General features: G+C 36.2%; 2 protein-coding genes and 1 pseudogene across 2 annotated transcripts; all 3 read right to left on the minus strand.

Moving 5' to 3' along the window:
- Window positions 1-17,977: 17,977 nt before the first annotated feature.
- Window positions 17,978-18,808, minus strand: LOC126699653 (LOB domain-containing protein 24-like). Its single transcript, XM_050397602.1, has 2 exons — window positions 18,653-18,808; window positions 17,978-18,361 (listed from the first exon to the last, which is right to left on the minus strand). Exons 1-2 carry the CDS (start codon window positions 18,803-18,805, stop codon window positions 18,038-18,040), a joined length of 477 nt encoding a protein of 158 aa, XP_050253559.1. The 5' UTR covers window positions 18,806-18,808; the 3' UTR covers window positions 17,978-18,037.
- Window positions 18,809-41,313: 22,505 nt separating this feature from the next.
- LOC126700777 (putative two-component response regulator ARR21) lies at window positions 41,314-49,777 on the minus strand. The gene is made up of 8 exons (XM_050398964.1): window positions 49,633-49,777; window positions 47,616-47,762; window positions 46,480-46,872; window positions 46,280-46,356; window positions 42,786-43,946; window positions 42,222-42,347; window positions 41,794-41,880; window positions 41,314-41,397 (listed from the first exon to the last, which is right to left on the minus strand). The coding sequence occupies exons 1-8, from the start codon at window positions 49,775-49,777 to the stop codon at window positions 41,314-41,316; spliced, it is 2,220 nt and encodes a 739-aa protein (XP_050254921.1).
- An 11,233-nt stretch (window positions 49,778-61,010) lies between these two features.
- On the minus strand, window positions 61,011-70,890 carry LOC126700778 (uncharacterized; annotated as a pseudogene).
- Window positions 70,891-72,089: the final 1,199 nt, after the last annotated feature.

A 72,089-nucleotide genomic window follows, 5' to 3' on the forward strand; every position in this document is an offset into this window, starting at 1 on the left:
ATCGCCTCGATCGAAACTACGCCTTACTCCGTTTAACAGTAGCGTAGTTAATGACACACATAACGGGGAAGTGGTCGAAAGAAGGAAAAGGAACAGAAAAATGACATAAAATCCGCGTGATAGCCGAAGGGAAAATGAGCTTATCACGGATAGCCGTATCCCTATACACATTTATAATAGAAAGAATAAAATATGAAGGAGAATCTATAGTGAGCTACCAACAAAGAAAGCAAAAATCGAGCACGAGGCTCTGTGATAGAGTCATAGTGAGAGAGTGGGTGCAAAACAAAAGTCATCACCATGTTCATGAATCTAGGACCTTTAGCAAAGGTCTTATATGGTGTAAACTGACAATCACCCCAATCAGCGAGACGCTCACAAAAAGCAGAAATCATCTCATCTTTGGACACAGTCCTCATACGCTCACAACCAGGGTAGTCAGAATGCTTTACCCTCGAGACACGGAGCACATCGGATACCAACTCCGGTGTGACAACAATGCGCGTACCTCGAATGTGAGTATGAAAGAGAGGTACTGAAGAATTAATTCCATGCATGTTGGGGTAAAACTCCTGGATCAGCACAGAAGGACATGTGACCAGGACGTCACATAGTGACTCCTAACCCTGACTGTGAATGACATTGGATAGGTCAGTGTTAGCAAAGTCCGCCAAAATGACTCGACGTTCCGAATGAACACCTTGTTGAGAAAAGTTCTCTGAGAAGTCCTTTCGGGAATCCTCATCACGGAACCGAATAGAAAAGGGGGTATAATCAGAAGAAGATGATGCTCCGGAACGAAGAAGGTTCCGGGACGGAGTAGATTTACATTTCGGTGCCATTGACGCACTAACGTAAACTAGAGAGAAAGGGGGAAAGAAGGAAACACTCAGAAAAGTCCCAAACAGTTCAAATATGCACAAATATATTGAATGTAAGGTACGTATGCATGAAAATGCATGAACATGTGACGTGCAAAGTAAAAGGCATCATGGGCTTAGCCCAATCCAAACTTAGCAGCACACGAATAGTTCAACATGTATAACACATAACTAAATGCATGAAAATACAGTTATAATGCAAATGGAATGCAATGTATGAAGTTTTTAAGATCAAATCCTTAAAACCCATCCCAAAAATTTTACAAAAAACTCTTTGATTTTGAAAAACCCCAAAATTTGCAAAAATCCCAAAAACTTAGGTTTCAAAGAATGAAATGCATGAAAATGAGGGATTAGAGGCTTACCAAGTGAGGAAAAACTAGATTAGGCTCGAAAAATGCTTAAGGAAGAGGTTTAAGGGAGAGAGGAGAGTGTTTGGGAGATGAACAGCCACGGGTAGATCGAGAGAGATCGAGGAAATGAAGTCCGAATCGCACAAGAACCTATATATAGAACCTCAGTAAATCTCGACAGATAAAGGTGTCAAGAGGTATTGAGACAGGTGTCGAGATTTAAAAGCTTCGACAGATGCAGCTGTCGAGAGGTGTCCAAGTGTCCATAGCAAAGCAGGCTCAATGGATCGAGGAGATAGGAGATTTCTCGATTGATCGACTTAGCTATCGAGAGGTGTAGAGATTGCGATAAAAAACAACTAAAAATCTCGAAAGATAGGCTAGGTATCGAAAGGTGTCGAGATTGCTTAAAAACAGTTTTTCAAGAAGGAAAAAACACAGATATGAATACAATCAAGCATGCAACACAACCAAAGATCCAAACATCATTTTGAACTCTTCAAAAACATCTTTTAACTATAAAAATGTTAAGCACATCAATCCCAAAACACGCACACAGACACACACACTAAACAAGTCTAACCAATTTTATATTTCAAAAACAAGTTAAAACAGTTTAGTGAGCATACATGAACACATGTAAACCTTGTAATGGCCAAATCACATTGTACCTATACATGTATCAAGAGTAGCAAAGAATATTGCATGTTGTGTGTGAAAAAAATCGTAAAATTGCATAAGTGTATACATGTTATGACGATCTGAGATATGAGAAAATCACTTTGACTCACACACAATCATAACTGTTTGATGGGGACTATCGCCTTCGAGGTACATCCTATAACTCCCACATCTCTTAGAATACACGCTTGCAATCATATATAAAGCATTTTGATTTTTTTTCTTTTTATTATTCTTTGTATATTTTTCATTTTAAGCAAATCATTCTTTGTATATTTTTCATTTTAAGCAAATCATTCATGGGCATATAAGAGAGAGAAAAGAAATACCCAATGATGTTAAGCATTTGACATTCCAATTTTGCTATGCCGAAGCACACAAATGTCATTGACATTGCACTTTTGCTATGCCGAAGCATATAGATGTTATTTTATGATTAGCGCGCAACAATGATGAGATGGTTATTTATGCCTTTCTCTTAGGATTTTCTAGTCATTTCCGTCAAAAAGAGTGATACGAGTGTTAAGTACAGAGATAACTTAATCTTGAAAGTTCAAAAACGTGTACAAAACACCTTTGAACGTTTAGACCCCCAAATACAAAATAACCAATTCAAGCTATATGACAAACAACAAGTGTGCGGAAAATGAACATAAGCTATAAACAGAATTGATTAATCAATCTAAGCCAATTATAAATCACATCCACAGCAGAAAATAAAAGGCAAAGATAAAGGGAAGAGAGATGCAAACACAAGGACAACACACGATGTGTTATCGAAGAGGAAACCGAAGCCCTCGGCGTAAAACCTCTCCGCCGCCCTCCAAGCGGTCAAAAATCCACTAGAAAATGTAGTTGGGATACATGAACAGCAATAAACCCTCCAAGCCTAATCTACCCGATGTACCTAAGCCCTCCAAGCTTCTTGCTCCAACGAGGTTGCGCCGAACCTTTTTCTTTTCTAGCTTACTGGATTCCGCTACTAGACCGTAGCATCCGCCATCCTTGGCATCTTCCAATGCTTCCCAAAGCTCCAAAGACACTTAACACTCTGAATGGGTGTGGGTAGTGTTTGGATAGAAATCTCCTCTCAATAGGTATGACAATGAGAGAGGGAATGAGAAGAGACTACAAAGGTTTCTCTCTAAGAATGAGTGGCTCTCTCTAATTGGGTGGGTGTTTTGAAGAAACCTCTCTTAGGGTTTTTCTTTCTGAATAGCTACACATATTTTGTGGGAATGAGGGGTATTTATACTGGTGTGAGAATGGAATGCGAAGAGTCAGTTTTTCCAAAAAACAGGGCTGGCTGGCGACTTGACCTCGCGACTTGACTGAGTCGCGAGTTTAAGTCGCGAGCTAACTTAATGGCCAGTCTGGATTTTTGTCGTGTAATGCTCCAGGTGGCGTGACTGTTCAGCTCCCCTGCATGCTCTGCACGTGAGCAACTTTTGGCGGCTTGCAAGCCGCGAGCCACCCGCGAGTCCTAGCCGCAAGTCTCTGCTTCACTGCACTGTCTTGAGCATTTCTTCACACTCTCTCACACACTACCCTTACATGATTCCCACCTAAATACAAGGTTTCTAAGTGCTATATTACAAGCAAATTTGTCATGGAATAAAGCCAACACATGGTTGATTAAATTCAACCTTACAAATCTTACTTATCAAAAACATGAGCCACAAAACTCACTTGCTTAGTTGTGCATAGAGATGATCATCTAAGCTATAAAAGATACAAAGTTTAGAAAATTTTGTTTCAATGGCCATCTAAGGTATACAAGTACCAATGTATACAAACACACACTGTTTTTGTATTTTTTTTTTCAATTTTTTTATATGAAAAACAAAATAAACAGAATTGAAAACAAACAAAAACATGTTAATTAAAGAAAAGCATAAAATCTAGACTGACTCAAAACTTGAAAGCAAAACACACAAGTAATGCAAACAAAAACAAGAAGGGAGAGAGAGAAGAAGTGACAGAATCACTTGGAGCCCTCTTCCTTCCACACTTTGGAGGAACCTTTCCTTTGATTAAATCCTTAAACCGGCGGTGAGGGGGAAGAATAGAAACCGTTCAAGTTTGAAAGAAATATGAGGGTTTTGAGAAGATCTCCAAGGGGAGCAAACGAGGATGGAAACTAATTCTAGTTTCCCGATGCGATCATGCCGTTGCTCTGTTGAGTGGCTAGTCACTTATAGCAATTAGTCGAGTATGACCGGCTACTTCATAGTGATGACAGAGATGTTGCTTCTTCTATTTAGGCTTTTGAGAGTTAGCCTTCTTAGCCCTAGCATTTTTAACTTCTTTTTTATCCTGCTTAGGGGGTGTTCCTAAGATAGATTTACCCTTATTAATGTTCTCACTAGCTAAATCAGTTTTGACATTATTGTTCTCAATTTCAACATTATTAGTAGGAGGAACAAAAACAATAGAACTAGTAGAAGTAATACTAGGAGAAGAGAAATCATACCCTAAACCAATTCGATCAGAAGCAGATTTCTGAAGACTGAGCATCTCATTGAGCTTAGCGCTTGAAGTCCTTTCCAGTTGAGCTCTGACTTGGAACAGTTCTGCCTTAAGCTTCTTAATCTTCTTAACCAAGAAGTTATTCTTAAATTTCAGTGCTCCAATAGTCTAATTGGATTCATTAAATTTTGTGGAAAGCTCTTCACGCTCAAGCTCCATATCACTGAGCTTCTTGGTGGTCAACCTATACAACTTCTCATGCTTTCCTGAGACCTTGTATGACTTTGCATAGGCTGTGTGGATGTCATCTTGTTCATCCATCTTCTCAAACTTGGATTCCACCAATTCTTCTTCTTCATCCACATCTTCAACAATCCCTTCAGTAGGATTGACAGTGGCAGTGAAGGCATTTAAGATTCCATCATCCTCATTGTCAGAATCATCCTCAGGCTCAGTGTTGCTCAAAGTAGCAGCAAGTGTCTTGCTCTTCCTAATGGTCATGAGATATATGGGGCACTCCTGTTTCATGTGACCAAAGCCTTGACACCCGAAGCACTTCGGTCCTGTGGGAACAGTGTATTGACCGCCATCCCTAGTATCCTTCTACCCTTTATCTTGGCTTTTAAACTAAAAAGAACTAGATTGCCTACGGTTCTTGTCGAAGCCCTTCCTATTGGCATTCTTCTTGAACTTCTTGAATTGCCTGGTGATGTAGGACTTCATCTTAGAATCTTCATCGTCTGAAGATTCATCCGTGTCACTGCTCTTGGCCTTCAAGGCCATGCTCTTGCTCTTGCCCGACTTACCAATCCTTGTTAACCTTAGCTCGTAAGTCTGTAGATTACTAACCAGCTTTGTCAAAGGAATCTTGTCAATGTCCTTTGATTCCTCGATCGCCATAATCTTGGCATGGAATCTCTCAGGTAGAGATCTGCGCACATTTCTCACAATTTTGGGTTCAGGAATGGTTTTCCCAAGATTGAAAGCTGAGTTCACTATGTTCTTGAGCTTGGCATAGAACTCATCAAACAACTCATTCTCCTCCATCTTAATCTCTTCGAAGCTTGTAGTGAGCCTCTGAAGCTTCAAATCTGTTAAGACATATGTGTTTCACATGTTAAGAACATATGTCATGATTTTATTTAATTGGCTTATCTTTTGACAAAACGTACTTTACTTGTATTTGGGTAGATTTAGGATATCTTTAAATATTTCAAGAAACCTTGTTTCAAGATCAAGTATTGAAGCCATCAAGTCTGTTCAAGAAAACAAGTTCAGAGTGCAAAATCATTAAAACTCGACAACTGGCTCGACAGTTGCATCTATCGAGCTTAAGGAAGTTGTTCTACATTCAGTGTGCTCGACATTTGCTCGACAGCTACTCGACACCTGTTATCTATCGAGATTTAAGATTCTAAGAATTCCAATATGAATTTCTTGGGATCCGTGAATGTGTCTTTGGGCTTTCTTTTCTCCTAACCCTAAACATATAAAAGGATCAGCTTAAGGGCCGTTAAAGAGTTCATAAGTTGTACAAGCTTTAAGCAAACTCTATTCAAGCAAATTGTGACCGGAGACGAAATTCTTGCCCTAGTTCATCTCTTTCTTTTGAAGAAGTTACTGTGTATGTGCACCATAGGGATTTGTGACCTAGCATCTTCTTGATCTTCATCATGTGGATGAACTGAAGAACTTTGCAACCAACAACTTTCTTAGTTGGTGATTGAAGTCGCATATTGGGATCTGCGCAATTGGTTAGTCACGTATTTGCGAGTCGTGCATCGAAAGGGGAACTGTCACTATAGAACAAGTCCAATTAGGTATTGGGGTAAAGGTTCAACTGTAGGTTGGTAAGGTACTTGGATTCCTTTACTTGTAACCGCTTGCTGTAATAATAGTGGAGTTTCGAGAGTGGTGACCTGAAAATCACCCGGTAGGGTTTTTGCCGTTAGGTTTTCCCCATTCGTAAACAAATTACCTTGTTATTTATTTTTCGCTACATATTTAGTTTATTGGTGATTTGTTTGTGCTACCACGCGTTTGCATGATAAATTGATTAATTAATAACTTGGCTAATTAATTAATTAATTTCTATCACAAGGGGTTATTCAGTTTGTGGCCTATCAAGTAGTATCAGAGCAGTCACACTCTGATTAGGGTTTAATCTTTGCTGTGTTGATCCATTGACCCCTGTTTGTCATGGATAGAGGACAGTCATTAATCATACCTCCTTTATTTGATGGCACTAACTATGCATACTGGAAAGTACGCATGAGAGCTTTCTTGCAGTCTTTAGATGAAAAAGTGTGGCAAACTGTGGAGATAGGCTGGGCTAAGCCTACAGAAGTGCCAGCCGACTGGGATGATGCCAAGATTAAGGCGACAAACTTCAACAGTAGAGCATTGAATACGTTGTTCAGTGTAGTCACCAATGAGGAGTTCAAGAAGATATCCTCAATTGAAACTGCCAAGGAGGCTTGGACCATTCTCCAGACAACCTATGAGGGTACTAAGGCTGTCAAGGACTCAAAGCTTCAGAGGCTCACTACAAGCTTTGAATAGATAAAGATGGAGGAGGATGAGTCTTTTGATGAGTTCTATGCCAAGCTAAAGGACATAGTGAACTTAGCATTCAATCTTAGGGAAACCATTCCTGAACCCAAGATTGTAAGGAAAGTGCTCAGATCTCTGCCCGAGAGTTTTCATGCCAAGATTACGGCAATAGAGGAATCAAAGGATATTGACAAGATTCCTCTGACTGAGCTGGTTGGAAACTTGCAGACCTACGAGCTAAGGTTGACAAGAATAGGCGAGTCGGGTAAAAGCAAGAGTATGGTACTGAAGGCCAAGAGCAGTGAAGCAAATGAATCTTCTGATGATGAAGATTCCAAGATGAAGTCCTACATTACCAGGCAGTTCAAGAAGTTTATGAAGAACGCCAATGGAAAGGGTTTTGACAAAGACCACAGGCAATCTAGTTCTTCTCAATTTAAAGGCCAAAACAAAGGGAAGAAGGATGCTAAGGAAGGTGATCAGTACACTGTTCCTTCAGGACCTAAGTGCTTTGGGTGTCAAGACTTCGGTCACATGAAGCATGAGTGTCCTACATACCTCAAGAGCATTGGGAAGAGCAAGGAACTTGCTGTTATCTTGAGCGACATTGAGCCTGAGGATGATTCTGACAATGAGGATGACGGATTCTTAAATGCCTTCACGGCCACTGTCAATCCTACTGATGGGATTGTTGAAGATGTGGTTAAAGAAGAGGAATTAGTGGAATCCAAATTTGAGAAGATGGATGATCAAGATGACATCCATATTGCCTATGAGAAACTGTACAAGCTTTCTGAGAAGTATGAGAAACTGTATAGGCTAACCACCAAGAAGCTCAATGATGTGGAATTTGACCGTGAGGAGTTTTCCACAAAGTTTGATGAGGCTAATCAGACTATTGGGGCGCTGAGATTTGAGAACAATTTCTTGGCTGAGAAGACCAAGAAGCTTGAAGCAGAGCTATGTCAAGTCAGAGCTCAACTAGAAAAGACTTCAAGCGCAAAGCTGGATGAGATGCTAAGCATTCAGAAATCTGCTTCAGATCGAACAGGCTTAGGGTATGGTCTTTCTTCCTCTAATACTGCTTCTTCCAGTACTATCGCTTTTGTTCCTCCTACTAATAATGTTAAAACTGAGAACAATGAGATTAAAACTGAATTAGCTAGTGAGAACATAAATAAGGGTAAATCTATCTTAGGAGCACCCCCTAAACTTGAGAAGAAAGATATTAAAAACCCTAGGGCTAAGAAGGCTAACTCTCAAAAACCTGAACAAAAGAAGCAGCATCTCTGTCATCATTGTGGAGCTGCCGGTCATACTCGACCAAATTGTTACAAGTGGCTTGCCACTCAACAAAGCAACGGGATGATAGCATCTGGGAACCAGAATCAGCTTCAATCCTCTCTTGCTCCCCTTGGAGATCTTCTCAAAGCCCTCATGTTCCTTTCGAACTTGAACGGTTTTAATTCTTCCCCTTCACCGCCGGTTCAAAGGTTTGCTAGACGGAAAAGTTCTTTCAAGGTGTGGAAGGAAAAGGGCTCCAAGTGATTCTGTCACTTTTCTCTCTCTCTTCTTGTTTTTGTGTGTGTATTACTTAGGTATTTTGATTTCATGTTTTGAGTCAGTCTAGTTTTTATGCTTTAGTTGTTTAATATGTTTTTGTTTGGTTATTTTTCAGTTTTTACTTGTTTTGTTTTTCATATAACAATAATTTTTTTTTTTTGAAAAATCAGAAAAATACAAAAACAGTGTGTGTTTTGTGTACTTTGGTACTTGTGTACCTTGGATGGCCATTGAAACAAAGTCTTCTAAACTTTGTATCATTTGTAGCTTAGATGAGCATCTCTATGCACAACTAAGCAAGTGAGTTTTGTGGCTCGTGTTTGTGATGAGTACGATTAAGTTGTCTCTTAAACTTAACACTCATATCACTCTTTTTGACGGGAAGGACTAAAAAATCCTGAGAGAAAGGCATAAATAACCATCTCAACACTGTCGCCCACCAATCATAATATGACACCTATATGCTTCGGCATAGCAAAAGTGCAGTGTCAATGACATTTGTGTGCTTAGGCATAGCAAATTTGGAATGTCAAATATCATTAGGTATTTCTTTTCTCTCTCTAATAAGCTCATGCATGATATGTTTAAAAGAAAAATAAGCAAAGAAAAATCAAAAGCAAAAATATAAAAAATGCTTTAAATATGATTGCAAGCGTGTATTCTAGGAGATGTGGGAGTTATAGGATGTACTTCAAAGGTGATAGTCCCCATCAAGCAGTTATAATTGTGTGTGAGTTAAAGTAATTTTCTCATATCTCAAATCGTCAAAAAATGCATACACTTATACAATCTTGCGATATTTTTCACACACAACACGCAATATTCTTTGATATTCTTGATACATGTGCAGGTACAATGTGATTTGGCCATCATGAGGTTTTACTTGTATTAATGTATGCTCACTAAACTGTCTTGACTTGTTTTTGAAATATAAAATTGGTTAGACTTGTTTAGTGTGTGTGTGTGTGTTTTTGAAGATCCATGTGCTTAAATTTTATTTGAGAGATGATTTTGAAAGTTTAATATGTTGATTGGATCGTTGGTTGAGTTGCATGTTGGATTGCATTCATGTCTGTGTTTTTCACATCTCGAAAAACTGCTTTTAAAAGTTGGCTCGACACCTCCTCAATACCTACTCAATAGCTAGCTATCTGTCGAGCTTCCTAAGCTTTTTCTTATCGCAATCTCGCCTGCACCCCGATACCTGGTGGATCGATCGAGACTGGGTCTGTATCCTAGATAGCTTCTCGACACCTAGTGGATCGATCAAGCTTCTGTTCTTGATTCTGATGTGTTGTTCCTCGATTCCTCCTCGACACCTCAGCTGTCAACGAGCATTTTCTCGACACCTCCTCGACAGATCCCTCGATACCTCTCGATACCTGCATCTGTCGAGATTTACTGGCTGCTTTATATAAGGCCTCTGTGCGATTCAGAAATCATTTTTCTTCAATCTCTTTCTTGATACTTCTCTGTTTCTCTCCCAAAACACTCTCATCTCACTCCAAACTTGTTCCTCAAGGATTCTTAAGCTTTTTGAAGTTTCTCGTTACTTGGTAAGCTTCTAATCCTTTCTCATTCATGCATTTCGTGTTTTGAAACCTAGGTTTTGGGGTTTTTCAAAATTGATGAGCTTTCATTGAAATTTTGGGATGGGTTTTCACTTAAATGTGTTTAAAACCTCATACATTGCATCACATTAGCATTATAATGATATTGTCATGCATTTAGATGTGTGCTATATGTTTGTGTGCTGATAGGTTTGGATTGGGCTGAGCCCATGATGCATTTTCTTTTGCATGTCACATGTTCATGCATTTCCCATGGATACGTACTTCTTTTCAATATACTTGATATATTTGAAACTGCTTGTAACTTTTCTGATTGTCATTCTTTCTCTCCCTCTCTGTTAGTTTACGTTAGTCGTGTCTATGACACCTAAACGTAAATCCACTCCAGCCCGGAATCCTCTTCATTTCGATGCTTCTTCATCGTCTGATCCTACTCTATCTCATATCCGGTTCCATGATGATGATGCCTTTAAGGCATTTTCGAAAAACTTTTCTAGATGAGGCATTCATTCGGAACGCCAAGTCATTTTGACAGACTTTGCCAACACTAACCTTCCCTCTGTCATTCACAGTAGGGGATGGGAGTCACTGTGTGACGTCCCGGTCACCTGTCCTCTCATGCTTATCCAGGAGTTTCTACTCCAACATGCATGGGATTGATCGGTCAGTACCTCTTTTCTTCACTCGCGTTCAAGGTATGCGCATTCCTATCACACCATAGCTTGTTGCGGATGTGCTTCGGGTCCCTAGGATAGAGTTTCCTGACTATCCTAGTTGTGAGCGTTTGAGGACTGTGTCCAGGATGAGCTCATGTTTGCTTTTTATGAGCTCCCTACTGCTTGGGGTGAGCGTCTGTTTAAACCATGTCGACCTTTTGCTAAAGGTCCTAGATTCATGAACATGGTGATAACTTTTGTTTTGCATCCCCTCTCTCATTATAACTCTATCATAGAGCCTCGTGCTCGATTTTTGTTGTATCTTCTTGAGCATCTTAATATAGATTTCCCTTCTCATTTCATTTTGTCTATTATAGATGTTCATCTAAATTCAGCGTCCCGTGATAAGCTCATCTTTCCTTCCGCTATCACGAGGATCTTACGCCATTTTTCTGTTCCTTTTCCCTCTTCCGACCATTTCACCGTCATGTGTGCCATAGATTACACTACAGTTAAACGTAGCGAGGCCCAGCTTCGGTTGCGGCAATCGGATTCAGCAGCTCTTTCCTCCCGTTCCGCTCCATCCCGTTCTGCCCCATCCACATCCGCACCTCCCTCTTCTTCGGGCAATGTGACTTTAGGAGACATCATGGCGCAGCTGCAACGTATGGATGCTCGCCTAGATACTCTCTCTACGGAGTTGTATCAGGTGAACGTTCGTGTCAGTCGTATTGCTCGACGACAAGCGTCCATGTGTGGTTTTGCTCTTGAGACTACTCCTTCACCACCTTCTCCTGTGGCTTCTGATTTTGAGGATGATGATAGTGATGACGATGATGCTTTGGATGATACTGATGGAGATGCTAGCTCTACCGATGAGATGTCTACTTGACACTCTTACCCTTTGTCACTCGGGACAAAAAGGGGGAGTAGTTTTGTATGAGAGTAGTTTATCTTAGGGGGAGAGTTAGTATAGGATCATTTTGTTAGAGGGAGTGTTGATATATTTTTTAGGGATGTAGTGAGGATAGTATGTATCTTTTCTTTTCTTTCTTTTTAGATACATTACCCTTGTACATGAAGTCTTGTGACCATTTATAGACATACACTGTACTTATCTATTTCTTTATATTGATGTATGTTTTTCTTTCACCTACCCATTCATGTGTTGTTTCTTTTCTCCCTTGATACACATGTTTCTTATATTTGTATGCAATCTATTATTTCTGTTTCACACATAGATGCCTTGATGAGTTTTATTTAAAGTGTTTCAGAAATATAGGTTGTCAAAGTCTACTTGCCATAAACTCTCTTCTTGCAAAATTTTTCAAGAGTTTGTGTTAGGATAGATTTTATTGTATTCAACAAGTGAATATGAATTGAGTGATTTATGACTTCTCTCATATGTTCATTTGTTTGTTGTGGTTTTGTCACGGATTGCCAAAGGGGGAGATTGTTAGGACATATGTGTTTCACATGTTAAGAACATATGTCATGATTTTATGTAATTGGCTTATCCTTTGACAAAACGCACTTTACTTGTATTTGGTTAGATTTAGGATGTTTTTAAATACTTCAAGAAACCTTGTTTCAAGATCAAGTATTGAAACTTTCAAGTCTGTTCAGGAAAACTAGTTCAGAGTGCAAAATCATTAAATCTCGACAACTGCATTTATCGAGTTTAAGGAAGCTGTTCTACATCCGGTGTGCTCGACACCTGCTCGACAGCTGCTATCTGTCAAGATTTAAGATTCTCAGAATTCCAATCTGATTTTCTTGGGATTCGTGAATGTGTCTTTGGGCTTTCTTTTCTCCTAACCCTAGACATATAAAAAGATCAGTTTAAGGGCCGTCAAAGAGCTCACAAGTTGCACAAGTTTTAAGCAAACTCTGTTCAAGCAAATTGTGACCGGAGACGAAGTTCTTACCCTAGTTCATCTCTTTCTCTTGAAGAAGTTGCTGTGTATGTGCACCGTAGGGTTTTGTGACCAAGCATCTTCTTGATCTTCATCGTATGGATGAACTGAAGAATTTTGCAACCAACAACCTTTTTAGTTGGTGATTGAAGTCGCGTACTGGGATCCGCGCAATTGGTTAGTCACATACTTGGGAGTCGTGCATCGAAAGGGGAACTGTCACTACAAAACAAGTTCAATTGGGTATTGGGGTAAGGGTTCAACTGTAGGTTGGTAAGGTACTTGGATTCCTTTACTTGTAACCGCTTGTTGTGATAATAGTGGAGTTTCGGGAGTGGTGACTTGAAAATCACCCGGTGGGGTTTTTGCCATTAGGTTTTCCCCATTCGTAAACAAATCACCGTGTTATTAATTTTCCGCTGCATATTTAGTTTATTGGTGATTTATTTGTGCTATCACGCGTTTGCATGATAAATTGATTAATTAATAACTTAGCTAATTAATTAATTAATTTCTATCACAATGGGTCATTTAGTTTGTGGCCTATCAGAATCCTTGACAGCCTTAGTTCCTTCATAGGTTGTCTGGAGGATGGTCCATGCTTCTTTTGCAGTTTTAGTAGAGGATATCTTCTTGAATTTCTCATTAGTGATTGCACTAAACAAAGCATTCAATGCCCTGCTGTTGAAATTTGCCACCTTGATCTTGGCTTCATCCCAATCGGCCAGCGCTTCCTTTGGCTTGATCCAGCTTATCTCAACAGCTTGCCACGCCTTTTCATCTAGAGACTGCAAGAAATCTCTCATGCGTACTTTCTAGTATGTATAGTTAGTGCCATCAAATAAAAGAGGTATAATTAAAGACTGTCCTCTATCCATGACAAACAGGGGTCAATGGATCAACACAGCAAAGATTAAAATCTAATCAGAGTGTGCCTGCTCTGATACCACTTGATAATCAAAAAACGAATTGAGCGCTTATGATGAATTAATTGATTAATTAGTTAAGATTATTAATTAATCAAATTAACATACAAACGCATGATAGCACAAACAAATCACCAATTAAACTAAGTGCAGCGAAAAATAAATTGACACAGTGATTTGTTTACGAATGGAGAAAACCAACACGGCAAAAACCTCACCGGGTGATTTTAAGGTCACCACTCCCGAGAATTCCTTATTATCACAACAAACGATTATAAGTAAAGGAATCTCAATATCTTATACCAACCTACAGTTGAACCCTTACTCCAATACCCAATTGGACTTGTAAAGTAGTGACAATCTCTCCTTGTAATGCACGGCTCCCAATACGTGACTAATCAATTGTGCGGATCTCAGTATACGACTTCAATCACTAACTAGAGAAAGTTGTTGGCTGTAAAGTTCTTCAGTTCATCACACGATGAAAATCCAGAAGATGTTTGGTTACAAAACCCTACGGTGCAGAAACACAGCAACTTCTACACAAGAACGATGAACTAGGGCAAACTCTGTCTCTGGTCACAATTTGCTTGAACAAAACTTTGTTAAACACTTGTGCTACTTGTGTCCACTTTAACGGCCCTTAAAATAATCCTTTTATATGTTTATAGTTGTGAGAAAAGAAAGTTCAAACACATGATCACAGATTATAGTCAAAACAGATCTGAAATTCTGTTTTTCATAAACCTTGACAAATACCTTATCTGTCGAGCCACGGGGCTGAACAGCTCTTTAAACTCTATAGATGGCTAGCTGTCAAGTTTTAATGACAGGCACTTTTCAGACTAGAATCTTAGACAGACTTGCATGGCTTCAACACTTGATCTTGAAACAAAGTTTCTTGAAGTATTAAACACATCCTAGTTCTACCCAAATACAAGTAAAGTGCGTTTTGTCAAAGAATTAGCCAATTACATAAAATAGTGACATATGTTCCTAACAAGTGAATCACATATGTCCTAACAATGAAGAACATAAAGAACAAAGAATTTCTAACAAGCTCATAGCTAGAAATTTGTTGTAATTTTGTTTCAAAGATTTTCGATCCATTCCTCAAACAAATTGAAGAATATTTAGTATTTGAGTCAAAATCACATTACTACAATTCCAATCAACAAGTCTTCCAAGGAGATCAAATCATAGGATCACTCTTTTGTAATTTCAAAGAATCATACCACACTCATCAATACAAATTAACATTTGTCAAACTATTTTACTTGTTTGATTTATTTCAAACTTGAAATGTAGTCATACACAGAGATTAAATTCTATAAGAAAATAGTGTAAATTTTACCCCTTCAATTCTAACATGTTACATCATCATATTACATATTAAAGAATAAGCACAACCACACCCAATCAATTCTAATACTCATTTGAAAATCAAACTTAATTGTGAGTTTATTTACATGTTATTATGTGTGGTAGAATTTATTAAACTTCAAGTAAAAAACTGATGTGACAATCTTTTATTGGATGGTATAAAACATGAGTTTTACACCCCATCCTTACCGAATTCCAACTTTTCTTAATATTACTCTTTTAAAATACAATAAAACAATTAAAAAAATTAACTACTCTAAACCACGTTTCCAATGGACGTTTGTCCCATGGATAGAAGGAGACTTTGACCATGGGGGCAATGGCCCCCCTTAGTTTTTTCATATATATTAAAAAAAAAATTAGTTTATATATATTGGTATAAATTTTAGCAATTATGTTCATAAAATTACACTTTGCCTCCCTTTAACAATATTATTGATTCTTTTAAGAGTAATACTATAGCCACAAACTTTTCTACAACATTTTTATAAACTGTTGAGGTAGTAAATTCTTATTAGTTTACATTTGGGCTCATTTGTAACTCTAGCTTTTTCCACATTTTAAAGGGCATAAAAAAATTTATAAACCTAAAATCTAAAACCAAATATACAAGCCTAAAAAAATTAGCCCAACAACAAAAATTACCAATAATAACTTAAAAACAAATAGCCAAAACAAATAGCCATTTAAAAAAAAAAAATTGTCCTTTCCTAGTAGCAAAAGCACACATAAAAAATACAAATAAATAATAAATAATTTTTTTTTTTAAAAGCCTTAGTGGTTAAGCAACAGAGCTAGAGGCTGGAGAAGCTGCATGCAACTAATAAAAAAGCCGCCCCTTAACTTCAAGTTTTTTTTTTTTTTGGATACAGGATAGAATTCTATTCTAGCCTAATCTAAGTGTATATGTGTGTGAAGCTCCCTCCTGGAGACTTGAACCCCGACCCTTGCCCCCCACACCCCACAAGCACTTATACTTATGGAGTAACCATCGCACCAAGGGTGTGCGGTGGGTCTAACTTCAAGTTTTGGTTCCATCAGTGGTTAGTATCCTTCAAGCTAACTTGCTATTGGTCTGTTTTTGCCATCATTTTGCAACCCAAAAAAAAAAACAGTTGTCTCCAGTAATAACATGTTTGGGCCTTACCAAAAAAATAAAATCTAATTAGGGTTTGAATCCCTAAAAAAATCTCTATTCAGTATACAAATCCCTAAAAAATCCCTAAAATCTAATTAGGGTTTTAAAACGTGCTCTTTAAGCTCTTTATACGAGAAACTTACATTTTTGCAAAATCTGAAAAAGAGTTTTAACTTTCAAGGCTTGCCAAAAAGTGTAACAATTGTCTTAAGCTAAAGTACATATTTGAAGCTTTCTCCTTAAAGCTATTTTCAACTTTGTATAATTTTTTTCACAAAAATAATGCATTAACTAGAAAGAAAAAAAAAATCAATTGTTATTTTGCAATTTGACACCTAATGTCCCTAATATCACCAACTTTCTAAAATATAATTCACTTTCCCATTTCACTTCCGATCTCACCCATTTCTCATCTTTTATCAAATTACAAAGTCTTCATTAGAAACTTCACAACATAATTCTCAAAAGTAAAACCAGAAATCCAAAGTTGCCATACAAACCCAAAATCAAACAACAAAACTCTAAGAAATAACAAACAACCTAACACATCACACTAGAAAAATTACAATCACTTTCCCATTTCACTTCCGATCTCACTCATCTCTCATTTTTAGGCTTGCTACATCAAGGTAAATTTTCTTTGAACCCTAATTTAAAATTCATGAGGAACATGAGTTGATGCATCATATGGAGTAAATATATATATATTTTTTAATTCCGATGTGTATTTAATGTATGAGATGCATGTGTTCCCAACACCTTAGACTACTTTCTTGTACGTAGGGAGAGAGAGAGAGATTGTGGTAGAAAATTGGAGGGGTTTCGGATAAAAATTGGCCATTAGTTAAATTCATTGGAATTCTAATATGAAAATAAGTTTTTATAAAATAAAATAGAAGCACTTTAGTAGCACATTTTATGCCAAATAGTTATAAAATACAAAACACTTTTGTTGTGTCATCTTCTGTCATTTCTTACTGTTAAAAACAATATCTCAATTTGGATATCAAACAAGTGTAATAATTGTAAAACATTTTTTAATTGTAGTTTGTTTTTCGTTGATGAGCTTTTTAGTTAAAGATATCTATCGCAAAAGTGTTACAACTAAAACTCTACTTTTTCTGGGTGTGGAGGGCAATGGTTAGGGTTTAAGTCTACAGGAAAGAACTTCACACACATATACACTTAAATTAGGCTATAATAGAATTTTATTTTATTTTTTTTAAAAAAAAACTCTACTTATTAGAACAATATTAAATGGGCTCTTAAAGTTGAGTTGCCCTCGACTATGATTAGCCCAATTAGGAGTAGACTTTAATGAAAATAATTAGGTTTTAAGCATACAAAAAGAGGTGAAGAAATGCTTGGTGCTAATGTTAGCAATGCTATAGAAATATGGATAAAGCTTAGTTATAAAATTGTTTGTAGTCTTAGACTACAATTTTACTCAATAAAATAAATATTACTACATATTTTGAAAATCTAACTGATGAATGATATGTTCTTTAAGCTCTTAATACATGTCAAATTTACTATATGATCTATGAGCTTATATTTTATGTCGATCGGATATTATTTACTATATGATCAATGACCTTATATTTTATGCATAATTTTAAATTACAAAATTTTGCAATTTAAACAATTTATTAATGACATAGCTATTTATTTTTAATTTTCTAGAAATTTTGCAAGCATAAAGAATATAAGTAGAAAATATATTCCAATGGTGGATTTGTCAAACTACAACTAATTTTGTAGTTAAACTTTGTCCTAGATATATTTACCAAGATTATTACTATAATAATAATAAATTCATAATAAAGGACGAAACATTTCTAGTTAATATGCATTAAGTTGACTAAATGATGGAAAGAGAATGCGTTAATTGCATCGTGTTATTTGGCATAGAAATCTTCCACTTTATGCATTATTTGCAAAACAACACTAATTAAACCAAGATTTTTGAGTGGAAGGAAGGCCATAGGGCGACAGGTCAAGAGTATTGATTTGTTCTGGCAATAAATTGTTGATGAAGATGGAATTGGCTTCAATATGCGGATCAACTTGGGGTTCTTCGACTTCTTGTGCATTAGAATTGAGGAAGGCAATCTCAGCTTGGATTTTAGCTACCTGGCTTTCTGCACTGTTTATTTGTTGATGTAATTGAGAGATAATACCAACACAGCCATAAACGGGGTCTTGAAGTCGATATTGTGCCTCAAAATACAAAGTATCCGCTGCTTGAGATCGGAGATGGGATGGGAGTTGCTGAATTTGATTAAATAATAATGTTAAAACCATGATATTGTAAGAAATCCAAGCATATAAAACGTAATGCATTGCAGAATTATATATATGCCCATGTTTAATACAACTTCTCTCCATGGATTTGTGTGTTTTATAAATCATAAATAGTTTTTTTTTTTTCCTTTTTTTTGAGAAACAAATCATAAATATTTATGATTTATAAAACACACAAATCCATGGAGAGAAGTTGTATTAAACATGGGCATATATAGTGTGTATTATCTATTTAATGATAAAGATAGTATTATTTACCTGGAGCATCTTTCCGACATTGCTAGCACCATAGATTCTGTGAACGCAAGAAAATCTTTGAGGATCATTTGGAGGAAAATAAGGAGAGAAAATGCAATCCGAAGGGCATCTTCTTCTCAAATACTTGCAAGCTGCACAACGACCAGAGATCATGGTTAAATCCAATAACAAAATCTAACCAAAAGATTTTCTCAATGTTTTCCTGTGAAGAAGAAAATCTAATGGAGATTTTGGTGATTTGGATGGTCAAATATAGAGAAAAAAGTGAGTATATGTACTAAAAGATTTGTTCTAGCTTTGGATAGATTTTCTAACGGCTAGAATTTTTTTAAAGTTTGGAGATTTAAAAGGAAAGCTTCTGAGAATGGCAAGAGGAGACCAAGAATTGTGAATTTTGGTTCTCTCCACAATAGCCTGTTGACTAATTACCATGGATGATGGATCCTCCATTCAAATAATATCAGCATTTGGTAAACAAATAAAAAACAAAAAATGGCAAGCTATATTTTGATTGAATCAATTACCAATTTTTAATTTTATATGGAAGATACGAAAGTGGGCTATGAGCTCTTGGGCTCGGCTTCTTTGATTTTTCAATCAATTATATCATTTGTTTCTCTCATAATTAATCTGCCTTAGACATTAAACAAAAAAAGAAAAAAAAAAAATTCAAGGTCCAATTATCGTGGGTGTTCAGGACATTTTGAGCAACTTATTATTTATTGGGTCTATATATGTTATCTCCCGCTTCACACATACCAAATAATTATAGGAAGAATTCTTGTATGAATAGTCCAAAGAGTGCTAATAACCACTAAACCACATTTTGGGTTAGCGAGAATTAATATATTTTTTGTTAAATTGTTGTACTTTCACATCAACTAAAACTATTTCTTATTAAGATCACAGATCTAGCAAGAGATTTGCTTATTGCTTATAGGGTTGGATTCAAGTACACCTTGTGTAATTCTAAGTAATATTACACCACCCAATAACTTGTTATTAAATCTATATTTTGAAAATCCAACCATTGAATTACATATTCTATATGTTCTTAACATGCACAGGGGCGGCTATACAGCTAGCCAAGGGGGTTCAAATGAACCCCCTGGCTTGGCCAAAAAAAAATTATATATAAAGTTTCAATTTTTTTTTTTTTTTTTTTTTTTTTTTTTGTTTTGACTCCTAAAATAAAATTTTGAACATTCCGGCTCTAAATTTTGTTTAAACCCAATTGAAATAAACTTGAAATATGATCATTTTAGTGCTATTTTCATAATATTTTTACAATAAAGGTTAAGTGACAAGTTGTAATTGGCTTTTTATCTGAATCCATAATTGATGTCACTTTTTTACATATCTTTAACAACTTGACACCTAGATTTTATTGCATAAATGTTGTGTCAGTAGCACTATTATTAAAATTGCTCATTTGTTAATAAATAAACCTTCTCTCTGAACTCTAGCTTACTGTACCTTTGATGGTAAAATAAAACTTTTTTTTCTTGCACTTTTCTTCTTCATTAGCAAAAAATTACACCATACCAACTATTCTGTATTTAAATATATGATTCTTTTCTCATTCTCTCTTTTTCATTTTTATATTTTATTTCTGTCTAATCAAGTAGTTTGATAAGTGTTTTACAGTTTTTTGAGTCCAAAAAGTCTTTTAGTACTTGCTTCAATTCCAAGAGAATGACCACTTGTTTGGTTAAAAATCCATACACTTCAAAAGCAAAATCTTATATCAGTTACTATTTTTTTTTTCTTAGTTTCACGTTTACTCCCATACCTACTCTTGTATGTGTTACTATTCTTCTTTATCATATATTTTTATTTAATTGCTATTGCATATGATTATAATGAATTATTATTAATTTGACAAATTTTATGATTAGTTATTTAATTATATTTATTTATGCATTTAATTGTTGTTGTCTTACATACCGATCTTTAAACTATTAATAATTTTTTTAGACTATTGTATAGTATAGTTGCATTGTATACTATTTAGAATATTATGTTAGATTATTGCATGTTATATGAAAACTTTATATAAAAAAATTAATCATTTTATTTTTTACTCTCCACAACAAAATTCTAGCTTAAGACATTAATGACCCCCCTAGAAAAAAATCCTAGAGCCGCCACTGAACATGCCAGTCAATTTTCATGCCAATCGAATGTAATTTACTATTCAATCACAGATTTAGCAAGAGATTTGCTTATTGCTTATAGGGTTTGGTTCAAGTTACACCTTGTGTAACTCTAAATAATGTTACACCACTCAATAACTTGTTATTAAATTCATATTTTGAAAATCCAACTATTGAATTACATATTTTATATGTTCTCAACACGCATGCTAATTTTCATGCCAATCGGATGTATTTACTATTCGATTCATAAACTCATCTTTTATGCATTATTTTAAACTACAAAAACTTAAATTTAAACAATTGATTGATGACATGGTTATTGATCTTTGATCATCTTTAAATTTTGTAAGCATGGAGACTATGCGAATCAATGTAATATTACACCATCCAATATTTTTTAATTAGATGTGAATTTTGATAAATCCATTGTTAGATTACATTATCTTTGCATAGTCTCCATGCTTACCAAATTTAAAGATGATCAAAGATCAATAGCCATGTCATCTATCAATTGTATAAATTCAAGTTTTTGTACTTTAAAATAATGTATTAAAAATGAGTTTATGGATCGAATGTTAAAAAAAATCTGATTGATATGAAAATTGATATGCATGTTTAGAACATATAGAACATGTAATTCAATCGTGAAATTTTCAAAATATAAATTCATTAACAAGTTATTGGGTGGTGTAACATTACTTAGAGTTACATCAGGTGTAACTTGAACTCAACCCTTTCTCTCTATATATATATAGTTGTTGTGTACTTACATATAGTTGCCAGGAGCCTTATAATTTAACTGATTGACACCTCTTGGTATTTCCAACAGAGATATCTAGGATTCAAATCTCCCTTTTCCCTAACAATCAAATATTTAAAAAAAAAAATTTAGAATTAACCCATAACCAATGCAACATATGTTATGAGTATAAGTGACATTGAATTTTCAATATTTGTTTCAGGATTAGAAATTTAAGTTTTTGTAGGCAAGTCATGCACCCTTCATTAGGTGGAATAAGATCATATCTATATAAAGATGTCTCAATTTCATTCGTTTCATGTTAAGATTTTATTTATTTTTGCATCTAACAGAGTACAAATTTCCATAGCATTTAAATTTTAAATAATATTGCAATCTATAAACTTTTAAATATAAAATTTAATACAATATGAACTATGAAATGAACCAATTTCAAATAGAGATTATCCTTTCGATATTGAAAGGGTCTTTATAATTCTTTGTTCATTTACTTGGAGTCAGTATCTTATTTTATTTTATTTTGCAATAAATGGGGTTAAACTTGATACTCAAAGGTATTTGACAAAGGTTAAAAAATTAACTAAGTCTTAAAAAAAAGACGAAAAATTATTTCTTACACCTTGTATGGTATACTATACTTTTCCTTTTCCATATGCAAAAGCAAAACCCTAGAGATGGATTTTTTTTGTTTGTTGGCAAACAAGAGTATCCAGACCTCTTTGAGAATCTAACTATTCATTCAGGTGTATGCAATCCCCCGTCCCACACACACTAGGATATTATAGGGAAAAATCCCTTAGAGGTAGCTCCAAGATGTTGGCAAGAGATTTTGAATCTATAACCTCATGAATATCATGAGACCTTAGAAATCACTTAACCAACCTCTAGGGTTTGGATGAAATTGTTCGATATACCAATTTCTTCTTACATAAAAGTGGACCCCACATGTGGTACTTGCATTGTCGCGCATGGGATCCGCATTTATATGAGACGGAGACATTGTGTAATACTATAGCATATAGAAGGACTAGAGACTTCAATTCTCTTTCCATGAAGATGGGTATCAGTTTTGGGTGAATGTGATGAATGTAGGAGGTGGGAGAGACATTGATAACTTGTGGTTGAAGGGAAGTAAAACAAGTAGGATAAGCATGACCTATAATTGGAGAGCTTTTTATCATGGGAGGGATGTAAGAAGACAATCCTTATGGGAAGAGGTGAGGGGTTTAAGCATGGCTTTGATTGTATCAACTAGGCAATCCTTTATGGCAAAAACCAGGACCAAATGATAGTAACTATTGGAGAAATTACCAATAAAATGATATTTTAATTAAATAAAAATAAAAATATAAACAAACAATGTCGGACTAAGGCATGGAAATCTCACTCTCTTTAAGGAGATTCAAGCCTTCTGCGGTTGGCAAAGTCTAGAAACCGATGCAGCAGAAATTCACTTCTGACTTGTCCCCTCCAGGATACAACAGCCCAATAGTTCGTTGTGTAGCTCAAACCAACTCTGCATAAGTGGTTGAGCTCAAAGCTCCACCAAAAGAAACACCTTTCTTTGGCCCGAAATCTCTCAAGTATTTAGGAGAATTATTAAATTCACTCTCTCACACAATACTCTTTGCTTTAAATATTTATCTTCACTCACTTTTGATATAAAATTAGTCTGTAGCATAGCCATATATATAGTCTTCCAATCTTTCTCATAACCTACATGTTATTTATTAGTTTAGAAAAACTCATCTTAATTAATTTAATTTAACTTATATACATGTTAACTTTTTCTTTAACATATTCCACAATAACTCATCCCTTTATTAATCTTCAATTGGTTTAAGTTTTAACGTAATTTTAATTTAAAATGCACTAACATTCCCCCACTCATTTTAATTTTAAATTAGGAAAATGAGAGATTATCGGGCAAAGAGGGATTATTATGCATCAAGAAGGTGTGCTCTGCATTGAACCTTCACTTAGTGAAACAACAATCTCTACTCCAGAGTCAATAGTGGTCTCCGACTTGAACTATGACTGCTTAAGGGAAATAAAGTATTACTGCTCACACATAATGATCCAGGTGTTGACATGAGCTTTACTAGCTAGCACATTACGGTCCTGTGCTGATCCTAGTTTTCATAAGCGTCTTTGAGAATAAGCCCAATTCTCATAAGGAGCAGCCTTACTCCCATGCTCACATAGGTGAAATCTGTCTAGGGTGCTCTTGTAACTTTGTCATCCCACTCATAAGAGCTACAGATTATTCATTAAGAGTTTTAAAAAACTCAACCTCCTACACGTTACAGGATAAATGCATTTACACCATAGGGATGAATTATTTTATTTTATTTTTTCAAATAAAATTAAAATTAATAATGCATTTTCTTACGACCATCATATGATTTGTTTTTCCAATTGAACTCAGTTCTCAGGATCTCTGGTCCTCGAGTTGGGTATCCTTATACATGGTTCATGATTGTATAGGCTTCAATCCCATCCCCCTCGATGTATTCCAAATCTTTTCTCTTGTTAAGGCCTTAGTTAATGGATCTGTAAGATTATTACAAAATTTATCATATCTATATATATATAATAATAGGTGAAGCTAAGAGAAATTCCAAATTAGAGTTCCAATTTTGTACCATGTGTCCTAAATTATTTATTATTAAAAAGTTTTATTTCTTAATTTTAACATCAAATGTGGGACCACATCATAAATATTCATTCAAGTGAGTTATTAAGTACAAAAATCAAAGAGTCTAGAATAAATGAATCGTAAAAAAAAAAAAAGTGCTTCACAATAATTTTTTTTTTTTTAAAAAGGACAATTTACATTTTATACCTAATAATATCCTTACAAATTTTTTTAAAGAGTTAACAAAATGTAAAAAATGACTATCAATAGTATTTAAATTATATATATAGGAATTATATTATGTGATAGGCCAAAAACGACCCCTTGTGATAAATTAATTGATTAATTAGCCAAGTTTATTAATTAATCAAATTAACATTCAATTGTACGTGGCAGCACAAACAAATCACCAAATAACTAAAGTATGCAGTGAAAAATAAATTGACAGGGTGATTTGTTTACAAATGAGGAAAACCAACATGGCAAAAACTCTACCGGGTGATTTTAACGTCACGACGCCCGAGAATCCACTATTATCAAAACAAGCGGTTACAAGTAAAGGAATCCCAGTACCTTATACCAACCTACAGTTGAACCCTTACCCTAATACCCAATTGGACTTATTCTGTAGTGACAATCTCTCCTCGTAATGCACGGCTCCCAGTACGTGACTAAACAATTGCGCGGATCCCAGTACGCGACTTCATTCACCAACTAGGGAAGGTTGTTGGCTACAAAGTTCTTCAATTTATCACACGATGAAGATCAAGAAGCTCCTTGGTTACAAAACCCTATGGTGCACAAATACAACAACTTCTTCACAAGAAAGATGAACTAGGGTAAATTTAGTCTCCGGTCACAATTTGCTTGAACAAAATTCGCTCAACACTTATGCAACTTGTTCCACCTATGGCGGCCCTTAAAATAATATTTTTATATGTCAGGGTTGTGAGAAAAGAAAGCTCAAACATACAATCACGAATTGAATGAAAAATAGTTCTGAAAAACTAAACTTCATAAACCTCGATAGATGCCTATCTGTCAAGCTACTATTGAGCCACGGGTTGGAACAGCTCTTCAAGGCTCGATAGATGGCTAGTTGTTGAGCTTTAATGACAGGTACTTTTCAACTTGAAACTTGGACAGACTTGCATAGTTTTAACACTCGAACTTGAAACAAGGTTTCTCGAAGTATTAAACACATCCTAGATCTACCCAAATACAAGTAAAATGCATTTTGTCAAAAGATTAGCCAATTACATAAAATAGTGACATATATTCCTAACAAGTGAATCACATATGTCCTAACAATCTCCACCTTTGGCAATTCGCAACAAAACCACAACAAACAAATGAAAATATGAGAGAAGTCATAAATCACTCAACTCATACTCACTTGTTGAATATAGTAAAATCTATCCTAACACAAAATCTTGAAAAATTTTGTAAGAAAAGAGTTTATGGCAAGTAGACTTCAACAACATGTATTTCTAAAACACTTTAAACAAAACTCATCAAGACATCTTTGTGTGAAATAGAAATAATAAATTGCATACAAGTTATAAGAATCATGTGTATAAAGAAAGAAAAGAAATAATACATGTAAGGATAGGTGAAAGAAAAACATACATCAATGTATAAAGAATATAAGTACAATGTATGTCAATAATGGTCACAAGACCCATGTACAAGATATAAATGTATCTAAAATGAAGAAAAGAAAAAGATACAAATAATCCTCACTACATCCCTCAGAAAGAACATTCCCCCTGTCAAAAATCTCCTGTGTTAACCCTCCCCCTAACTATGACTACTCTCATATCTAAAACTACTTCCCCTTTTTGTCACGAGTGACAAAGGGTAAAAGTGTCAAGTAGACATATCGTCATCGCTGGGTGTGCTAGCATCTCCATCAATCTCATCATCGGAAGCGGTAGCATCATCATCATCAGCACTATAGGAGTCATCACTCTCATCCGTAGAGGCCACAAGAGTGGAAGGCATGGTGTGACCGCCCATCTCAGCCTGGCGTTGAGCAATACGTCCAACACGGGTGTTCACCTGACATAACTCATCACTAAGAGTGTTGAGGCGAGCATCCATGCGTTGAAACTGTGCCATGATGTCCTCGAGTATCACTCCGCTCGTAGAAGAGGAGGGAGCGGATGTGGATAGAGTAGTAGGAGTCGGAGTGGCTGTCGATTCGGATCGTCTCAAACGAAATTGCGCCTCACTACGTTTAACGATACAAGCATCTATAGCACCTATAACAGGAAAGGGATTGGAAGAGGAAAAACGAACATCAAAATGGCGTAAAAGCCTTATGATAGTTGAAGGGAAGATGAGCTTATCACGAGCCACCGTATCTCTATAAACAACAATGATAGAAAGAATGAAGTGAGAAGGAAAATCTATGGTAAGACCCTTAATAAGAGAAAGCAAAAATCGAGCATGAGGCTTTGTGATAGAGTTATAGTAAGAGAGAGAGGGTGTAAAACAAAAGTCATGAGCATGTTCAAAAACCAAGGGCCTTTTACAAAGCCCGAACAGTAAGTGAACTGGCACTCACCCCAATCGGATGGATGCTCACAAAAGGCAGTAATGATCTCTTCTTTAGACACTGTCCCTAGACACTCACAACTAGGGTAGTCAGGAAACTCAACCCTGGGGACACGTAGCACATCCGCAACAATCTGCAGTGTGACAGCTATGCGTGTACCTCGAACTTTAGTAATGTAATAAGGTACTGAGTAGTCGAATCCATGCATGTTAGAGTAAAACTCTTGGATTAGCATGGATGGACAAGTGACTGGGGTGTCACACAGTGACCCCCGTCCCCTACTGTAGATGACAGTGGGTAGGTCGGTGTCGGATAAGTCCGACAAGATGACTTGGCGTTCAAAATGAATGCCTCATCGAGAAAAGTTCTCAAAGAAGTCCGATTTGGCCTTCTCATCATGGAACTGAACAGAGAAAGGAGTAATGTCAGCAGAAGAGGATGCCTCGGAATAAAGAAGGTTCCGGGACGGAGCAGATTTACGTTTGGGTGCCATAGAAGCAGACTAACGTAAACGGAGAGAGGGAGAGAGAGAGAAGACAATCAGAAAAGTTCCAAAGTAGTTCAAAATATCAAAGAATATATTGAAAGGAAATAACGTATGCATGAGAATGCATGAACATGTGACATGCAATATAAAAAGTATCATGGGCTCAGCCCAATCCAAACCTACCAGCACACAATCAGTTGCACACATCTAAATGCATGATAATACTTTTATAATGCTCATGGAATGCAATGCATGAAGTTTTTAACATCAAATCTTCAAAACTCATCCCAAAAATTTCACTAAACCTCTTTGATTTTGAAAAACCCCAAATTTTTCAAAAAATCCCAAAAACTTAGGTTAAAAAACATGAAATGCGTGAAAATGAGAGATTTAGACACTTACCAAGTGAAGAGTAACTTGATTAAAGCCGAAAATCTCTTGGGAAAGAAGTTTAAAGGAAGAGAAAAGTGTTTGGGAGGTGAAACGGTTGAGATCAATCAAGAGAGATCAAGGAAAGTGAGCTCAAAATTGCGAGCGCCCCTTTTATAGCCCTTTAGTAAATCTTGACAGATCGAGAGGTGTCGAGGATCTGTCGAGCTTTAAAAGGTTCGACAGAAGCATGTGTCGAACAAGTGTCCAAGGCAAAAAGAAGCTCAATGGATTGAGGATCTGTCGAGGATCTATTGAGGGGACAAACTTTCTCGATCGATCCACCTAGCTATTGAGAGGTGTCGAGATTGTGATAAAAATCAACTAAAGAGCTCGATAGATAAGCCAGGTGTCGAGAGATGTCAAGGATTTGTCAAGGTTGCTTTAAAACAGTTTTTCAAGAAGGGAAAAACACAGATATGAATGCAATCAAGCATGCAACACAACTAAAGATCAAACAACATTTTAAACTCTCAAAATCGTCTCTCAACAATAAAAATGATAAGCATTTAGATCCCAAAACACACACACACACATTAAACAAGTCTAAGCAAATTTATATTTCAAAAACAAGTTAAGTCAGTTTAGTGAGCATACATGAACACATGTAAACCTTGTGATGGTCAAATCACATTGTACCTGCATATGTATCAAAAGTAGTAAAGAATGTTGCATGTTGTGTGTGAAAAATATCGCAAGATTACATAAGTGTCTACATGTTATGACGATTTGAGATATGAGAAAATCATTTTAACTCACACATAATTATAATTGTTTGATAGGGACTATCACCTTCGAGGTACTTCCTATAACTCTCACATCTCCTAGAATACACGCTTGCAATCATAATTAAAATATTTTGATTCTTTTTTTTTTTAATTTTTTTTTGCATATTTTTCTTTTCAGCAAACCATGCATGGGCATATAAGAGATAAAAAAGAAATACCGAATGATATTAAGCTTTTGACATTGCACTTTTGCTATGTCGAAGCATGCAGATGCATTGACATTGCACTTTTACTATGCTGAAGCATACATATGTCATTTTATGATTGGCGGGCAACAGTGGTGAGATGGTTATTTATGTCTTTATCTTAGAATTGTCTAGACCTTCCCGTCAAAAAGAATAATACGAGTGTTAAGTACAAGAGATAACTTAATCTTACTCATCACAAACATGAGCCACAAAGCTCACTTGTTTAGTTGTGCATAGAGATGCTCATCTAAGCTACCAAAGATACAAAGTTTAGAAAACTTCGTTTCAGTGGCCATCCAAAGTATACAAGTACCAATGTACACGAACACACACTGTTTTTGTATTTTTTTTATTTTTCAATTATTTATTTATTTTTATATGAAAAAAAAAAAAATTTGAAAACAAACAAAAACATGTTAAACAAAGCAAAGTATAAAAACTAGATGCAAATGCATGAGGAGGAAGGAGGAGAAAAAGATATCAATCCATAGAGATGACACCGATGTTTTGACGAAGGAATTCAAAACGTTTGCTGTTAAGAGGTTTGGTAAACAAATCAACATTCTAATCATCAGTGTGAATAAACTCAAGAGTGAGAGTACCATCTTCGATAAGCTCCCTAATGAAGTGATGTTGAATCTCTATGTGTTTAGTTTGAGAATGTTGAACTAGATTCTTAGAAATGTTGATGGCACTGGTATTGTTACAGTAGATGGTAAGATGCTCTTGACAAATACCATAATTATGGAAGAGTTTTTGCATCCATAGGAGTTGAGTGCAACAGCTACCAGCAGCAATGTACTCAGCTTCTGTAATGGATAAAGAGATGGAGTTCTGCTTTTTGCTCATCTAGCTAAAAACAACCCCCTGATGTACTATTTCTATCATCAGCATTCCCAGCCCAATCAGCGTCAGAATACCCAGCTAAGACATCATTTGTGTCCTTGCTGTACCACACACCAAAGTCGGCAGTGGTTTTGACATACTTTATGATTCCTTTTTAAAGCAGTCATATGAGATTCTTTGGGATTAGCTTGATATCTAGCACACACTCCCACATTGTAACTAATGTCAGGTCTATTAGCAGTAAGGTAAAGAAGACTACTTATCATGCTTCTATAGAAAGATGAATCAACACATTTTCCTAACAAGTCAACAGTGAGTTTAACATTTAGGCTCATAGGGGTTCTAACAGAACTAGCAGATTCCAAACCAAACTTTTTCAAAAGATTCTCGACATATTTAGACTGAAATAGGAATATACCTGAATCTTGTTGACGAATCTGCAATCCAAGGAAGTGAGTTAGCTCTCCAATCATACTCATCTCGAACTCGACCTACATGAGTTTTGAGAAGCTATGAGCAAGTTCATCTTTCGTAGACCCAAAGATGATATCATCAACATAGATTTAAGCCACGATTAACTCACCATTTTCCCTTTTGATGAAGAGAGTCTGATAAGCCTTTCCTCTTGTGAACCCATGTGACACTAAGTATTGTGTGAGCCGATCATACCAAGCTCTAGGGGCTTACTTCAACCCATAAAGTGCCTTCTTGAGGTACAACACATGATCCGAGAAGTATAGATCAATGAATCCCTTTGATTGAGCCACATAGACATCTTTTTTAAGTAGCCCATTCAAAAAAGCAATTTTTACATCCTTCTGGTAAAGCTTGAACTTTAAGTGACATGCTAGGGCTAGGAGAATTCTGATGGACTCCATACGGGTAACTGGGGCAAAAGTTTCATCATAGTCTACTCCTTCCATTTATAAGTATCCTTGAGCTACAAGTCGAGCCTTGTTACGGATCACATTGTCCTCTTCATCAATCTTATTGCAGAATATCCATTTTGTGCCGATGATGTGCTCACCCTCCGGTCTAGGTATTAAAGTCCAGACATCATTCCTCTAAAACTGAAGCAATTCATCATGCATTACTTCAACCCATCTTTCATCCTGAAGAGCTTCCTCAACTTTAGTGGGTTCAACCTGCTACAAATAATAAGAATAAAACACAAAATTAGCAACACATTTATCAACTGTACGCTTCCTTAATGTGAGTTCATTCATGTTTCCCACAATAACATCAGGAGGACGATTTAATTTAATCCTAGAAGAAGGTCCTTTCTCTTCATGGGATTCAGAATCTAGTGAAGTGGATATATCTGTAGAATCTTCCAAAACACTAGGAGTACTTGGAGATGCGGGCTCTTATTCATCAATTTCTAGAACTTCCTTTGGCTCAGGAGGAAGAATTTCTTTGGAGAGTTCCTCACTAACTTTCTCAGAACTAGAACCTGAGGACTCATTAATGACAACATTCACTGTTTCCATTACCTTCATGGTTCTTTTGTTGTATACCCAATAAGCCTTGCTTGTAGAGGAGTATCCTAAGAAATATTTCTTCATTACTTCGGGAGTCAAATTTTCCCACATTCTCTCTATCCTTAAGAATGAAACAAATACTTTCAAAGATTCTAAAATACTTCACATTTGGCTTTCTTCCTTTCCATAACTCATATGAAGTCTTCTTGGTACCGGCTCTAAAGTACACCCTATTTACCGTATGACATACAGTGTTAACAGCTTCTCCCCACAAGTTTCTAGCCACATCCTTATTGTGCAACATGGCTCTAGCCATCTCCTGAATAACCATGTTCTTTTTTTTTACTACACCATTCTGCTAAGGAGTAATAGGAGTAGAGAATTCTTGAGATATACCTAATCTTGTGCAAAAGGACTCCATATATGAGTTCTCGAATTCTTTACCATGAACACTTCGAATTCAATCAATCTTCAGGTTCCTTTCATTCTTCAATCTTTTGCATAAAGATTCAATATGCTCAAGAGCATTTGACTTGGATCGTAGGAGGATAACCCAAGTATGCCTAGTAAAGTCGTCCACCACAACCATGATGTATCTCTTACCACCATGAGACTGGTTCTAGTTGAATCCATAAGATCCAGATGTAGAAGCTCCAATGGTCTAGATGTAGCAGATGTCTAAATGCCTAGATGCTTCGCTTTCGTCTGTTTCCCAAGCTGACGTGGTCCATACACCACATTGCTCACTCTACTAAGTTTTGGTATCCCCAAGACTGATTCATGCTTAGATACAATAGAGAGATGTTTGTAACTAGCATCTCCCATCCGTTGGTGCCATAGATCTTCATTTGATAAACGAATGCTATTGCACACAATATCAGCATCAAGAACCAATCTGTAACAATTGTCTAGAGTGCGAACACCACTTATGAGTTTCTTTTCCGACTCATCCATGACAAGACACTTTCCCTTTAAGACTAGCACCATGAAGTCTTGATCACATATATGACTTATGCTTAACAGGTTCACTCTCAGTGGGAATGGTGCTTTCTCTCATCTGCCTTTTATGAGCTAAACCTTTAATTTTCACTCTTCTCAAACGAACTCCTTTACACATTTTCATTCTGAGACAGTCTAGTTTCTTCTTGGTCAACCTGAGATCTTTTCCAATAGTCATCAAATAACTTTTAGACTTGTATTTTCTGATACACTCAAATAAGCAGAGATTACAAAAACAAGATGTATTTGAAAACAAAGATCGCTTCAAGCTGGTTGCAGCCATGACAACATGGTTCAATGGATCACACAACAAAGCTTAATCTTAATTAGAGTGTGCTTGCTCTGATACCACTTGATAGGCCAAAAACAAATTGACCCCTTGTGATAAATTAATTGATTAATTAGCCAAGTTTATTAATTAATCAAATTAACATGCAATTGTACGTGGCAGCACAAACAAATCACCAAATAACTAAAGTATGCAGCGGAATATAAATTGACACGGTGATTTGTTTACGAATGGGGAAAACCAACACGGCAAAAACCCCACAGGTTGATTTTAAGGTTACTACTCCCGAGAATCTATTATTATCAAAACAAGTGATTACAAGTAAATGAATCTCAATACCTTATTCCAACTTACAGTTGAACCCTTACCCCAATACCCAATTGGACTTGTTTTGTAGAGACAATCTCTCCTCGTAATGCATGGCTCCCAATACGTGACTAACCAATTGCGCGAATCCTAGTACGCGACTTCAATCACCAACTAGAAAAGGTTGTTGGCTATAAAGTTCTTCAGTTCATCACACGATGAAGATTAAGAAACTCCTTAGTTACAAAACCCTACGGTGCACAAACATAGCAGCTTCTTCACAAGAAATATGAACTAGGGCAAATTCAATCTCCGATCACAATTTGCTTGAACAAACTTTGCTCAACACTTGTGCAACTTGTTCCACCTTTGGCGGCCCTTAAAATAATCTTTTTATATATCTAGAGTTGTGAGAAAAGAAAGCCCAAACATACAATCACGGATTAAATGAAAAACAGTCCTGAAAAACTGAACTTCATAAACCTCGACAGATGCCTATTTGTCGAACAGCTGTCGAGCCACAAACTAGAACAACTCTTCAAGGCTCGATAGATGGCTAGCTATCGAGCTAGCTTTCTAGCTTTAATGACAGACACTTTTCAGCTTGAATCCTGGACAGACTTGCATGGTTTTAACACTTGAACTTGAAACAATGTTTCTTGAAGTATTAAACACATCCTAGATCTACCCAAATACAAGTAAAATGTGTTTTGTCAAAAGATTAGCCAATTACATAAAATAGTGACATATGTTCCTAACAAATGAATCACATATGTTCTAACATTATGCATCTTATTGTATATTTTTAAATATATCCATGCATATGCATGGGGTTACAAGCTAGTTCTATATTAATGATGTCATTACTCAAATAAGATATCACAGTACTGTGTTTTCTTCTTATGGGTCTGGATTTTCTGTTATAAAAACAATTATGTACTCTACAAATTGTAGCAGTGCTATCACAATGAATTAAAATAGGTGGAATTGGTTTTTCCCAAAGGGGAATTTCATGCAACAAATCTCTCAACCAGTTTGCTTCCTCACTTGCTGAAGCTAAAGCTATAAACTCTGCTTCCATAGTAGAGTTAGCAATAATGGTTTGTTTTTTAGATTTCCAACATATTGCACCACTACCCAAAGTAAAAATGTAACCAGTAGTAGACAAAGAATCACCTGACAAAGTATTCTAGTCGGCATTGCTGAAACCTTCAAGTACAACAGGATATTTTTTATATAACAAACCATGTAATTTGGTACCAGATAAATATTTCATAACTCGCTCAATGGCTTGCCAATGATCTCTACTAGGCTTGCTAGTAAATCTGCTAAGTTCTTCTACTGCATAGGCAATGTCAGGTCTAGTACAATCAGTCGCATATCGCAAACTACCGATTATGCTAGCATATTCCTTTTGATTAACAACATCATTGTCATTATTAACAGGAAACAAATGAATACTAGAATCAAAAGGAGTAACAACATGTTTGCAATCATGATAGTTATTTTTCAAATTTTTCTCAATATAATGAGACTGCTCAAGATAAATTCCATCACATGTTTTTGTAATTTTCATGCCCAAAATAAAATTAGCCTCACCAAGATCTTTCATATCAAAATGGCTTCTAAGCATATTTCTTTGTTTCATTTATAGCATGCAAATTAAAGCCAAATATTAGTAAGTCATCCATATAGAGGCTTATAATGACATGTGAGTTTTCCCAAGTTTTATAATAGATGCATTTGTCACATTCATTTTACTTATAGCCATTTTCAATCAAGCAAGAATCAAATTTTTCATGCCACTATTTAGGAGCTTGCTCTAAGCCATATAAAGATTTAGTTAGCTTACACACCTTACTTTCTTGACCAGACTCTACAAATCCTTCGAGTTGGTCCATATAAATTTCCTCATCTAGGTCTCCATTCAAAAAAGCAGTTTTTACATCTATTTGATGAATTTTCAAATCATATATAGCTGTAATAGCAATTAGCAGTCTAATGGATGTAATTCTAGTAACAAGAGAAAAAGTGTCGAAAAAATCAACATCAACTTTTTGCTTATAACCTTTTGCAACAAGTCTAGCTTCAGATTTAAGCTTTTTCCTAAGGACCCATTTACAACCTATTTTTTTACAACCAGGTGGTAAATCTACTAACTTCCATGTTTTATTAGAAATTAGTGAATTCATTTCATCATTCATAGCCTCTTTCCAAAATACACAATCAGGTGATAACAAAGCTTCTTTCAAAGTAAGAGGGTTTTCATCAACATTAAAAACATAATAGTCAGGGCCAGAATCTTTTTCAACTTTAGCTCTTTTACTCCTTCTAAGTTCAATTTCAAGATTTTCTTGATTTTGTGAATGAGGAGTAGAACAACTGCTAGGATGAGATAACACATTTTCTCTAACTTCTTTGTCCCCACTATTTTTGATTTAAAAGGAAATTTTTCCTCATTAAAGATAGCATCACCTAATTCAAAAATCACATCATTTTCAATATTCAAAAATCTATAGGTTGTACTGTTTATTGCATATCCAAGAAAAGCAAATGTGGTAGCTCTAACACCCAATTTAGGTATTTTGGGATTCGTTAACCTTACAAAGGCTAAGCAACCTCACAACTCAAAAGGTGTGAGTTTAGTCTTTTTATGTGGCACCCTATTTAAAACATGACAAGCTATTAAAATTGCTTCCCCCCACAGATTTAGAGGAGAACTTGACTCAATAAGCATGGCATTTGTTTAATTAATTAAAGTTCTATTTTTCCTTTCAGCCACATCATTAGATGCAGGTGAGTATGGAGGAGTAGTTTCATGGATTATTCCCAAAGACTGAACAAATGAGTTGAACTCAATAGATTCATACTCCCGACCTCTATCACTTCTAAATCTTTTTATTTTTCTACCGAATTGGTTCTCAACTTCTCTAAGAAATTCTTTAAATTTCTCAAAGGCATCACTTTTATTTTTTAATAGATAAACATATGCATATTTGGAGAAATCATCAATAAAAGTGATGAAATACCTGTTTCTTCCACGAGTTAATTTTCCTTCAAATTCACAAAGATTTGTGTGAATTAATTCTAACAATTCGGCATTTCTTTCAACATTTTTATGAGGTCATTTAGTAATTTTAGCTTGACTACATGCTTCACATTTTTAAAATCTTTTATTAGTCTTGGGATTAATCCTATGTTACTCATAATTCCCACATATCTACTGTTTATATGACACAAGTGAGCATGCCAAAAATTCACAGAAGATAGCATATAAACAAAACTAGCAGATGATATATTATTTTTAATATTTAGTTTGAACATTCCATCACCAGCATACCCTTTGCCCACAAATAATCCTTTCGTAGAGATTACATATTGATCAGATTCCATTGTTTGTTTGAAGCCAGCTTTATTCAGCAAATAGCTTGACATTAGATTTTTCCTCATGGATGGAGTGTATAGCACATCTTTCAAAGTGAGCACATGTCTAGTGGTAAATTTCATCTCAACCACACCACTCCCAAGTACCTTGGTTTTACTAGAGTCACCAAGCATAATTGTTTTTTCTTCGTCAAAAGGAGTGTATATTTTGAACCAATTTTTATCATAGCAAACATGCCTATTGGCACCAGAATTTGCCCACCGCCCTTCAACATATTGGATCATGTATATCTTTGTAATCATAGTCACTAAAGGCTCTTCGGTAACATTAGCCTGTGGGACATATCCATGTTTTTGAAATTTGCAAAATCGAGCAATATGCTCACTCTTGCCACAAACAAAACATGCATTAACTTGTTGGTTATTTGAAGGGGGTCCTTGGTTATTATTCCTTTGACTAGGGTTGCCCCTATTGTGAGGTCTACCATAATTTTTCATATTTTTCTTTCTTGGCCTCAATTGAGCATTTTTAGGAAAATAATATTTGGGCTAGTTATTGCTTGCAAAAATTAAATTTACCTTGGTGGTAGAATGTCCATTACCCTCTTGTGTTATAAGTGCATCTTGTCCTCTAGCTTCCTTCTCTACGTGAATGCGAGTGATCAAGGATTCTAGGGACGTCTCTTTTTGCTTGTGGCGCATTAATTTTTGGAACTCTTTCCATGATGGTGGTAGCTTGTCAATGATACTAGCAACAATAAGGTTGTCCTCAATCTTTATGCCTTCAGATCTAACTTCTGCCACGATCATTTGAAAGTCTTGAACCTGTTCCACAACAGATTTGGTATCCACCATTTGATAGCGAAAGAAACGACTAGCTGCATATTTCTTTGCACCAGCCTCTTCGGTGTCATATTTGCTTTGTAAAGCTTACCAAATTTTCTTTGTAGAAGTGTATGTAGTATTGTAATAATCATAGAAATGATCTACAAGACAATTTAAAAGATAATGACGACATTTATACTCATCTTGTTCATGCTTATATATTTTTTCTTGATGATCATAGAGTTCATCTTCGGTCATGTCGTCAGTAGAAACCTTGTTTGGATTCTTCTTAGTGAGGATGTAGGCTACCTTAAAAAGGCTTAGATAGAAAAGGACCTTGGCTTTCCATTTTTTGAAATGGGCTCCCTTAAAATGGAAGGGCTTGTTGAGATCTCCGACATTGTCATTTGGCTTCTCAGTTGTTGGCTCCATTCTTGATTCTCCTTAAAATGATTTTTAATTACAATAAATATAAAAAATATAAACAAACAATGTCAGATTGAGGCATGAAAATCTCGCTCTCTTTAAAGAGATTCAAGCCCTCTGCGGTTGGCAAAGTCTAGAAACTGATGCAGCAGAAATTCACTTTTGACTTGTCCCCTCCAAGATACAACAACCCGACAGTTCGTTGTGTAGCTCGAACCAACTCTGCATAAGTGGTTGAGCTTAAAGCTCCACCAAAAGAAACACCTTTCTTTGGCCCGAAATCTCTCAAGTATTTAGGAGAATTATTGAATTCACTCTCTCACACAATACTCTTTGCCTTAACTATTTATCTTCATTCACTCTTGATATAAAATTAGTCTGTAGCATAGCCATATATATAGTCTTCCAATCTTTCTCATAACCTACATGTTATTTATTAGTTTAGAAAAACTCATCTTAATTAATTTAATTTAACTTACATACATCTTAACTCTTTCTTTAACATATTCAACAATAACTCATCCCTTTATTAATATTCAGTTGGTTTAAGTTTTAACATAATTTTAATTTAAAATGCACTAACAGTAACTTAATCGCATTAACATAATATATTTACGTAGACACTTCATTTTTCAACAACCATTTGAACTCACTTGCATTACTATTTTCATCACATTGCAAATCATCACCACATCACATCATAGGAATGAACTATAGTTTTTATTGTTTGATTTCCAATTGCATTGCATGATATAAATCTTGAAGTCATAACCCTTAAAATGACAATTCATGAACCTTAATTGGACAACCGAATTAAAAGATATCAAAGAAACAGGTTTCAACATTAATGTGAACTTGTATAAATTAAATCCTGACTACATGTGATTATGAACTCTTGATTTTAATTGGTTCATTTTTAGTCCAAATGAAATTAAATGATGTGTGATAACACTATTGGTTGATGATACGATTTACCATGGAGTTGCATGCGTTAAATTAATCTAGTTGTTAAAGCATTAATGATTCCCTTTATTTTGGGTGAAATTACTCTATTAAAGGGATGGTTTAAAGATAATTGAGGCATGAAATTTTTGGAAGGAAGTTAGTTGGGTCTTATTTATGGTAAAGCAAAGTTAGTTTTGGAACAATTAATGATAATTGGGCTAAAACTGTTCTCCATGAAATGAATCATGCTCACTATTTTGTGAAGAACAAAGTTTAACTACAAAATTAGTTGTAGCTTAAGGCTACAATTAATTCAATATTTTTTTTATTGAAGATGAATTTTTGCAAATCCACCATTGGATTTTACATTTATCTCTAATATCCTATATGCTTGTCAAATTTCTAGAAAATTAAAGATCAATAGTTATGTCATCAATAAATTATTTAAATTACAAGTTTTTGTAATTTACAATTATGCATAAAATATAAGCTTATAGATTATATAGTAAATAATATCTGATTGACACAAAATTTGACATGAGTATTAAGAGCATAAAGAACATCTAATCCAATTGTTAGATTTTTAAAATATATAGTAATGTTAATGGTATTGAGTAAGATTGTAACCTTAGGCTACAACCAATTTTGTAGTTAAACTTTGTTCTTACATGAATATCTCTCAGACCACTTCGAATTATTGAGTGAGGTTAATTTTTATGGAAACTAAACATCCAGGGCTTCAATTTGAGCACAAGAAGTGGACCATTTTCATTAAGTAGTGAGCAAGATATGATTTTTGAAGTTAACCTTGGTGATTGTTATGGGGAGAACCGAACTTTCAACCTTTTTACTTGCTCCCCAGTCCGTCCAAACTCTCAATTAATGCTCCTAAGTCATAATTTACATAATCCCACATTGAAAAGCTCTCATTCTAAACCCCACAATATCCAATATAAATATTCCCCTCTATTATCAATTCAAAGCACCCTAATTTCGTTATTTAGAGTTTTTCCTAGTTATAAATGTGTTTCCATGTTTTTTAATTTAAAATACCATAATAACATATTCTAAATTAAGGTTTATTACATCACACACATATTCACCATTTGATTCAATTCTTTCAATCTATTGTTGCATACCTAGAATAGAGTTTCATCATGCTATTGAATGTTTATTTTAATCTTTGCAATCACATGTTCTTGGATATAGAAATTGATTGAATGATTTGATATGATCATTGGCCACCAAAGTTTAGAAGACCAGTTTCACCAAGTAAGATGGGTGTCTTACTCCTTCCTATCTTGGAACCTAACCTCCAAACTTAGATCAAGGGTTATAGATCAAGTCTTTTCCATGTAATTTTAAATTTGTAGAATTTAACTAGAATTCAAAGCTATGTACTTTTGACTTAGATTGTATTTAGGACTAAAGTCAAGTAATATTCAGTTACTACACAAATATGTACAATTTCAGTTCATTAATAAAATTCAATTCATCAATAAAGATAAATTTTTTAATTCTTTGGGTTTTCTTATTTTTCAAATTAAATAAGTTGCGACTCAATGTAAAACTGTTAATTTAGAAGGATGATAAAATGAGTAAATCTTTCACTCTTGAGAGACAATAATACAACTCCACCCATTCACTACCAAACCATTTGAAAGGTTGGGCGGTGGATGTGATTTCCCGCAACTTCACATAAACAATAACTCTGTAGTTCTAAGTTATTTATTTATTTTTTAATATGACAAGGTTCATGTATAGGACAAATACATCTAATCCAAAGTTAGGCTCTAGCAGGTCACGTGCTAACGCTTTTTTTTTTCTTTTTTAAAAAATATTTTTTTTTTGTCACTTTTGATAGACAATAGAAAGGGTTTTCACCAAATTGCATCAAAACTGCCCGCAAAATAGCATAACTGTATCGCAAGTAATAGTGTACCGTACCACATGGTGCAATCCAGTTTGCGGTTTTATAATAAGAAAACCACACAAACTATACCGCACCGCACCCTATATATATATATATATATATATATATTAATATATTTATTTTTTTAATATTAAATATATTATTGATAGTTTAATAACCCTAGTTTTCAACCAAAAAAAAAATTAATAACCCTAACAAGTGTTGATTAGGAAAGCTAGTCCAAAATAAAGAAAAACTAGTTCAACAGTTTAAAACTTAGTCCAAAACAAAGGGAAAAGTCAATTTTTGGGTTGGGCATGAAAAACCCTAATTTTAAAAAATATACCGGCTTCAAATCATTCAAACTACATCTTATACACTACACCGCATATATGACTACAAAAATAAGATGCAATGCGGTTATGATTTGGCTAAACTCTAAACCACACTACATTGCACATGTGACCGCAAATATGAAGTGCGATGCAGTTATAGTTTTGGCTAAACCGCACATTGCAGTGCGGTGCTAAAAATGATCTAAAACCGCACCACACCGCATCGGGAACCCCTCTAGACAAATAGTGTACGGAGTAATTTCTCCATAAATAAAATCCACTCTTATAGATGAGAATGTAGTACAACTCAATAATTTTATTAAAATAGAAATACTAGATACATAATCAATTCTTACTAATTAAATAGAGAGATAACAAACACTTATTTCAAGCTAGATATATTTTTTGTGAAACTTCTAGCTTGATACCAAGTTTCACGGTTAAGATATACACAGATAACCATATAGAACTTTCTCAAAAAAAAAGAAAAAAGATGACCATATAGAAAAGTCTTATAATAAAATTACGACAAACTAAAATAAGTTCACATTCATAGTCATATGTCCAAGGCGTTTCCATAGTAAAATTACTACGGGGCCATGAACAAGTTCAAAATGAAACCACAATTATGCTATGTCATAACAATATAATTAAACATAATTAATGCATAGAGATAATAAAGTTTCTCCGCAACTGGATTGGATCACAACTTTTTCACTCTAGCAGCTGCAGGTTGGGGCTAAGACTAAACAAGGAGTCAATGAAGTCGTCCTCCCATCCCTTGACAAAAAAATCAAACCCAAAATTTTCATTAGAAAAAGTTAAGAGATTTTGAAACTTAAAAAAAAAAAAAAAAAAACCAATTTAGTATATTCATTAGGGATAAAATTAGAGCTCTTTAAGATCATGCCTGGCTTTCCAATGGGGTATTAACATTATTCTCCACCTGAGACATGCCATAGAGATCATTTGAGCTCGCGAGTTGTTGCTGTACATATTATAACAAAAGGGTTACGAACTTAATTATGATAAGGAGGCAAAAATGATTGTATCAAAGCAGTGGCGAAGCCATACTATTTTCTTAGGGAGGGCTATGGGTAAAAGTAAATATATATATATATATATATATATATTTTTTTTTTACTTGTTCACAGAAATTGCAAGGAGGAAGGGCTTTTCAAAGTAATGTTAAGGAACATCAATGTTTTCGTTACTTCATTGAGAAGCTCTTAAACTACGGGTCTGATTCAAAAAATTATAAAAAATAGTTTAGAGGTAAATCATATGTGAACTCAAAAGTAATTTCCTCTTAATAGGGTTTGTGTAGACTTATTGTAAGTAAGATATTATAGAATGCTTAAAATAAAAGAAAAGCTGAATTTGCCTCGTTGAGGTCTTGATCAGGGCTTTCCGCCGAAATAAACATGTCGACATCAAAGTCCAAGTCCACTAGTTGTTCTCCGCCTTGATTCTGAACACAGTGATAGTAAATTTGGCGTCAAGAATTATCATAGTGACTATGACAATGCAAACAATAAAATTTCTAGGTTGAAATTTGGAATATTGTCAATGGCTACTAATTCTTGTGATTATTTGAGGTTTTTGTGAGGAAAAAAAAAATACAGAAAAAAACAAGCAAGTAGGAACAAGAAAATTAACTATTAACAACTTGGCTTCTAATATATGCGAATTATAAAATCTTCTTGCATTTGTATATTGGAGAGGGAAACTAGATTAAGTACTACAAGAATAATTTAATTAGATGTATTTATTATAAATCGAAATTAATACTGAAATGCATTAGACATATACCTGGCTAAAGGCTGGTTCACTTAAAGGTGGATTCTCTCCAAGACTGGATGAACCAGAAAGTTCAAGAATTTGGAGTTCATTCACAAGAGGATTCTCTTCAAAAGGTTCTTCTTCCGCACCTTGTTGCTACATACAAAGTAAAACAGTGGTTCTTAATGAAGCAATTAAGAATATATATATATATATATATATATATATATATATATATATAAACACACACATACAAAATGACTTGTCACCACTTACAAAAAAAAATAATTCAAAATTCCAAATATTTATTTATTATATTATTTAAGTAATACCAATCACATTAATTTTTGAGTTGTTTATATTAAAATTTGTAATACTTTTTAGTGTTTCATAAATTTGTTCACAACCATTGAGATGATTTGTTGTTAATGATAATAATAAAGTGATATCAAAAGTAAGCTCATATGAAATTAAATAATAACTTGTTACCTCGATAAGTTCTAAAATAACTATGTCTTACATATGAACCACTATAAACATAAAAATCAAACTCAAAGTGACTTTTTGCTAAAATAATTTTTTTTTCTAACGCACCTGAGAAGGAGGCTGGTTGTAGGTTTCCTCCAAGAAAAGCTCATTGAGATCATCCTCCCCTAAGTTTGGCATGAGAGAAATGGCATGCAGCAGATCATCATAGGGATAGTCATTTTCTCCTCCATTCACAAGATTGGGTTGTTGCTGTGACTGTGTTTGAAATATTGGCAAACCATTTTCTTGTTGATTGACACTGTTAAACCATGGTTGCAATTGGTTTGCATTCTCAAACCCAGCAGAAGAAGACTCTCCTTGTTCCATGTTTTTACCAAAAGTTCCATTCCTCATTGTTGCAAGACCGATATTGTCATTGTGCCCATTCAACATTCCATAGCCACTGTAAGGACCATTTGGTGTCCCATTGTCAATGAAAATCTTTTCATTTGTTCCAATTAGCTCTCTCCCATTAGTTATTTGGATTCTAGCATTAACACTGTTGTTATTGCCAAAATTTGGAGCTGCATTGGAACTGTTGAGAGACCCCGTATTGTTCGCAGTTTCTGGAATATAACTAGGGTTGAGAATTCCAGGTGTGTAAAAGTTGTAGTTCAACATGGAATCATTTCGAAGATGAGACCTAATTGGTTGAGCTTGTTGTGGGTATGTGTCATTACAATTTGAAGTATTCACTAGACCATTGGTAGCATTGTTCTTAGGGCCACATGTCATATCTCCCAGCGATGGAAAATTCAATCCAACATTGTTAGCAAAAACTGGACGATTTGCCTGATAAAGAGGAGGACTATTTATGTTTCCAAACAATGGCTGCTGAAGATTGTTTGATGAGCGCCATTGCTCTTGTCCTAGTTGAGGCACAAAGTTTGAACTTGAAGAATTATGCTTAACGGGAAAATGGGCAGGGCCTATGTTAAGAGCATTAAAGGGATCCACATATCCAAACTGAGCTCCACTTGAAGATGCCCTATTAGAAGGGATACCACCAAGGACAGAACCATTAAGTGTCATAAAATTACCTCCAAATCCTGGTTGGAACATAGATGTTCTCCTTTGTTGCTGTTCTGGGAATTGCGGATAGTTTTGTTGGAAATTTTTGAATAAGAGTGATGGAGGAAGACCAGAGGCAAAGCTTGATCTCATAGACAAGCCCTTTGAGGTGTAAAGACCTCTTTCCGCGACTCTCTTTAGGAATAAACGATACTTCTGCAATATTCGTATGTATATATATGAGCAATTATAATGATTAAGAAACAATTAACATAATTGTGCAAGTATGTTTTCATTGAAAAACAATAGTGATTCATAACGACTTTTGACTCCAATTCAAAAGTGCACCTTACTTCTTTCAATAATGGTAGAACAGTTTCCATCATTGGCAAAAGCGGTGGCATAAAGGCTAAAACAATTGTTAGGGTCTAAGGCACTCTAATGTTTTTAGTGTGTAATCTAATACACTTTTTTTCTTTTAAATTCTTATCAATCTTTATAAACGAATGGATATGTTCATATCTACACATTTTAAATACTCTATTTTCGCACAAAAACAAAATAATAATAATAATAATAATAATATTACTTATACCCACTTGATAAGTGCTGCATTTCTTATTAGGTACAAATTTATATTGGTTAGAGCAATTGAGATAAACTTTGTTCAATTGGGGATACGTGGACTTCGCAACATAACATATTTCAAAGAGTTATATCATCTATATACTTGCAAACAAAAAATTTAATATTTTATGAACATCAATTACTTCATTGTATATGCACTATTTTATTATATTTATTATATTTCTATTTGTTAGAAATATGATGTTAAATGATTAAATTTATCATTTTTAAAAATTTTAGGACAGTCGATTATTTATTTATTTTTTACACAAGATAAAATTTTTTTTTTCTCTAGCCTAATCTAAGTGTATATATATGTAAAACTCCCTCCTGAAAACTTGAACCTCAACCCTTACCCTCTGCACCCCAAAAGTATTTATAATTGTGGAGTGACTACCGCATGAAGAGTGCGCAATGGTGGACAGTCGATTATTTAATGTGGTAACAAAACAGGAGATCCCAAGTTCAATCTTTATCTCCTCCACTCTACTTCTTATTTAAAATTTCAAATATTGAGCATCACCTATTATAAAGGAATTTGAGTCTATATATGAGAAGAAGTGTTAGAACTTAAAAGTACATGGTTAAATGATTAAATTTATCATTTTTTAATTGTTTAAACTTTTGGAAAAATTAATAATTTAACACTATTCCCTATGTGAAACTATGAATACTAATTGGTTGTTTTTGTAAATGTTGTTTTTGAATAAGAATCGGAATTATGTAAATGTTGTTTTTGAATAAGTATCTACTTTATGATGTTTACGCTAGCAAAATTTTATGATATTATTAAGGAAATTTAAATAATTTTTAGTATTCTTTTTGAGAAACAAACTAACTTATTCTAAACACACACCTTTTAATATTTAATTACACTATTTGAGGCCCAAGTAAAATAAAACACACATAGATGTAGTGCAAACAAAAAGATCAAGGATTTTTCTTGATGGTTCCCCTGTATGGCATCCGTAGGTTTTTTTATTTTTTATTTATTTTATATATATATATATAAGCTACACTTGTTTAGAATGCAAAATTTTCACTTAATTTTAAGAATTTGAGTTGTTCTCATTCAATTCAACGTCTATTTCCAATATTTTTTTATAAAAAAAATCAACATCTATTTGTGGGTGCCATTTTTTAAGAAGTTAACAATACTTTTTCCCCCTTTTTTTTTCTCTTTGGAGGTGAAGTTATAAGGATGAAGAGATTAATCTTTTAATAAATTGATGATTTCAAAAATCATAATTATTTAATTCAATTTTTTTTTTTTTTTTTGATAGGATTTGATGAATTGTATATGGACTACCCTAATAATCCAATTGGATCTTGATCCCTTATTTGCTTTCCGCATTATCTACAAAATGAATTATCACTAATTTAAGGAGTATAAAGCGTAAAGCGCTTTTGGAAATAAAGACATGAGATTTTATCTTGGAAATATTATTTGAAAATAAATAGTCCTATACAATCTAATTGTCTGTTTCAAACAGCTCATGAACACTAGGCTGGACGCCTTTAGAACCATCCTTTTGCAACTTTCTTTTATGATTTCTAAGTTTTTAATGGTCTAAGTTGTCAAATTTCTAGCGAAAAGTTTTGTAACTTAATTGGTGTCTCTTCATGCACATAGTGTTTGGAGTTTAATTAGGGAGAAAAAAGGTTTAAGCTAGCATATTGTAACTATCTAAAAAATAGGTTATCAATGTTCTATGTTCAATAACTGAATGTACTAGATGCTCCATTGTACAAGTTTTATAATTAAATTATAACAAATGACATTTAAAAAATTAAATAAATTTTGTTCATTTTTATTTGCTTCCATTTTGCATGAAATTATGATGGCACGTTGAACTTAACAACAAAAACCTAAGCTTAGCCAAAAAGGATATATTAATGAAAATTTTAATGTAGAACCAAACCTGTAAATGACTGGCGACATTTTCTCTAGTTAAGCCCCGCACATTCATGATCTCGAGAATCCTCTTAGGCACAGCCTCTGAAAGAATCAAAATCAGAAAGATAAACATTAGAAATACTAAAATAAATATAGAAATTGCAACTGAAAACTAAGCATAAACAAAGTGGGAAAAGTATTTGTAATTAGCAAGAGATCTCTTACTGTCCAAGCCTATATGCTTTATGGCTTCCAAGAATCGGTTGTGAAGTGAAGTTGTCCAAATCACCTTTGGCCTTTTACGGGCTCCACGACTCTTTTGATTCCCATCTTCCTTTCCCTTTTTTGGGGCACCCTTTCTCTTGGAATCCTTTTTATCATGTTTTTCTTGATTCACAGATGATTCTGCAGATTGTTTTTTCTCGCAAGAAACAACCGATGATTTAGCTGGAGTGTTTTTGACTTCTTCGATAACAACAGATTTGCCTTTTTTAGCTGCAACAGCATACTGCCATAAATTTTTGAGGTCTTCTGGGCTTACTGGTTTCACCATATAGAAAGCAGCTCCACCCTCTAAACTCTTCAACATGGCATTCTCTTCATCATCAGCGGACATCACTGCATTACAGTGAACAAATACATTAGGAAAAAAAATTATGTTGTAAGATGAAATAATACTAAGTTTAGTGAAAGGTTTTTTTTTTTTTTTTTTTTTTTGGGTGTGTCCATGTGTACAAAAACTTGAAATGCATAGTTTTTTAAAAGAACAAAGTTTTGATATAAAATTAGTTGTAGTTTTAGGTTACAACCTTACTCAATAAAATAAACATTACTATATATTTTAAAATTTTAATTTTTGAATTTCATGTTATTTATGCTTTTGTGTCAATCGGATATTATTTACTATATGATCTATAAGCTTATATTTTATGCATAATTTTAAACAACAAAAACTTGTAATTTAAACAATTTATTGATGACATAACTATTGATCTTTAATTTTCTAGAAATTTTGCAAGCATGGAGGATATAAGAAGAAGACATAATTCAATTGTGGATTTGCCAAAATTCACCTCCAGTAAAAAGATATTGAGTCAGGTTATAATCTTAGATTACAACTAATTTTGTAACTAAATTTTGTCATTTTAAAAAATTATGAGAAAATATGGTGCTTAATGCATTTATCCTTATGTATAACAAAAGCCTATTGAACTATGTAGACACACAATTAGAGGAACATTTTATAGATGAAATCAATGGTTTGTTATTTAAGCAAACAAAACCATAGCAAGTGAAACTTTTTTTTTTTTTTTTTTTTTAATGTGAAACAATTAGAATCATTGATGTAAAATGGCACTCACTAATCACAGGCAGCTTGAATTCTTTTTCGACTTGCTTTTGCAATTCAAGCCCATTCATTACAGGCATATGCAGATCTGTAATAACAAGGTCGAATTTTTGCATCCGGAGAGTAGCCAAAGCATCCAGTGGGTTTCTAACAGCCACAACTAAAGTAATAGCAACAAAGTTATTAGTTTATAAAGGAATCACTGTAGAAAGGAAATATTGAAACCTTTTTCCTACTATGTTCAAATTAAACAAATGTGATTTCACATATATAGCCTTTCCCAACTAAGATTTAATTTTAAATACTTGGTTGAAGAATGTTAAATTAATTGATCGGAGGAAATTTGATCATTATAATGCAATATAACAATTTTTCCACAAAATTGACAAAAAAAATATATATTTATTACATGTAAAAAATAATAGAGTAGGGTTGTCCACGGGTTGGTTCGATTCGGTTTAGGTTGAGTTTGTGCCCAACCTACAATCGATCAGATCAGATCGGGTGGGGGTTCCTAGACCCGCAATCGACCCGTAAAAGTGTCTGGTTTCACAGGTTAGGTTTCCTTCGGGTGGTGATCAATTTCAGGTGAAACCGAAAACTGTCGAAAATCAATAAGATCTAGCTAGATCCAACCAAGATCTGGTGAGATCTAACCAAATTTGGCGAAGATCTCATCGAATTCGGTGAGATTTCCGCTAAATCATGCAAAGAACTCGCTGGATTTGGTGTATCTTTGTCGATCTAGCTATATTGCTTGCTGAAATCTGTCAAAAATTAAGCTGAAAAAGTTGCTAGAATTCTTGAAAAATCGCCGAAATTGATGTTTTTCAGGCAAATCAAGTTTCACAGGTTTTGAAAGAGGAGACCCACAACCGACCCGCCAGGGTTTTAGGTAGGTCAAGGCCCATGTTTGACCACTAGAGCAGTAGGATCGGGTGGCAACGGTTCAAGTAGGATCGGGTGGCAATGGGTCAAGTACGGTCAGGTTGGACGAGTGGGCAGGTGGGCTGGATACCCCTAAAATAGAGTATATACCCAAATCTAGTAAATCTTGGGAAAGGATTAGAGGCATATATATTCTCTTGGTAAGAAAATAATATTATAGATTTCAATCATTTATGTCATGGATTATAAATTTTTTTTTTTTTAAAAAAAAAAAAAAATTATAGTACACAAGCAAGAACTTTGAGCCAATGAAAAAGTAAATACGATCAAAATATAATAGTTTGAGAGAATAAGATTATAAAATTTCAATTTGTAATATATGTGAACAAAAATTAAATCTATTATATGTGCAATAGATGAAGACACTAATTATGCAACATTTTTCACTAAACTCTTTCTCATAGTGAAATGTAGATAAATGGAAGGAATGTCTAAAAACAAGTGAAAAAACATGCATGCATAACAAATTAATGACTATAAGAAAATTCATGAAACATAATACTAACAATATAAGGAAAGGATTCAAAGCAATCGTGTCAAGAAAGAACATTAAAACAATTTTCCATGTTTTAGTAGAAAGCCAAGTATGTTAACTTAAATTCTCCCTTCAATCTTCTCCACACACACACACACACACACACACACAAAAAAAATCTCCCTTCAATTTCTTACAGACAATGAAAACGAAGAAATCTTTTAGATTAAGTCAAAAAACATGCACACAAAGCCTTACCAAATTAGTGTGATATGAGATCCGTAATCACAATACTAGAAAACAAGTGTGAGATCTATTTTAAAGGGAAAAATTAAAATAAAAAATCATATTTTTTGGAAATTAATGAAATTCAAAACTTTATAGGCAGAAGAATTTTAATCGTCTGTGTATGTAATTCAAAAGTTATTAGTCCCCAAACACATAAATGAAATAAAAATGGCCGGAATGAAAGTGTGTTCCAATAGAATGAACGTTATAAAACATGTATATAAAGGCTTGTCAAAACCCTAACCATGCAATTATCTGTGAATTAAACAAGAAGCTAAATTCAAAGAGATTAAAGTCTTTAAACAAAAGAAAAAAGTACCATCATATTTCCATGTTCTAAGCATCGCAGAAACAATGGCAAGAGATGTAGTATCATCATCTACAACCAAAATATGGATATCTACAATGGAGGTTTTGTTTTTGAATGATTGATCTACTCTAACTCTCTCACTAGCCATGGCCATGGTCAATAAACTATGATTTTCTTTTTCTTTTTTTGATGAGAATATATACTATGAATTTGGGGAGAAGAGGGGGACATATTTATAGTAGAAGGTGCTAATGGAATCAAAAAATGGACGCAAGGAATGTGCAACACTTGTCAAATGACTGCTTTTGTAGAGATAGATGGAAGGAGAGAGCTTTATAACAATTTTTTTTTTTTTTTTAAATCTCTAGATAAATGTATGTCATTTCTATCAAATTTTAAAGGAGGCATACATGCATCACCCCCTGAATTTTAATACTAATTAAATTAAAAAATCTAGCCCAACATAAATATTCAATGCAATTTAGCTAAAATAGGAGGTTTTAACATTGAGCCTTTCTAAAGAAGATTTCGCAATCTTTCATTTAAATTGCCTCATCATGTACTTCTTAGTGGGCGTAACTTGTTAATTGTTGAAAAAAGAAGACATTTTAATGCAAAATAGATGGTGTTTAGTTATGTCCATATTGATTTGATGTTGGTAATTAGCATTGGTAAAATAAGCATTAATTTTTTAAGTTATATTAATTTTTCTTTTAGTTTTAATCACTTTTATTAATTAAAACATGAAATAATGCATTTAAATCATGTATAAGATAGCTTCAAAGATGATCTAACTTAATTTTTAAGTATTCCTCAAAATATTTGAAGAATTTATTTTCATGTGGAGAGAATTACATAATAGGGTTTTAGGGTTTTTTTCATGTACTATTTATAACCATCAGAGAATCACATATGTGAGATATTCAGATTAACGGTAATAACGACTTAACGATCAAATCATATATCTTAAATACAACTCTCATCTACGTGTCGCGAATCTTTCTAATACTTCATTTCACCTTATTAATAAATTTTAGATCACTTTAAATATAACTCATTCACTTAATAAAATGTTAAAACACTCTAGACTTTACCACCAATCTAGGTAGTTGTTTAATATTCTTATGAGAAGTACAGTTAAAAGAAGAATTTATTCATGGCATCTATTCCTATTTTTAATTTTAAGTGGTTACTATTTATTTATTTAAAGATGAGGAGAAGAAATTCACATGACTTCATTCAAGTTTTTTTTTTTTTAATTAAATTGAGATTTTCCCTCTTTTATAACTTAAAAGGAGGATTTCAATTCTTAAAAAGAATCAAAATGTTTTGAAATATCAAACAAAGACATTTGGCTCATAAGCATGAGCCTAACGTCTTATACAAAATCACAGATTAATACCAGGTACAGTGCCAAAACATGTGCCAACAAAGAGACACTCTCATTGGGCTAATTTGGTGGGCTTCTGAAAAAATCTATATGGATACCAATGGACCCACTTCCATAAATTTCTTTCCATACTTAATCCACCTCTATATAAAAGGGAAAATTAATCAATGTGCCTTATCGCATACAGTACAGAAAATTACTCCTAACAAATTTTTGTTTGTCACATTATGACATGATTAAGTAGGTTAAGACAGAATGTTCTAGTTTTTTTTGAGAAATAATTACAACATGCTGCTAACCTCCAGTTCGAACCCTTTCCTCTCTAAACCCCCAAGCACTATGTGCATAATGCTTGGGGAGATGCCAATTTAGCTATAAGGCTTTTGGCAAAAGCATGTTCTAGTTAGTGCAACTTGTAACATTTTTTATTCTTTCTCTAAGAGATTTACAGACCAAACTTTGTCTATGTCAAAAATTAATTGGTATCTCAATGACAAAGAACAAGCTTCACCATAAAGACAAACACCCTACACTGCCCTTAAAAAAATCACAAAACAACATTAATTATAATTGATTGAAATACGTTTTTTTTTTTTTTTTTTTACCAAAAAAGGATAGAAAAACCAGATCTGGCCCAAGGAGATTGTAAAACACTAAAACCACTCAATTAGTTTCTATCCAGAATTGTCTCTGCATTCCACAATGAAATGACCCTGTAGCCCTCGATTAAGTCGAGTCAAATGTCTAAAATACCACCAATGGGCGATTCTTCTTCCATACTTTGGGTATATAATTGCGAATGACGTGGCGCCACGTCACAGTATCACGGTGATGAAACAAGGTCCTCAGCCCACAGTTTGAGACCACTGCATTTCACATAATTAAAAAGGATCCAAAATCTTGATAAAATCTTAATAATAAATTGCTTAGATAAGGATGCACTGTGAAGTCTGATCCTCATTAATTAAACCCAAATTTTACTCATTTTAGGTCAAATTACTTTTTAGTGTAGGAATCCCCAAAAAAATTATTTATTTTTATTGAAAGTAAAAGTAATAAATAAATTTATAATTGGCCGTTTCAATAAGGAGAAAGTTTAGCCTGAAAGAAGTTTGAAGCTCTCTTCCGCTACCTTCACCTTTCCCACTATATGTTTATCTAAAAAATTAGTTTTAGGCTCAATTTAATCATAACTTAACTTTACTGATCTTGAACTTATTGTAAAAACGCATGAATATTGGAAAATGGAAATGAGGTGTTTTGCAAGTATTTTAAATATGGCAAAGGACAATATGATATTTGTGATTTTTTTTTCCTTAGGTCAAAGTTTAGTTACAAACTTAATTATAGCTTTAGGGTACAACCAACAATAGGAAGATAATATGTTATGACAAAATTGATGGCCTTAGGTTACAACCCATCGTTTGTAAATCAATTTATTGGATCACCATAATAACTTGTTTTGACTAAATCTACATTGTAATTGCTTTAAAATTTTTGAGGATCTTTTTATTGTTAGGACTTAAGACATGAGTAATGTGTTGCATTTAGATAAATTAATAGCTAGACATAAGCTCTTATAGTCAAGTCTAGTACTCATACTAGTGAGTCATTAGTTAGCTACTATTGTTGTTTTTTGTCTTATATAATAAAATAATGTTATGAGTGAGTGAAGTAAATAATTAAGGGTCTAGTTAACATATGTCCTTAAGACACATTAATCATTTATTTTTGGAAACATTTTATGGGGAATTGAAAAAATTGTCAAAAAAGTTAGTAACTTTTTATTTTTCATAAAATGTTTCTTAAAATGTTTACTAATGTATGTCCTAAAGGCACACGTTAGTAAAACTCAATAAATAATGGGAGAAAAGTAGTCTTTAATTGATAGGGATATTTTAGCCATAAATTTAATACCCCCAAAATATCGCACAGAAAGGTCGTTGGCACCCATATACCCGTTAGTTTCACGGAAACCAACAAAAGAGTTAGGCTGACGACACCATACGGGACGACCCCACAAGGAAACTCAACAGGCGTCTCCATAGGCCAACGGGATGCTAGGACGGAGCAAATGGCTGGCAGATGTGGAGAGGCCAACGAGGTTAAAGAGGCCGACGGTCCAACCTGGCTTAACTTGAACCCCACGGATATCTATGTAAGGAAATTTCTTGTATCCCACAATCAACCCTAATCAAAAGAATCCCTACAAGGAAAGGATCCTGCAAAGTACGTGCATTAATGAGGATCTTCCCTACAAGGAAAGATCTTCTCCACCAAGAAACGAAGGTCAGCCCTACACTAATATAAAAACCCCAAAGCCCTCACAAATCAAGATACCCATAATTTACCCCAGTTTTGGCACTCTAGAATTGCGAAAGTTTTCTAACTTAACCTTCAGAGGGTATTTGGCTGGTACTACACCGGTACTCTCTGCAAGGTCTTTTTTGTTTATGTTTCGTAGGTTTTGTCTAGAGCATGTGAGGACCATGCAACTCACTGACAATTTTTAGGCATCATCAGTTGGCACCATCTGTGGGAAGCGTAGAGAGTAAAACAATAACAGCCTTATTACCATTTCTCAGACAAAGAGTTGTATGGTACTCACTTGCTCAATGACAACCAATAACCATACCGGAGAAGAACCACGCACTGTTGCCCTAGAAAAACAGGTACAGACCCTAGCTGAGGCGGTGGAACGCCTTACCAAGCAGAACCACAACTTGGAAGAACAGCTACACCAAAAGGATGTTGGGCCCAACAGTCACGGGGAGGAGCAAGAGGGCACCAGTGCCAAAATGAGGGATCGAGAAGGACCGGAAGGTAGCCATGCCCTAAGTAGGCGGAGCAACAAGATACCAGCCGTCTGTCCGCCATAGATACGACACCACCACATATGGTTGCAAAGATGCAGATGATGAAGGAAAGGATGGACTTCATGATGAACGGCTTTAAGGGGCGGGTGTCAAACGACCTTGACAAATTGGTCCATCAAACAAACTCGCCTTTCACAACACCCATCACTTCGTTCCCCCTTCTTGCAAAGTTCCATATGCCGCAAATAGAAGCCTATAACGGGTCAAAGGATCCTTTGGATCACCTGGAGTCATTCAAAATCCTCATGCACTTGCAAGGTGTGGCAGATGAGATTATGTGCCGAGCCTTCCCAACTATGCTGAAGGGTCCCACGAGGGTGTGGTTCAGCAGATTGACGCCAAACTCCATCGGTACCTTCAAGGAGCTGAGCGCGCAGTTTGCTTCGTACTTTGTTGGGAGACACAGGTATAAGAAGTCCACTACATGCCTGATGAGCATTAAGCAACGGAAGGACGAGACGCTGAGGTCTTATATAACCGGTTTCAACAAGGAAGCTCTCTCGACAGACGAATCTGATGACAAGATACTAGTTACTGCATTCACTAATGGTCTACGGAAGGGGAAGTTTCTGTTCTCCTTATACAAGAATGACCCAAAGACTATGACAGTTGTGCATTATCGAGCTACTAAATACATGAACGCAGAGGACGCGCTGCTAGCCCAAGAGGAGAAACCCAAGAAGAGGGAAAGGCAAGAAGATGCCCAGCAGGAAAGGGGACCGAAGATGATTAGAACTAGAGATCGATGGGAGGACAGGCACTCCAAACCCCTCACTGGAAGGTTCACCAACTTCATCCCGCTGACTGCCCCGATTGATCAGGTGTTGATGCAGATTAAGGAGGACACAACCTTGACGTGGCCTGGTAAGTTAAAGGGAGATCCCAGCAAGAGGTCTAGGGATAAATATTTCTGTTTTCATTGGGACCACGGTCATGACACGTTTGAATGCTATGACTTGAAGTAGCAGATTGAAGCCCTTATTAGACAAGGGAAACTACAACAATTCGTCAATAAAGAAAGGGCAGATCCACCACAAGAGCAGGTTGCTAGAAGGGATAATAAGCGCCTCAGGCCACCTATAGAGGACATAAGGATGATTGTAGGGGGCACTACGGCTTCAGGTTCATCCAAGAAGGCACGCAAGGCTTACCTTAGGATGGTTCAGAATGTCCAGCTGATAGGCTTTATCCCGAAAATGGCACGGGTCGACAACCCTATAATTGGATTCTCGGAAGAAGACGCTCGACACCTCCACCACCCACATAACGAAGCACTCGTTGTTAGTATCTAGGTAGCGGACTACAATCCTCACCCAGTCTAGGTTGATAATGGAAGCTCTACTGATATCCTTTGCTACCCGGTATTCCAGCAGATAAGGATTGAGAGAGAGCGACTCATACAAGCCAATGTGCCACTCGTTGGGTTCGGAGGAACAAGGGCATACTCCATCGGCACGGTCACATTGCCTGTGATGGTCAGTGACTACCCTTAGCAAATTACATTACATTCCTTGTTGTCAACAGCTCATTTGCCTACAATGCCATTCTAGGCCGACCTACCCTCAACTCATGGAAGGTTGTGACTTCAACCTATCACTTGATGATCAAATTTCCCACCGAGTATGGAGTAAGAGAGGTACGTAGGGACCAAGTGGCAGCACGAGAGTGTTACATAGTAATGCTGGAGATGGATGACCATTTGCAGACTATGAACATTGAAGAGCAGAGGGCGGCCGCAGAGCTCGTTGAAGGATTGGAGGAGATACTTCTCAATAACTCTAGGCCCAAGTGAATGATTAGGATCGGCATCCTTGCCAGTTCGTCAAGTGCTCACGGCATTCCTAAGAGAAAATCAAGACGTTTTTGCTTGGAGTTATGAAGACATGCCTGGGATCGACCCTTTAGTCATGGTGCACAGGTTGAATGTGTCACCCTCTTTTCCACCTATCCTTCAAAAGAAACTAGTGTTCGCCCAAGAATGAGACAAGGCTATAGCGGAGAAGTCTACAAATTACAAGATGTAAAGTTCATCAGGGAGGAGTACTACCCCGACTAGCTGGCCAATGTAGTGATGGTTAAAATAGCCAACGAAAAATGAAGGATGTGTGTAGACTTCACGGACTTGAACAAGGCGTGCCCCAAGGATAGCTACCCCCTCCCACAGGTTGACATCCTGGTAGACTCAACAGCAAAACATCAGTTATTGAGCTTCATTGATGTATTTTCTGGTTACAACTAGATCAAATTGGACAAATCTGACTAAGAGAAAACTTCGTTCGTCACCTGCTAAGGCCTCTTCTGCTATAAGGTGATGTTGTTCGGTCTCAAGAATGTGGGCATAACATATCAAAGGCTCATGAATAAAATGTTTGCACATTAGATTGGAAGAAATGTCCAAGTTTATGTAGACGACATGCTAGTGAAATGCCAAAGGGAGGATGATCCTTTAGAAGACCTCAAGGAGACCTTTGACACCCATCGCTCTTACAACATGAAGCTCAATCCAAGCGAATGGGCATTTGGGGTGATGGCTGGAAACTTCTTAAGTTTCATGGTGTCTCAGAGAGGTATCGAAATCAACCCAGACAAGATCCAGGCCAAAATTGAGATGATACCACCAAGGAACACAAAAGAAGTGCAAAGCAAAGCCTTAACGGCAAGGTAGCCGCGCTAAACAAGTTCGTTACAAGGGCGACGAACAAGTGTCTACCTTTCTTCCGCACGCTGAAAAAGTCCTTCGAGTGGACGTTTGAATGCTAACAAGCTTTTGATGATCTAAAAGCATACCTCTCCTTCCCACCATTGCTAAGTCCTTCCCAATCAAGGGAAGACCTATTTCTCTATCTAGCTATCTCCCCAACTGTCATCAGTGCGGCCTTAGTTAGAGAAGAAGATAAGATGCAGAAGCCCGTGTACTACACTAGCCGGACACTCCATGGCACAGAGGAGAGGTACCCACCGATGGAAAAGCTCGCCTTTGCTTTAGTTATAGCAGCCCGTAAGCTCAAGCCATACTTCCAAGCCCATATTGTGGTTGTTCTGACAGATAAGCCCCTACGGCAAGCAATAAGTAACCCTGAGGTGACTGGATGGATGGCACTATGGGCAATAGAGTTGAGCAAATTTGACATACAGTACCGCTCGTGTACTACCATAAAGGGACAGATGGTAGCTGAAGAATTCACCAACATGGAAAGCCAGGGGGCAGGAGAACATCCCCAATGGAGTATTCACACGGATGGATCGTCTAACAGGCAGGCTGATGGAGCAGGTATAGTGCCTCGTTCTCTAGAAAGGGATGAGATTAAGTGTATGGTTCGTCTTGACTTCCCTGTGACCAACAATGAAACGAAATACGAGGCCCTAGTGGTAGGACTAGATCTCGTTAAAGTTGTAGGGGCAACAAATGTGGTTGTATACTGCGATTCTCAGGAGGTCACAAGCCAGGTGAATGGTGACTACGAATGCAAAGGGGAAAGAATGAAGAAATACCTAGAGCAAGTAAGGAAATGGATGGGCTAGTTTCAGACCAAGTTTGTTCAAATCCCTGGGGAAGAGAATGAGCAAGCCAACCGTCTTGCGAAAGCCGCATCAGCAAAACACATGATCATCCATAGTAAGGTACTTTCTTTTGTTCAGCTCTTACCTTTGATAGATGGCATTGGAGTGCAAGAAATAGACTCAGGAAGCGTCTAGACCACACCGATAGTTTCTTATTTGAAAGACAGCACACTACCTGATGGTAAGGAGGCCGCAAGAAAGCTAAAGGTCCAAGCAGCACATTTCGTGTTGATAAAGGATGTCTTATACAAAAGAGACTTTTCCCGCCCACACCTAAGGTGCTTAGGCCCAAAGGAAGCAGACTATGTCATGAAAGAAGTCCATGAAGGGATCTACAGGAACCATTCTGGGTCACGGTCATTGGTGCACAAGTTGATTCGAGTTGGATACTATTGGCTCACCATGCAGAAGGACGCCCAAGCCTATGTCAAAGTATGTGATAAATGTCAAAAGTTCGACCACGTCATCAGACAGCCCTTAGAAAAGCTCACTTGAATGACAGCCCTGTAGCCTTTTGCTCAATGGGGGTTGGACATCATGGGCTCATTCCCAATAGCGATAAGACAACTGAAGTTTCTAATGGTCAACATAGATTGCTTTACCAAATAGGTGGAAGCTAAAGCCCTGGCCACTATCATAGAAAAGAACATACGAAGCTTTGTATGTAGGAACATCATCCACAAGTATAGTATACCTAGAGTATTGATCTTAGACAACAGGAAGCAGTTCGAAAACAACTTGTTTAGAGATCTTTGCTCGCAATTGGGAATCAAGAATCACTATTTTTTACCCGCCCATCCTCAGGACAATAGACAGATCGAAGTAACGAACCAATCCTTACTCAAAATCATTAAAACTCGACTCAAAGGGGCAAAGTGTATATGGCTGGAAGAATTTCGAAGCGTTCTAAGGGCGTACAGGACGAGGACGAAGACACCTATAGGAGAGACACCATTTCGACTAACATAAGGAAGCGAGGCTGTCATCCCAATTGAGGTCGGACTCACAAGTTATAGAGTGGGAAACCATGACGAGAGCAAGAACGATAAAGCTATGCGTTTGCAGCTTGACTTGGTGGATGAGAACAGAGCAGCGGCTAAACAAAGATTAGCGTGGTACCAGAACCTCGTGGCCAAACACTACAACTCAAAAGTCAGGCACATAGACTTTCAGGTTGGAGATCTCGTATTGAGAAAGGTGACAGGCACTACAAGAGATCCCTTCCAGGGAAAGCTAGAACCTAATTAGGAAGGACCCTACAGGATCGCTTCATGGCAGAGGAAGGGAACCTACCACCTGGAGACGCTAGATGGGCAAAAGTTGCACCACCTGTGGAACATAGAGCACTTGAAGAAATACTACCAATAGACAACGGCACAAAGAACAACACTCCTTATTTCCAGTTTGCTTCCTTTTAGTTAATTTTTAATATCTATAATACCTTTTAAGCCCAAAAGGTAGCTTTTTACTCTTTCAAGAACAATTTTTTACTTATGCACGCATTTATCACAATAAAAGGAGTTATTTAAATATGACTTGTGTATGTATGTGCCCCTACAAAACTACATCTATTATTAAGTTCGCAAGTGGACAAGTTCATCCCATCAAGATGCCTTGAAGTTATTAAGTCCACAAGTGGATGAATTCATTATAAAGTCTACAAGTGGACGAGTTCATTATTAAGTCCACTAGTGGACGAGTTCATCCCATAAGGATGCCTTGAAATTATTAAGTCCACAGCTAGACGAGTTCATTATAAAGTCCACAAATGGACGAGTTCATTATTAACTCCATAAGTGGACGAGTTCATCCTATAAGGATGCATTAAAATTATTAGGTCCATAAGTGGACAAGTTCATTATAAAGTTCACAAATGGATGAGTTCATTATTTAGTTCACAAGTGGACAAGTTCATCCCATAAGGATGCATTAAAATTATTAAGTCCATAAGTGGACAAATTCATTATTGGGTCCACAAGTGGACGTGTTCATTCCATAGGGATGCTTTGAAATCATTAAGTCCACAAGTGGACAAGTTTATTATTAGGTCCTTAAGTAGGATGAGTTCATTGTTAAGTCTATAAATGGATGAGTCCACCAAAGTAGACGGGTTTATCCCAGATATTCACCAAGTCATTTGGGGACAAGTACATCCTAATATGTATGCGCAGAGATAGACGGATATACGCATATCTCAAAATAAAGATCAACACATAGGAAAAACATACTAAAAGTGACGAATGTAAAATAATAAAAAGACACCAAAAATAAAATGAAGTGTTTACAAACAAGGCCCAAAAATAAAAGGGCACTTAATATTGTCTGAAAATGAGATACAAGAAAAATAAAAGAAATTGAAACTAAGCTAGAAGGTTCTAGGTGTCTTAAGAAGGAGGGTTTTCGTCATCTAACAGGAGGGTTCTAGGCATCTTAGGCAGGAGGGTTCCCTGCGTCCTTAAGAAGAGGATCGTCAGTAGACGGAGCCAAGGGAGTGACGGGCCCTTCAACAGCAAGTTGAGCAAGGACCACACCGTCATCTTTTAGATCCCATTCTGACTAAGCAAAGTCGTCGATCTCCTCACTAATGGAGTCGCCACCTATAGAGGTCGTTGGTAGAGGGTCGTCCATGGTGACTTTGGATAAATCCCAGTTTAGGTAGACGGACCCGACCTGTTTCAGGCAGTCCTCAAACCTGTCACCATAGTAGACTGCACAGGCATCAATAAAAGGTTGGGAAGCCTTGAACTCTGTTATGGCATCAATCTTGGCCGTCTTTACTTGCCCACAAATGGCCGTCAGCTCCGCCTCCAAATTCGTTTCTTCCTCTTGCGCCTTCTCTTGAAGACGAGCTTCCTCCTTCAGCTTCTCAGTTAAAGTCGTCACCTCCTTGTTAAGCATACAGAGGGCCCCCTTGTATTGCTCTCACTCATTGGTCAGGGTCTTGTTTCGCTTACGAAGCCAACTGATCACCCCTTCCTGAGTGACGCTCCTATCTTAAAGCTCCTTCATATGCACCAACGCATAAAAACAAGACAACCATTAGCTAGAGAATGAACAACCGTAAAAGAAAGTTTAAAAAAAGGACGTACCCTAGAAAGGTCAAAAAGACCCAATGCCCCCAACTCTTTTGTCGTTTGCTTGGCACAAGGATCCATGTCCTTGATGATTGACTCAACCATCTCAACGGCATATTCCTTATGCATGAGAAGACGACAGACGGTTCCTTGAGTGACGAGACCAGTTGTCATCATTAAACCCTTGCCAGCTCCATAGCTAGGTTTGGGAGGCGACGACTTCTTTGGTTTGTCACCTGCAGGGAGGGCCGATCCTTTCTTGAATGGACGGTCATCCTTCCCCTCGCTCTTTCGCTTGGACGACCCTTTGGTGACGCCTTTTGGAGCTGCCTCCATTTACATCTTAGTTCTTTCCTTCCGTCTGCTTCATACTTACGCCTATTTATCTAATGCTCGTCTTTTACCCTTCAAACTTTCCGGGTAGACGAATTGGAATGTTATCAGGGATTTGATAATGGTCACGTAAGGTCTTAAAGATATTGGTCATCATCGTCGACTTAAAGTCGTTAACCGTCCATATCGTAGGAAGGATGAAGGGATGGGTGTGACCACCCCAGAGCTTCCTAAACTTCCTTCCCCAGAAGCTCTTCCGTCACCCTCATCCTCTCCCCCATCACCTTCTCCCTTGTACTCTTCGTTCTTTCCTTTCTCTTTGTCACCTTCCCCCTCATACTTTTCATTCTCCCCTTCTCCCTCGTCATATTCGTCATCTTCCTCTACTCCCTCTCTGTTAAAATCCTCTTCATCATCAGGAGAATAGGCAGACGATTCCCTCTTTAACGACCAGGATGAGCCCTCCTTGGGCCTATAACCTGACGGGTAGACTTCATCATATCCCGTTTCCTCACGAACTGACGACGACTGTTCACTCGTCGCTTTTCTATCTCCTGATATCTATTCACCTACAAGCGATGGAGATATTCTAAGAACCTAATTGAAGGGTCTCTTTATAGAAGTAACGACCAACTAAAAAAATGGAAATAGAAAAGGAATGAAAAAGAGAAAAGGACTTACAAGGTTAATAGACGAGTCTATAGAGGTGGCAGGATCAGCAAGTAGATGGCAGGGAAAATGACAAAATGAGAGCTCTCTCTCTCAAGAATTGCAAAGATGAAATAAGGAAAAATGAAAAGGGGTGGTGAACTATTTATAGAGAAAAGAGGCACAATAAACGAAGTGACGCTTTTGGTTGGAAACGAGGCCAACCAGCGAGTGCCACATGTCGCCTAGCATAAAAGCTTAATGATGCCTATACCATTTAATGACACACTCACTAATAAAACACCTAATTAATGGTTATAAAAACTCTAATACTCCGTGGCCCGTCAACCAAGGCTTATGGTACCACGAAGTAGGGGGCAGCTAATAGGGATATTTTAGCCATAAATTTAATACCCCCAAAACATCACACAGAAAGGTCGTTGGCACCCACATACCCGTCAACTTCACAGAAACCAACAAAAGAGTTAGGCCGACGACACCATACAAGACGACCCCATAAGGAAACTCGACAGGAGTCTCCACAGGCCGACGTGATGCTAGGACGGAGTAGATGGCTGACGGATGTGGAGAGGCCGATGAGTCCAGCCTGGCTTAACTTGACCCCCATGGATATCTATGTAAGGAAATTTCTTTTATCCCACAATCAACCCTAATCAAAGGAATCCCTACAAGAAAAGGATTCTGCAAAATACGTGCATTAATAAAGATCTTCTCTATAAGGAAAGATCTTCTCCACCAAGAAACAAAGGTCAACCCTACACTAATATAAAAACCCCCAAGCCCTTACAAATCAAGGTACGCATAATTTACCCCAGCTCTGGCACTCTAGAGCTGCGAAGTTTTCTAACTTAACCTTTGGACAGTATTTGGCTGATACCACACCGGTACTCTCTGCAAGGTCTTCTTTGTTTCTATTTTGCAGGTTCTGTCTAGAGCACGTGAGGACTGTGTGACTCACTGACGATTTTTGGGCATCATCATTAATGAAAATGATTAGGCCTTAACCATACAAAAATAGGAGAAGAAACACCTAAGCTAATGTTAGCAATGTTACAAATATTGCTAACATTAACAATGCCCAAATAAGTATATATTTTACAGTAAATTCAAGCCAATAAATAAATATAGCAACATCAAACAAAGATGTCTAATAATAAATAAAGAAAGTGACATAGAAATGAAGAGAAAATTATCTTAGTTCCACACATCGAGGAATAACTTAATAACCCATTTTTATCTCCTTGTCGAATAAATCTAAAGCAAGTGCAGGGGTCAAGCCTAAGAATTCACACTAGCAAGCGTGCTCTATTCCTACCATATCAATATCATAAGTAGGGGGTGAGAAAAAGTTGATCGTAATTAATAGTTAGCATTAAATTAAGGACAAAGTTTAGCTACAAAATTAATTGTAGCCTCAGGCTATAACATTTCTTAATAACTTTTTATTGGAAATGAATTTTGACAAATCCACCATTGGATTACATCTTATTCTTATATCCTCCATGCTTGCAAAATTTCAAGAAAATTAAAAATCAATAACTATGTTATCAATAAATTGTTTAAATTGCAAGTTTTTGTAGTTTAAAATTATGCATAAAATATAAGCTTATAGATTATATAGTAAATAATATCTAATTGACACAAAATTTGACATGTGTATTAAGAGCGTAAAGAACATACAATTCAACGGTTAGATTTTCAAAATATATAGCAATGTTTATTTTATTGAGTAAGGTTGTAGCCTAAGGTGACAACCAATTTTGTAGCTAAACTTTGTCCTTAAATTAATAAGTAAAAAATGGGAGAATGTAGGAATTAAGAGCTAGCATCAGGTGTGTTGAACACTAAATGTTTAGCATTTAGCACACCAAACATCAAAAATACTCATGCATCAGATCTCCCAAATTCAAAAAACATTTAGCATTTGGCATAATACCATGTTCTATACTTCTTTTACTCTTTATTTTCCTATTCTCCCTCCTTTCACATGTCATGTCTCTCATTTTGTGTTTGATTTTTTTTTTCTTTTTTAATGTGTTTTCTACATCGTGTGGTTGAGTTTTTTTTTTTTTAATATATATATATATATTAAAACTTGTCGCAAAATAATTATTTTGTAATTGTATATAATGTATAATTTGTTCTCTAAAATTTGTTGAAGGTAATTTGTTCTCCCTAAAAATTAAAAATTTCTATTTGGTCCAATTAGGTCTACTTTAGTCCACTTCAGTCCTGTAAAGGCCAATTTAGTCCACTTGATCAATTTTGGTCCATTTTGGACTAATTGGGCCTTAAATTGAAAAATATGAAATTTTATTATATTTGGGCTAAAATCTTTAATTTTGAGTTAAAAATAAAAACAAAATAGACATTATAAATTAGAAATATGAGCCCTAAAAATGAAATAAAAATGATAAATATTCAAAAGTCCTATTTGGTCCACGTTGGTCTTAATTGGTCCATTTTGCCCTCTTTGGTCCACTTTGGTTCTATTTGGTCTACTTTGGTCCTATTGGGTCCATTCGGTCCACATTGGTCATATTCTATCCACTTTAGTTCTATTCGGTCCACATTGGTCATATTCAATCCATCCAGTCCACTTTGGTTCCATTTGGTCCACATTGATCCTATTCGGTCCTATTTTTTTCCTATTCGGTCCATATGTCCACTTTGGTCCTAATTTGTCCATTTGTTCTCATTCGGTCTACTTCATTCCTATTCGGTCCTCCTTATTCCCATTCGATCTACTTCATTCCATATGGTCCATTTGTGTCCACTTCAGTCCATTTGTGTCCATTTTTATGCACTTACATACAATGAAAAGATATGTCTGGTGGGTTAAGAGTACCTATTCTAAATCCAAATTTATTATAAAAAATATATATAAATCTCAAACTCATAATATCTAAAATCTTAAGCATAACATTTATTGTTACTATGCTTTTATTGAATCACATTAATGTTATATTTCAGTCCATTTCAATCCAGCTAAATTTAAATGAAAGTCTTTCTAAACCTTAAGGTTATGAATATACAAATCTAATCTTTAGGGTAGTTACTCTTTTTTTTTTAATATCATTACTTTTAAACGAATTGTATGAGGTTGATTATACCTTTAAGAAAAATAAATAAATATATATATGTATGTATAATTTTTATTTAAATAAATTATTCATTCTCTTAAAAGAGATTATTATTGTAAGGACACATTTTGCTCCACAACCCAAAAAATGGATGGACAATGGCCCAATAAGCCCAAAATAATGAATTTGTTAGAGAGTGGGCTCAAGACTGAACGTTCAATGAGTTAGGAAGATATTGTCACAATAGAGTAGTTATTAGTGGAGTGAACAAACAATTCGAACAAAAAAGGCTCTCCTCGATCAAGTCTGAGGAAGGTATGTTATTATATATTTCTATTAGACTCATACAAAAATTACAATTCTTGGTTACACAGTCATATTTTCTCTGGTTTTTCTCTCCTTACTTTCTGTAAGGGAGTTCATCCCTTTTATACTTCTTTTTTTTTTTTTTTTTCTTTCATCTTAGCTCTTTATGTGTAGATCAGACTACTAATCTTCTTGATACTTGTCGCATCAACACCTTCCTGAAATCTTTGGGGGTAGCTGTAAGGCTGAAAGTTACTGTTCAAGCATTACTTCCACATTAATGTGGCTAGGGGGTTAGATGTAGAACATTCAATGCGGTGGTGGCAACTTTCTTCTCAAATATTTCTCACTTCTCTTTTGTCTTATATCTTTCTGACGCTTATCCATCCAAGCACAATTGCCTGCTGCCCATTACTTGATGGGTAGTCGAACTTTAGGCCTCCGTACTGTTAGCCGAGGTGGCATTGCTCCTCGGACAACATCACCTACTCATCATGTCCTGACCTTTTCCTCGGCCTAATATCTATCTGCTTTCATTTGCACTGGTTTGTCCTCGGGCTATTTGATGTCCTCGAGCGTGACCCACGACCCAATATTCTCATTTGTGCCCTTCATCCATACAATAACCCCTTAAAATCCTAGTCTTTCTCTCATTGGGGAAAAATGGGATTTCGATTTTAGGCAGGCGTACTTCCCACACACTTATGTTATTTCCTCACGTGTAGGTGTCTTTTCACCTGCAAAGGAGCACGCTCCTAATGCTTCGACATTTGGGATGCCTCAGCATTTACTTTGTACGGCGCCTTGTCCCCCACGTTCTACGGTGTGATGAAGATCCTGTGGTGGAAAAATTTTGTGGGGATTTGAGCGGGAACTCTCCCGCTTACTTTTCCCACCCCTATATAAATTGCTCGAAAACTCTAGATATTCCACTTTTTGAATCTTCAACTCTCAAGAACCAATCCGAGGAGCCCTTCTGTATTTTTGTAAGTTACCTCTAGCCTTCCTTCTCATTTCTAGGACCCTTTCTTTCTCGGCCCCTTAATTTACACTCTATTCTCCTAACACCATTCACCCGCGTCTCAAATGGGTAGAGTCGCTAACTTAGTAGACACCCCAGAGGGTATAGAGAGCTTTAAAACCCGTTACAACATACCAAATAAGGTTTCGATCAGGCACTACCTTCAAGGGGAATGGCACGCTATGAGATCGGCAGAGGAGGTGGTAATCCCCATGATCGCCTTCATAAAGGGAAGGATAAGGATCCCTATGGGTAGAGTGACTAGGGACTTTTTGATTGCTTATAGACTCTACCCGACCCAGTGTGCCCCAAATATGTTTAGGGGATTAGGTAGCGTAGATGCTCTTAACGAAAAGATGGGTGTAAATCTCACCCATCATGACGTTAATTGGGTGTATAATTGTCAGCACCTTAAAAAACAAGGATACTACCTCAAAACTAGGGTTCCTGAAGTCAGGCTCATATCATGTCTCCCCAACACTAACAAGGGTATGGACCAAGACTTCCTGATTGTCTTGGGGGAATGGCATGATGGACTTCATTGCCTAACACAAGATGGGACACCAGGTGGGATGCTTAGGTTTAGGTTCACTATTCAACGATTTATCACTCTAACAATGATTTTGATTTTGAAATTTTTGCAAATAAGAACTCTAACGCCCCCAACTTCAATTTCGTCAACGAACCTGACCTGACAAGGATACTCCAATCTGAGATCTTGGTACACCAAATCAATATCGCTATTCTAGGATTCCTAACTAGCCCCCCACCTGAAGGTACCCATCAGGTCGAACTCCCTTCTCAGCGTAGTGCTGAGGAAGAAGCAACCTCTTCACACTTGATTCTTGAAGAAGTAATCGGAGTAGTTGAAGTTTCAGATTTCAAGGAGGTCATTGAAGCTTTTGACCAACCCCAAGCCCCAGAGTCTTCAGGTGCCACTTTCAGTCATTTTCCCCCTATTTAGGTCAGCAATGTTCAAGAAACTTCCAACATCCCAGATGCTATGGTGCTACAAAGGAAGCCCAAGATGAGCTTGCTAGAGCTCCTCGAGTCCCACATAGTAGGGTCGGTGCCCGAGGTGGCTGTCCAGACCCGACCTCCTACTCCTCTTCTCGTCCACACTTCCGTGCTTGAGCTTGCAAACAAGAAAAGAAAGTGGGATAGGAAAGGCAATGACGTAGTTGAGAAAGGAGAGATCATCTCTTCCAAGGAGCTCGAGCCCTAGAAAGGGGCCAAAATAGCTAAAGGGGCACAAAAGAAGTCCTCGAGCGAAGGGGCAATCGTAAAGAGGGGACCTGATCGTTGCCCCAAGGTCCAGATTTGGGACCCCCCCCCCTTAGTGTTGGATGGAGCTCCTCTTCCCCTGGACTCCTCTATCAGAGACTTCCAGAAGGGGAAGGCAGGCTATGTGGCCAATGCCTTGGAGCAGCCACTACTGCTACCTTAAGATATGGCTGACTTGACGACGCTGAAGAAACATGAAGTGTTTCGAACCCTAAAAAGGGATTTGGCGATGGTAAGCTTTCTTCTTCTTCTTCTTTTTATTATATACCTTGTCTTATATGCAAACTTAACATGTGGTAAACATTCTTCCCATGTTTTGATGTTCTTTCTAATGATTGCTCTCAATAGAGTAGACAAAGTCCTATTTACTATTTCAGTTTTACCATCAATTTGTGGATGACAAGTAGTGGAAAACAATAGCTTAGTATCTAGCTTACACCACAAAGTCTTCCAAAAATAGCTCAATAACTTAGCATCTCTATCCGAAACAATTGTCCTAGGCATGCCATGTAATCTCACAATCTCTCTAAAGAACAAATCAGCAACATGTGAAGCGTCATCCGTTTTGTGACATGGAATAAAATGTGCCATTTTAGAAAATCTATCCACGACCACAAAAATTGAATCTCTTCCACGTTTAGTCCTAGGCAATCCTAACACAAAATCCATTGAAATATCAATCCAAGGCTCACTAGGAATTGGTAAAGGAGTATACAAACCGTTGGGCTGCACTTTGGATTTAGCTTGCCTACATGTGACACATCTACCGCAAATCCATTCGACATCTCGTTTCATGTGAGGCCAATAGAAGTGTTCCTGCAAAATAGCTAAAGTCTTTGCAACTCCAAAATGTCCCATTAATCCCCCACCATGTGATTCCTGCACTAATAACTCCCTCATAGAACAATTAGGCACGCATAGCTTATTTTCTCGAAATAGGAATCCATCAAGCTTAAAGAACTTACCAAAGGCAATTTTCTCACAAGCTCGATATTCCTCACAAAATTCGTGGTCTTTAGCATAAATTCTTTAATGTGTTCAAAACCAAGCAATTTTGCATCAAGTATGGAGAGTAAGGCATACCTGCGAGAAAGTGCATCGGCGACTACATTCTCCTTACCTTGCCTGTACCGAATGACGTATGGAAATGTATCTATGAACTCCACCCATCGCGCATGCCTTTTGTTTAGCTTGTGTTGGCCCTTCAAGTGTTTCAAGGACTCATGATCGGTGTGAATCACGAACTCCTTAGGCCATAGGTAGTGCTGCCACGTCTTTAAAGCCCGAACCAATGCATATAACTCCTTGTCATAAGTTGGGTAGTTTAAGGCTACCCCGCTGAGTTTCTTGCTGAAGTAAGCAATTGGTCTTCCTTCTTGCATAAGAACGGCTACTATACCAATACCTGAAGCATCACATTCAATTTCAAACGTTTTAGAAAAGTTGGGCAAAAACAACAAAGGTGCATTAGTCAGCTTCTCTTTGATTAATTGAAATGCCTTCTCTTATTCTTCTCCCCACCGAAATCCAACGTTCTTCTTGATCACTTCGGTAAGCGGTGCGGCTAAGTTACTGAAATCCTTCACGAACCGCCGGTAGAAACTAGCAAGTCCATGAAAACTACGAACATTACCGACACTTGTGGGGCTCGGCCAATCTTGGATTACACGTACCTTCTCTTCATCAACCTGTATTCCTTGTGCACTAACAACAAATCCCAAAAATACAAGCTTATCGGTGAAAAAAGTGCACTTCTTTAAATTAGCAAACAACCTTTCTTTCCTTAGCACATCTAAAACGAATTTCAAATATATTACATGATCGTCTATGTTTTTGCTATAAATGAGTATATCATCAAAATAGACAACAACAAATCTGCCTATAAATGCACGCAAAACATGGTTCATAAGTCTCATAAAGGTGCTTGAAGCATTAGTCAAACCAAAAGGCATAACTAACCATTCATACAAACCATATTTTGTTTTAAAGGCGGTTTTCTATTCACATCTCCTTTTTTTATCCTAATTTGATGATAACCACTTTTTAAATCAATCTTAGAAAATATACAAGAACCATGCAGCTTATCTAACATATCATCTAAGCGTGGGATAGGATGATGATACTTTACCGTTATGTTGTTGATGGCTCGGCAATCAACGCACATTCTCCACGTCCCATCCTTCTTAGGTACAAGTAAGATCGGAACTGCACATGGGCTCATGCTCTCCCTCACGTGCCCTTTCTCCAACAATTCACTTACCTGCCGTTGAAGCTCCTTTATCTCCTCGGGATTGCTCCTATAAGCTGGTTGGTTTGGAATGGTTGCACCGGGAAAAAAATCAATTTGATGTTCAATCCCTCGGATTGGAGGTAACCCATGTGGTGTTTCCTCAAGGAAGACATCCTCGTACTCCTTCAAAAGAGAAACAATAGAACTAGGCAAAGCAAGGTCAAGTTCGTTAGTGTTTAAAAGTGCCTCTTTGTACAAAAGTACAATCAGCGTCTTATTTGAAGACATTGCTCGCTTGATCTCACTCACTTTTGCATAGAAATTATTTTGTTTTCTCTCTGATTTTCTCTCAAGGGCCGAACTTTGATTTTCTTTTTCTCCTTCATTTTTCTCGGCCTCTCTCTGATTTTCACTCTTTTTCTTTTGCTCACTCTCTTTCTTTTAATCACTCTCCTTCTGTAATCTTACTTGATCCTCGTATACTTGCTGCGGTGTCAATGGTACAAGAGTGATTGATCGTTGATTAAGTACAAAAGAGTACTTGTTCGTAAAACCATCATACTTCACTTGCCTATCGAACTGCCATGGATGCCCTAGCAATAAGTGTCCCGCTTGCATCGGTACTACATCACACAACACTTCATCTTCGTATTTACCGATTCGAAATGCAACTAACACTTGCTTGTTCACCCTGATCTCACCACTATCATTTAGCCATTGTAACTTGTACGGTCTAGGGTGCTTTACCATGGGCAATCCCAATTTCTCCACCATAATTGGGCTTGCAACATTAGTACAACTACCACCATCAATAATCACACTACATACCTTGTCTTTAACGTAGCACCTAGTGTGAAAGATGTTTTCCCGCTGTATTTCATCAACTCCTTTTGCTTGCAAGCTCAATGCTCTCCTCACCACCAATGTCAATGCGCCAGGGGCTAAATACTCCTCCTCGGAAACATCCTCTAACGGCGGTATGTCATCGGTGTCGGAATCTTCATCATCGGTCACAATTTCACCATTGGCTTGCAACACCATGACTTGCTTGTTTGGACATTGACTTGCTATGTGGCCCCTGCCTTGACATCTAAAACATTTAATATCACGATTCCTAGAGGTAGAGGCTTCGGTTTTACCTTGAGGAACGTGGCTGGTGGTCGCGGACTTGGGCTCGGGTTTGGGCGTTTGTGACTTGTCCAGCGGCTTAGCATGACTCGATTTCCAAGAGGTAGAACTAGAGTTATGGCCTGCACGTGTCCCATTCCCTCTCTTGAGTTGTTGTTCCACTTTGATAGCCATATGCACCATATCTTCCAATTCCACATAATGTTGCATCTCTACTTTATCATGGATCTCCAGGTTTAAGCCAAGCAAAAATCTAGCCATTGTAGCCTCTCGATCCTCCTCTACATTAGCGTGGATCATAGCAATCTCCATCTCCTTGTAGTAATCCTCTACGCTTCAACTCCCTTGTCTAAGACCTTGTAGCTTTTTGTACAACTCTCGGTAGTAGTAACTTGGAACGAATCGCTTTCTCATCACTACTTTCATCTCTTCCCATGTGTCTATTGAGTGTTCTCTATTCCGCCTCCTGTTATCACAAGCTAATCCCACCAAGTAATAGCATATTTAGAAAATTCAATCACGGCTAATTTTACCTTCTTTGTCTCGGAGTAATTGTGGCAATCAAACACGAACTCCATCTTCTTCTCCCACTCAAGATATGCCTCAGGATCAGACCTACCTTGAAAGGCTGGAATCTTCATCTTAATACCACCCAAGTTGTTATCTTCGCGATTCCTAGCTTCTCTAAATCTTCCTCCAGATCTCCTATTGCTAACAATGGAATCCCGATCTTCTTCTTAATCAAAACCAGACCCATAACGCTCTTCATCCTCCTCCCTCGATGGAACTCTTTCCCTTCTACGCAAATTACGACTGTTTTATGGTTTCTCCTCACATCTATTCTCCATCTGATCTATCCGTTCGTGAACCTGCGTCATCTCCATCTTCATCACACGCCTCATCTCACTCATCATGGCCTCCAAAAACGCTTTCGGATCAGCCAATTTTGTACCATCTTCGGCAATGCTCTTACCACTATCGTGAGACATGATTGCTGCAAAACAAAGGTTAGAAGAAAAAAAAAAAAAAAAAAAGGAACCTCACGAATCACTCCCTTACGTGTTTACACTCAAGAATGTGGATCACTCTCCACTCGTGTTTCACTCAAAATAATATGGCTTTTACCCTCTGATGTTCTCACCACTCTTGCCTTTTTCCACTCGATAATTCTCTTTCAGTTCTTTTGAAACTAAACAAACAACTCAAAATTTCCAGCAACAATTCACCAAGAACTAATCAAGGAATCTCAGATTTGAACGTAAGGAATATGGAAATTTTCAGATTAGAATTAGAAGGAATACGGCAATTTTGGGATTTTGGAAGCACAAAATAGTGAATTTTTTTTTTTTCTTTGTTCGGACTCCTTTTTGTCTTCTTCTTCGAGTCTTTTTTTTTTTTTTTTTTCATGATCAGCAACTAGCTTTTGAGAATAATGAAATAATATTTCGAAATAACTAAGAGATGTGAGACCAGACAAATAGTTTAGACATCAACAAGACAAACAAAGATTG

This window comes from Quercus robur, chromosome 9 (assembly GCF_932294415.1).
Source record: "Quercus robur chromosome 9, dhQueRobu3.1, whole genome shotgun sequence".
Taxonomy (NCBI): Eukaryota; Viridiplantae; Streptophyta; class Magnoliopsida; order Fagales; family Fagaceae; genus Quercus; species Quercus robur.

Coding starts and splice junctions, on each gene's coding strand:
- LOC126699653 (XM_050397602.1), bottom strand. CDS start 18,805: ATGATCTCTGGTCGTTGTGCAGCTTGCAAGTATTTGAGAAGAAGATGC. Junction 18,362..18,652: donor ATGTCGGAAAGATGCTCCAG/GTAAATAATACT, acceptor AATCAAATTCAG/CAACTCCCATCCCATCTCCG.
- LOC126700777 (XM_050398964.1), bottom strand. CDS start 49,777: ATGGCCATGGCTAGTGAGAGAGTTAGAGTAGATCAATCATTCAAAAAC. Junction 47,763..49,632: donor TAGAACATGGAAATATGATG/GTACTTTTTTCT, acceptor CTATTACTTTAG/TTGTGGCTGTTAGAAACCCA. Junction 41,881..42,221: donor GTGAACCAGCCTTTAGCCAG/GTATATGTCTAA, acceptor CACTGTGTTCAG/AATCAAGGCGGAGAACAACT.